Genomic DNA, 72089 nt, shown 5'->3' with positions numbered 1-72089 from the left:
TCCATGGTGGCGGAGGGGCGAGAGCCCCTCCGAGATTGGATCTCTCTCTCTCTGTTTCTCCGCTCCCAGATTCTGGCTTTCACCGTTTCTTAAATTCCTAGAGATCAGTAACTCCGATTGGGCTGAAATTTTAACATGATTTTCTTCCGGATATTAGCTTTCTTGCGGCGAAAGAAGGGCCCCAACCGCCTTAGGGATTGTTCACAAGCCTGCCAGCCGCGCCCTAGGAGGGCGCCTCCTGGGCTTGTGACCCCCTTGGGCATCGTTTCGCGTTGATTCTTCTTCCTAAAAATCATAAATATTCCATAAAAAATAACCGTAGGTTTTTTATTGCGTTTGGACTTGGTTTGGTATAGATATTCAGCAAAACAAAAAACATGCAACAAACAGGAACTGGCACTGGGCACTGGATCAATATGTTAGTCCGAAAAATAGTATAAAACGTTGCCAAAAGTATATGAAAGTTGTAGAATATTGGCATGAAACAATCAAAAATTGTAGATACGATGGAGACGTATCAGCTACTTAACTACTACTATTACTACCATTACTATGGTAACCACACTGCTATCACTCTTACTATTACTACTATCACTTGTTGTGCTACTAAACACTTGCTGCAGAAAGATATCGCAAGTGCGGTTGAATTGAAAAATCTACTATTAAGGACAATAAATATTCTTTGGCTCCCCTTGTGTCGAATCAATAAATTAGGGTGAAATACTACCCGTGAAGACTGTCGCGATCCCCTATACTTGTGGTTATCAAAAACTTCTTCTGGCGCCATTGTTGCGTAGCATAGCTCTATTTATTGTGTTCACTTGAGGATATCCAATTGCCATTATGAAGAACCTGACACATAATAGAACCAAGACCGTCCCCTCTCCCACGAGAGGACGTAAGGAATTACCATCTAGCTCTGCTTTTGATTCACCTACTATTTTGAATTAGGATGTTACACCACCACCTGTTGCTCGACCTGATATGCCACATGAATTTGATGAGGCTACTTCTGAAATTAATGATGATATTATTGCTACACGTGATGAAACTGAAACCATGCCACAGAGTGAATTACTTGATGCCCATATTGCTAGAGTTAGTGAACTTGAAAATACTGAAACTGATGAAGACTTTTAGTTACTTGCTACACCCCTTCCTCCTAATAGATATGAATTGCCTTATGTACCTGAAGGTTATGTTATGGTTGGTGAAGTAGCTAGGACTTTCTTGCTAGCAATGATAGATATGATATGACGAAATTACTAGGCAAACTAAAATAAAAATCTGTGATGGAGGAAATGAAAATGATCGTAAATTTGCTACTTCTCCTATACTTGTGACTGATAAGGACTATGCATTTTCTATAGACCCTGAACTGATTCCTATAGTGGAATCTGATCCTTTCCATGGCTATGAAAATGAAATTGTGGTAGAACACCTTATGAAACTGAATGATATTGATGTCGTGTTTACCAACATTGAAAAGATACAATACTATTATATCCTTAAGCCCTTTCCTTTCTCGGTGAAAGGCGAGGCAAAGGAATGGTTCCTTTCTCTTGCTCCTAGTTGTATCCGTAGTCCCCAAGATATGCTCTATCACTTTTTTCTGAAAAATATTTTCCCACTCATAAGAAACAAGCTTCCTTGTGGGAAATATTTAACTTTGCACAAATTAAAGAAGAGAATCTCCCTCAATTTTTTGGTAGGCATCTCTACTTACTAAGATCTTTTCCTCATTATCCTCTGAAGAAAAATGAAATTTTGGATATCTTTTATAATGGACTAAGAGACCCTTCTAGGGATTTCCTAGATAGCTGTGCTGGTTGCGTTTTCAGGGAAAGAACCATGGAACAAGCCAAAAAGCTATTAGATAATGTGCTGCAAAATGCTGATGATTGGGCACTCCCTGAACCATTTCGAACCAATCCATAAGAAGAGAGGTATTATATTTCTCAGCCCTGAAGATATGCAAGAAGCAAAAAGAACTATGAAGGAGAAAGGTATTAAAATGAAGGATATTAACAAATTACCACTGATCAAAGTAATACATGGACTTGATATCCCGACACAGGTAGTAGAGGTAAACACTCTCCGTTCCTTTAATTATAATGATATACCTTATGCTAAGACTCCTTATCAATGCATGGATGAATTTGATAATTACATTATTAAGTAAGTGCACTTCAATAACTATGTTAAGGATCAATTGAGTAATAATGCCATGATAGATCGTTTGAGTGACTTAATGTTTAGGATTGCTAATGATGTGGAAGGTCTAGGTAAACATGCCTCTTTGGTTCACACCCAACTAGATCAAGTATCTAAGTCAGAAGATGATTTGCTTACCGAGATGAATACTATTAATGATCATGTTGTTAGAGTAGTGACTAGAGGAGGTAGAATGACTCAACAGCCTCTTTATCCTGAAGGTCACCCTGAAAGAATTAAACATGATTCTCGGAGAATGAATGATAATACACTTAGGCCTTCCAAGAAGAAAAAGGAAAGAAAAAAGGATAGGACTTTGCATGCTTCTAGTGAACCTGATATAGAAAAACATGTAGAGAATCACAATGATGTTTCTATTTCTGATGCTGAGACACAATCTGGGAGTGAACATGCACCTAGTGATAATGAAAATGAAGGTGAGAATAATATCATCTACGTCGTTATGCTGACAACGGATTCATGTACTTAACTCAATCCTTCAAAATCTGTAAGTAAGTATAAAATATGCCCTGACTAAATCTAGAAATATTTAATTGATTGTACTTATTGTAACTGATGTTCTCCTAACTAAATCCAAAGTCTAAGAATCCTTCAAGTCCCCTGATAGATCAATCGTCTCCAAACTCCATTCAAAATTGTCTACTAACTAAATCCAAAATTATGATCTAAATAAATCCAAATTATCTCCTAACTAAATCCAAAATAACTCCAAACTCCATACAAAAATAATTATCTCCTAACTAAATCCAAAATATCTCAAAACTCAATTCAAAAGTATCTCCTAACTTAATCCAAAATAACTTTCTTTGAATCCGAATCTGCTGACAACTTTCTCATGCCACATAACCCTAACTAAGTCCTTCAATATGTCCTAGCTAAATCCGACTTACACTTCCTTTCAATCGAAATCTCGTCACAACTTTCTGAAACCATAAACCCTAACTAACTCCATCAACATGTCCTAGCTAAATCCGACTTACACTTCCTTTTAATCAAAATCTCGTCACAACTTTCTGAAACCATAAACCCTAACTAACTCCATCAATATGTCCTAGCTAAATCCGACTTACACTTCCTTTCAATCGAAATCTTGTCACAACTTTCTGAAACCATAAACCCTAAACCTCACACGACATATCCTAAACCCTAATCAAATCCAACCCATATTGGTACTATATGCAGAAAGGAGCAAAAAAGATTTGAGATGGCTAGGCACTTACAGCAAAGATCCGGCGTGAAAAAGTTGATGCACGTTGATGAGGATGATGTGACCTCCCAGGTCGGGGAAGGTGGGGATTAGCGGCTCGTCGGAAGATCTGGTGCCGCGACCCGAGGGGGGTGACTTGCGATGGAGGGGGGAAGGAGCAAGAGGAAAGAGTGACACGGCGAGCGCGACCGAGGGCGCCGGAGGCGATCGGCGGCGATCGAGGGCGCCCGAGGTTAGGGCTCGAGAGGAGGAGAGAGGACGAACCGCTCGAACAGAAATTCAAAATAATTCCTACGATGATTGGTGTTATAATGAAGTGATTTGTTAATGCATTTAATTTCATCGAAAAATTTAGGATGGGAATACCCCTGGATCTAATTGGGCCAAATAAAGGTTAAAAAAATTAGGTCGAAAATACCCTTAGGCTTAAAAAACCCCACTTTGTCTCATCCGTTAGATCGTCCAGATAATATACCTGCTCTGGTGTATTATAATGTAAGGTAAAATCTCACATAAGGAAGCCACCAAAGGACGTCTGGACGGCCTAGGCGCCAATATGCCAGGGGGACCTAAGTGGAGTTTTTAGTTCTTCCCCCGATCTAGCGCTAGAGGATAGGGGAGATGGTACGGTAAAGACACATCGCTGTTGTACAAGATACAACACGTTTAACACTTAAATTTATTTTGTGGTGAACCTTTCCATTATTAGTGATCCTTCATTTATATCGGAGTCTCTCCAGTAAAAGAAATTTGGGCATCTGCCACTGATTGCCTACAGAAACATCGCTGCAAACATCAATTGGCTGATGACGATGCATTGTGTGCATGTGATCCAAGGGAAACATCGGACAGCGACCATGACAGGGTCGGCAGCATAACATCCTCAGAGTGCAAGACGTTCATGAGCTGCTTGATGGACGGTCGCGTGTCCAGGCGTGGGTGCGTGCACCAAAGCCCGACGACCAACGCGCGATGCATCTGTTGTTTACAGTCATGGTCGAGCCGCTGGTTATCCCATTGCAGCCTTCTATCCACCGCTTCAAGGATGGTGCCCTTCTCGTACAGGTCCCAGATCCACATGAGCAGCGGGCTGACTTCGTCAACCCGGTGTTCCCTCCCCATTCCTGGGGGTTGACCGGACACGACCTCCAACAGAACGATGCCGAAACTATAGACGTCCGCTTCGGTGCTCGGTCGGCGTGAGCGAATTAACTCCGGGTCTGTGTACCATTCGGTGCCCTTGACGATATTCGTCGTATGGGGCCCGACTCCATGATCCAGGAGCCTCGCCAGCCCGAAATCCGCCAGCTTGGTGCCACGTGATGAGTCGAGGAGTATGTTGCTGGGTTTGATGTCACAATGCAGTACGCATTGATCGCACTCTGTGTGGAGGTAGCGTAGGGCAGATCCCAGCCCAAGGATAATTCTGTATCTGTACATACCGTATGTGTGTTAACTGATCGAATCGGTTAGACCAGGTTAATTAATTGCCTTGTGATCGAATTACAGCAATGGGAATGATCCCCAAAAGAGAGAAATTCCATGATGATTTTACACGTACCTTTCTGACCAAGTGAGCAGACGATTGGGGTTGTATATGTGCTTGTCGAGGCTGCCTTCCGGCAAAAGTTCGTAGACGAGCAGGAGCCCTCTTTTGCTGTCGGACCAGCCTAGCAAGTGCACAAGGTTCCGGTGCCTCACCCGGCTGATGATCTTCACCTCTGACTCGAACTCTCTCCTCCCCTGCGCAAAAGATTCCGGAGACAACATTTTGATGGCCACGGGGCTGTCTTGGTCGCTAAGACCGGTGCCCTGGTAGACGTTGCCGAAGCCACCTCGCCCGAGCTTCCCCTCCTGCGAGAAATCCTTGGTGGCGACCGCGAGCTCTTTGTAGCGGTACCGTCTAGGGCCTACCCCTTTCTCGAACTCAGCTTGCTTACGTTTGCGTCGCTGACGGACTATGAGGGCAGCAGCAATGGCGCTGCAGAGCAACACAAGAAAAGCTGCTACTGCAGAAGGCACCAGCACAGGCAGCAGTGGTCGACGTCGACGTCGCCGTGGAATGGTATTGTTAGCAACCGTGGCATCATCTAGCGTGGAGCTAAATGACCAAGATGACACTTGATGCAGCTCGGCACAGGTACCAGTTGCAGCGGAGAAGCCTATTGCAACTTGCTGGGGCAGTTCTCTTTTCATATTTACGGGCGTAAATACGGTGTAGAGCGTCTCGTCGCCCTCAATCTGGAGGTGGGCGGCCAGAACACCCGTTCCGTTATCGTAGCTGATCTGGGCGGTCATGATGGCGTTGTAGGAGACCAGACGCTTGGTCACATTTGTGTAGGTTGTGGAGTTGATGGAGTTGATGTCTATGCCCATGTGGTTGTCGCTGGGGTCCCAGCTGTTGTGGTAGGTGTCGAACTCCAGCGCGACAATCCGGTCATCGCCGGTGGCGTTGAAGTGGATGCTGTCATTGAAGAGTGCGAAATTCGGACCCCAGCTATTGGGAGGGAGCATCGATGGGTAGTGCGCCAAGAAAAAAGACATACCGTCAGCACTAGAGTCGGTAGTGAAGTTGGGGTTACATAGACCAAAATGGTCGTCCGATGTGTTTTGGGGTCTGATCTGGAACGTGAAGTTGGAAGAGAAGCTGGCCACCTCGCCGGTGGCGTCGTCCCAGAGCGGCAAGGGGCGGACGTACGATGCCCGGCCGACGCTGAAGACGTTGACTTGAGTCTCGTTCTTGGTTAGCTCGATGGCACCAGAGCCCATGCGCGTGTCACGTTCGCACTTGAGCTCCGTGTCGCAAAGGTCGTCAGAGCCGGGGTTGGAGAAGTTGAAGCTGAAGGAGAGAGCGGTTGCAAGGCCCAGCGAGTAGCAGAGGCAAATGATGATGCAAACAGAGACGAAGAGAAGGTGGTGAGAGCTCAATATTGCAGCAGCCATTGTTGCTGCTATGCTCGATCGGGGGATCGAGCAGAGTACGGCGTGCGAGTGCGGTATCAGATTTACTACCTACGTATATATAAACATAGAGAGTTGCGAGCTTCAGGATTTTAATTTAATGGTAGCTCCGCCCGAACACCTTCAGGACGAGTTGCCAACACAAAGGATAACGACGTGATATGTCTTCTAGCTTTGAGTTTTCTATAAATAGTATAGTCTATATTTTCTTCTCCAGCTAATATGTACTCCTCCTACCAGGTACGGACTGGTACTACTAGGACGTTCGGACTTGGCACTTACGTACGCCCGACACAAAATGTATATACACACGCTTGTCCCTGCCAGCGTGTGGGAGGTATGTGGTACTCAGTTCTCACCTCCTATGCACATGAGGTATTCGATGAAATGTCTGAGCCACACTTAAGCTTTCTGTCCTCTCCGAGCTCGACCTCCAAGCTTCATTTCCCCTAAGATTTGTCTAGGTTTGACGGTGCACCAACTATCCAAGTGTTCTAAAAAGGTTAGCAACTTCATCCTCATCTCTCACTACTAGTTTAGCTCATTTCAATGCTATAAAAGCAGTGTGATTTGTGGGTTTTAGTGAAGGAGTGTATGTGTGAATTTATTTGATTTAGAAGCATAATTTGAGCTTAAATTAACTTTTTAGTTTGCACATGTGTAGGGTGTCGTCCCGTCCCCGTGCCCGTCGTCCTCGCTGTTGGGAAACGTCGCATGGGAAACAAAATTTTCCTACGCACATGCAAGACGTGATGATCATCTATGAGATGGGAGATCGGATCCACACACCCTTGTAGATCGCTAAGCGGGAAGCGTTAAGAAACACAGTTGATGTAGTCGAACGTCTTCGCAATCCAAATCACAAGCGTCCCACGAACTCCGTCCTGATCTAGTACCGAACGGACGCACCTCCGCGTTCAGCACACGTACAACTCGATGACGATCTCCGTCTTCTTGATCCAGCAAATGAGACGAAGAGGTAACTCCATGGCGATCTCATCCGGGAATCCGAACAACATTCAGTTATCGACATCTATAATTCAACTATACCGAAACGTCACCGAACCTTAAGTGTGCAGACCCCGCGGGTTCGAGAACTATGTAGCCATGACCGAGACACCCTCCGATCAATATCCAATAGCGGTATCTGGATGCCCATATTGGATCGAACATATTCTACGAAGAGCTTATAGGTTCAACCTCTATATCAAGGATTTAGTTAATCCCGTATATCATTCCCTTTGTCCTTCGGTATGTTACTTTCCCGAGATTCGAACGTCGGCATCTCCATACCTATTTCAATCTCATTACCGGCAAGTCTCTTTACTCGTTCCGTAATACAAGATCTCGTGGCTAGCTCTTTAGTCACATTGCTTGCAAGGCTTGTTTGTGATGTTGTATTATCGAGTGGGTCATGAGATACCTCTCCGTCATACGGAGTGACAAATTCCATTCTTGATCCATGCTAACTCAACGGCCACCTTCGAAGATACCTGTAGAGCACCTTTATAGTCACCCAGTTATGTTACGACGTTTGATACACAAAAGGCATTCCTCCGGTTTGAGTGAGTTACATGATCTCATGGTCACAGGAACGTATATTTGACATGCAAAAAACAATAGCAACAAAATGGCACGATCACATGCTATGTTTATAGTTTGGGTCTTGTCCATCACATCGTTCTCTTAATGATGTGATCATGTTATCAACTAACAACACTTGTCCATGGTTAGGAAACCTTAACCATCTTGGATCAACGTGCTAGTCAACTAGTGGCTCACTAGGGACATTGTTTTGTCTATATATCCACACGTGCATTCGTCTTTCCATTAAATACAATTATAGCATGGATAATAAACGATTATCTTAAAACAGAAAATATAATAATAACTATTTTATTATTGCCTCTATGGCATATTTTCAACCGTCTCCCACTTGCACTAGAGTCAATAATCTAGCTTCACATCTCTATGTGATTTACAATGTAATGAATATAACACCCATACAGTTATGCTGGTGTTGATCATGCTTTGCTCGTGGAAGAGGTTTAGTCAGCGGATCTGCAACATTCAGATCCGTATGCACTTTGCAAATATTTATGTCCTCCTCCTTGATGTAATCGCGGACGGCATTGAAACTTCGCTTTATGTGTCTGGTCCTCTTGTGAAACCTTGGTTCCTTGGCTAGAGCAATGGCACTAGCGTTATCACAGAACAAATTTATTGGGTCCAGTGCTTGGCACAACTCCAAGATCTAACATGAACTGCTTCAGCCAGACACCCTCTTTAGCCGCCTCGGAGGCAGCTATGTACTCCGATTCGCATGTAGAATCAACTACGACACTCTCCTTGGAACTGCACCAGCTTACCGCACGCCCATTGAGAATATATACGTATCCGGATTGAGACTTAGAGTCATCTCGATCAGTGTCGAAGCTTGCATCGTCGTAACCCTTTACGAGGAGCTCTTCGTCACCTCGATAAACGAGAAACATTTCCTTAGTCCTTTTCACGTACTTTAGAATATTCTTGACCGTTGTCCAGTGCTCCACTTCTGGATTACTTTGAAACCAGCCTGCCATACTATGGCAAGGCTCACATCCGATCTTGTGCGCAGCATTGCATACATGATAGATCCTATGGTTGAAGTATAGGGGAAGACACTCATCGTTTCTCTATCTTCTGCAGTCACTGGGCATTGAGTCTTACAAAATTTATACCTTGTAACACAGGTAAGAACCCCTTCTTGGATTGTTCCATTTTGAACTTCTTCAAAATCTTATCAAGGTATGTGCTTTGTGAAAGTCCTATTAGGCATCTTGATCTATCTCTATAGATCTTAATGCCTAATATGTAAGCAGCTACTCCGAGGTCCTTCATTGTAAAACTTTTATTCAAGTAATCCCTTACACTTCCCAAAAGTTATATATTGTTTACAATCAGCAATATGTCATGCACATATAATATTAGAAACACTATAGAGATCCCACTCGCTTTCTTATACATACAAGATTCTCCAAAAACTTGTATAAACCCGAACGCCTTGATCACCTCATCAAAGCACGGATTCCAACTCCGAGATGCTTGCACCAATCCATAAATGGATCGCTGGAGCTTGCACACTTTGTGAGCATTCTTTGGATCGACAAAACCTTCCGGTTGCATCATATACAACTCTTCCTTAAGAAACACGTTAAGGAATGTTGTTTTGACATCCATCTGCCAAATTTCATAATCAAAAAATGCACCTATTGCTAACAAGATTCTGACGGATTTAAGCATCGCTAATGGTGAGAAAGTATCATTGTAGTCAACTCCTTGAACTTGTGAAAAACCCTTTGCCATAAGTCAAGCTTTATAAATGGTCACATTACCGTTCGCGTCCGTCTTCTTCTTAAAGATCCATTTGTTCTGAATAACCTTTCAGCCTTCAGGTAACACTTCCAAAGTACATACTTTGTTTTCATACATAGATCCTATATCAGACTTCATGGCCTCTAACCATTTGTTGGAATCCGGGCCCACCATTGCTTCTCCATAGCTCGTAGGCTCATTGTTGTCTAACAACAAGATCGATAAGACAGGATCTCCGTACCACTCTGAAGCAGTACGTGCCCTTGTCGACCTACGAGGTCCGATAGCAACTTGATTTGAAGTTTCGTGATCATCATCATTAGCTTCCTTTTCAACTGGGGTAGCTTCGACAGAAAATTCTTTCTGTCCCGCGCCACCATCTGGTTGAAGCAAAGGTTCTACAACCTCATCAAGTTATATCTTCCTCCCACTCAATTCTTTCGAAAGAAACTCTTTCTCAAGAAAACCTCCGTTCTTAGCGACAAACACTTTGCCCTCGGATCTGAGATAGGAGGCATACCCAACTGTCTCTTTTCGGTAAACTATGAAGACACACTTTTCCGCTTTGGGTTACAGCTTTCCATGCTGAAACTTTTTGACATAGGCATCACATCCCCAAACTTTAAGAAATGACAACTTTGGCTTCTTGCCATACCACAATTCATATGGTGTCATCTCAACGGATTTTGATGGTGCCCTATTTAAAGTGAATGCAGTTGTCTCCAATGCATAGCCCCAAAACGATAATGGCAAATCAGCAAGATACATCGTAGAACACACTATACCTAATAAAGTACGATTACAATGTTCGAACACACCATTACGCTGTGGTTTTTCAGGCGGTGTCAACTGTGAAACAATTCCACATTATCTTAAGTGAGCACCAAACTCCTAACTCTGATACTCACCTCCTCGATCAGATCGTAGGAATTTGATCTTCTTGTTACGATGATTTTCAACTTCACTTTGAAATTGCTTGAACTTTTCAACCGTTTCAGACTTGTGCTTCATTAAGTAAATATAACCATATCTACTCAAATCATCAGTGAAGGTGAGAAAATAACGATATCCACCATGCGCCTCTATGCTCATCGGCCCGCACACATCAGTATGTATGATCTCCAACAAGTCACTTGCATGCTCCATTGTTCCAGAGAACGGAGTCTTAGTCATCTTCCCATGAGACATGGTTCACACGTGTCAAGTGATTCAAAATCAAGTGACTTCAAAAGTCCATCATCATGGAGTTTCTTCATGCGTTTTACACCAATATGACCTAAGTGGCAGTGCTACAAGAAAGTGGCGCTATTATTATCAACCATACATCTTTTGGTATCAATGTTATGTATATGTGTATCATCACTATCGAGATGCAACATGAACAAACCCCTCACATTGGGTGCATGACCATAAAAGATATTACTCATATAAATAGAACAACCATTATTCTCTGACCTAAATGAGTAATCGTCTCGCAATAAACAAAATCCAGATATAATGTTCATGCTTAACGCAGACACTAAATAACATTTATTTAGATTCATGACTAATCCCGATGGTAACTGAAGTGAGATCGTGCCGACGGCGATCGCATCAACTTTGGAACCATTTCCCATGCGCATCGTCATTTCATCCTTTGCCAGCCTTCGTTTATTCCATAATTCCTATTTCATGTTGCAAATGTGAGCAACAGAACCAGTTTCAAATACCCAGGCACTACTACGAGAGTGGTGAGGTATACATCAATAACATGTATATCAAATATACCTTGTTTGGCGTTGGACGCCTTCTTATCGGCCAGATACTTGGGGCAGTTTCGCTTCCAGTGACCAGTCCCCTTCCAATAATAACACCGAGTGTCCGGCTTGGGTCCAGCCTTGGGTTTCTTCGTCAGAGGGGCAACTTCCTTGCCACTCTTCTTGGAGTTACCCTTCGTCCCCTTGCCGTTTTTCTTGAAACAAGTGGTCTTATTGATCATCAACAGATGATGTTCTTTCTGGATTTCTGAATAAGCGGCTTTCAACATCGCAAACAGCTCGACGAGTGACTTATTCATCCCTTGCATGTCATAGTTCAACACGAAGCTCTTATAGCTAGGTGGCAGTGACTGAAGAACTCTGTCAGTGATAGCCTCTTGTGGGAGAGCAATCCCCGGCTCAACTTGACGATTAGAGTACCTAGACATTATGAGTATGTGTTCATTGACAGACCCGTTCCCCTCCATTTTGCAAGAATATAACTTATCGGAGGTTTCATACCTCTCAATCCGGGCATTCTTCTCAAAGATAAACTTCAATTCCTAGAACATATCATATGGACCATGACATTCAAAACATCTTTGAAGTCCCGGTTCCAAGCCATACAAAACTGCACATTGAACTAATGAGTAGTCACATCCTTACGCGACTGCCAATCGTTCAAAACGTCTTGGGTTGCCGTTTCGGGTGGTGCATCACCTAGCGCTGCATCAATGACATATTGCTTTTGGGCAGCCGTGAGGATAAGCCTCAGATTACGGGCCCAGTTAACAAAGTTGCTTCCATCATCTTTCAGCTTAGCTTTCTCTAGGATAAAATTGAGGGTTGCTAGTGTGCGAGCCATTGATCTACAACATAAAATTTTGCAAAGATTACTTAGACTATGTTCAAGATAATTGAGTTTAGCTAATCATATTACTAATAAACTCCCACTCAAATTTACATCCGTCTAGTCATTCGAGTGTTGCATGATCCAAATTCACTAACTCAAGTCTGATCATCACGTGAGTTGAGTATAGTTTCAATGGTGAACATCTCCATATTGATCGTATCAACTATATGATTCATGCTCGACCTTTCGGTCTCTTGTGTTCCGAGGCCATGTCTGTACATGCTAGGCTCGTCAAGTTTAACCCGAGTGCTGGGGTTATAGTCCCAGGGTAGGGTCATAGACCTGCCCTATAGGTCCTACGTACCCAAGGACTACCCTTCATAAGGGACAAGGCCCTTAGACAGTTCCGACTGAACTAAGGACTTCCCATCATCCAGTCGGTGATGATTCCCCCATCATCCAGTCGGTGACGAGCATTCGGAGCGTATTAAACGTACCGACTGGATTCCACTCTGTATATCATAACCTCCCTGGAGGGCAACGGTCATACGTTTTCATACACCATTATTAGCATTTGAGGCATACGTTACCTGTAACGTAGGCATTTATTCGCCACTACTCCACCCCTGTGCACCGGACCGTTGTGAAGGGCAGTGCACTCTATATAAGCCGCCCTTCCCCACTGGTGCAGGGGTTGGCTTTTACTGTAACCTATATTCCACTCGACACTAAGCTCCCAAGAGCACTAAGACGTAGGGCTTTTACCTCCACCGTAGAGGGGCCTGAACTCATACATCCTCGCCGTAGCTAAGGATCTGCCCATCCTTTCGTACCCTACACATCTACTGTCAGACTTATACCCACGACAGTTGGCGCCCACCGTGGGGCAGGCGTCTAAGCGACTTCCGGCGAGTTTGTGACTTCATCTTTTCATCATGTCGTCCGGTGGAGATTTGTGCATGGGTCATGAGAACCTCTTCGGCGCGCTCTCCTTCATCGCCGACGATTCGGCATGGCATCGGGACGCGCCTCTCGACGTCGAGGCGCTCCCCAGTCATGGGGCTACACACTTCTGTGTCGGTGCCCGCGGCATCCTTCTTCTCCAGCAATCGGCTCCGGTGTCGATCTTCGCTCCCGTCACGCGCCGCAACAAGCGGTCCCACCGTCCGCGGCTCAAGCGTTGGGTGCGACACGCCCAGGCGCTCCAGAACGCGTCCTCTCAAGTGGCGGTCCTCGAGTCGGTTGTGGTCGCGTCGCCGTCCCAGTGCTTGGACTCAGTTCCGACTGAGTTGCCTTCCGAGTACTTGGGTCGCGGGCCCACAGCCAAAGTTCTCATGGCCAATTCCCATGAAAGTCCTCGCCAGACTGGTCGGAACGAGAACGAGGTCGGCGAGTCATCCGGCGCGCGCCGTCAACCCCGCCGTTCTGCCAGTCGACGCACTCGTCAGAGCAACATGGAGGTGTTCCGCACACCCGTCCTCAACCTGGCCGCCGCCGCCAAGATAGCCGATTCCCTTCAACCGAGTGATTCAGAGGCTGGTAGAGGGATCGAGCAGATCTGTGCCCTGTTGCACACGGCGCATCAGCAGAATTCGGCGGTCTCCTAGTCGCACAACAGGATCCACAACAGTTCTGTTCACACGAACACGCATCGGTCGGTTTTCAGCCCCGATTCTCATCAGCGACGTAGAGGAGGCAGCCGTTCCATGAATCCCGAAGATCGTCGCCGTTCACGCACCCCTCCGCGGGGTGGGCCTTACGGGCCCCGACATCATGATGATCGGCGTTCAGTCGGTGATACATATCCAATGCCCGACGCAAGAGGGTACATCGCCCAGAGGAAGGTCGACAGGAGTCGAGCTCACCGTGACGGTCATGACAGAGACCGTCCGAGTGGAAGCAGGACCATCGTCTCTGGCCCCGAGTGCTTCAGTAGGGCCATCCGTTCAGCTGACATCCCTCCCAACTTCCGATTGGCGACGGAGATCAGCAAGTTTACAGGAGAATCCAAGCCAGAAACGTGGCTGGACGACTACCGAGTGGCGGTCCAGATCGGTGGCGGAGATGACCAGGTCGCCATGAAACATCTCCCCCTGATGCTCGACGGCTCGGCGCGAGCGTGGCTGAACCAGTTGGCTCCTTCAAGCATCTACAGCTGGGCCGACGTGGGAGGATATCAAAACCATCGCACTATATAATAACAAACAATAAGAAAAATAAGAAATTTATACAAGTATCTATCTAAATCATACAAGAATTTTTTCTTTTAAAAAGAAGATGAGAACAAGAGGCTCACCACGGTGGTGCGGGTGACGAGAACGACGCGGGCGATCTTCGACGGTGAGGACGGGGACGGGACGGCACCCAACATATGTGCAAACTCTAAGAAGTTAATTTGAACTCAAATTGTGCATCTAAATCAAAAGAACTCCCACATACACTCCTACAGTAAAACCCACAAACCACTCTACTTCTAGAGCATTTGAAATGAGCTAAACTAGTAGTGAGAGATGAAAGGATGAAGTAGCTAACCTTTTAGAACACTTGTGTAGTTGGTGCACCGCCAAACCTAGACAAATCTTGAGGAAAATGGAGCTTGGAGGTTGAGCTTAGAGAGGAGAAAGCTTAAGTGTGGCTCAGGCATTTCATCGAACACCTCATGTGCATGCATAGAATGGTGAACAGAGCAAGACATGCACACCTCCCACACGGTCAAAACATAAAGAAGAGGGTGGGCAGGAGCGAGGGTATATATATGCATCTCTTTAGCCCCAGTTGGTGGCCAGAACCGGGACAAAAGACTGACCTTTAGTCTCAGTTCCAACCACCAACCCGGAGTAAAGGTGTTGCGCCAGGACCGAGGACCATTGGTACCGGTTCGTGTCTGGAACCGGGAACAAAGGGGTCAGACGAACCGGATCCCTGGCCAAGCCGGCGCCCTGGATTAAAGCTCGTTAGGTTCGTAACCGGCGCCCTGGCCTCACAAACCGGGACTGATGCACCCATTGGTCCCGGTTCGTAATAGAACCAGGATTAAAGCTCTTTCATTACCTGGACCAAAGCCCTGTTTTTTACTAGTGAAACAATGCAAACTGAGCGTAGCTTTGATCGTTAGGTTCCTTTCGGACTTGGCACTGATGGTCGCATTCTTCTAAATTTATTACACACCTTTTGACGACGTGTGTTTAGTGAAAGAAGATGTTTCCGTTGTGTCGGTTCAGATCTTGAAGAGCTCATACAGATACTGTGTATGTGTGTGCCTACATAGGTTTGAGTGTACATGAACATCCGAGTTTGTATTGTGTTAAAAAGGAAACTCAACTAAACAATGATCAGTATAACCACATCTAGAAATCTATATAGTGCAACTCTCTTATTTGCCACGCTGTGTCTCTGTCATTGCTTAGCCGTTACGTTGCATCCGCTTAATTACCGTAGCATATTGCTTACGCCGCCATCGTGTTCTTCTTTTTATTTGTCTGCCGTAGCATATTGCTGGCACTTGGCACTGGGAAGGATCGAAGCTGGCCTGAAGCACACGCATTAATCAGCTCTTAGAGCAAATATAATAAGAGTCAGCATACTGTAAGAATTAAAATACTATATTTTTGTTAAGTTGGATGAAAGAGAAGAAGAAAGAGAAGGGAAACAGGCTCTTCGTGAAGAGCCAGCTCTAGCACGTGCTACTAGGTGTTTTGTGAGAATGAAAGGTGGGTCATTTATAATAAAAATAGTACTCTTTTAACTATTGTACAAACTAGCTATAAAATGGGTTATAAAATGGTTTATAGTCAGCAGTTGGCTATACTAAGAGCAAGTACAATAAGGTACAGTCAGCAGGCTGTAAGGATTAAAATACTATATTTTTGCTGAGTTGGATGAGAGAGAAGAGGAAAGAGAAGGAAAGCGGACTCTTCATAAAAGCAAGTACAATAGTATCTAGTAAGCCGGCTGTAGCGTGTTCCAGGTCAGCAAAGTCCTACATGGAGGAGTCATAAGTGAAGAGAGAGACTTGAGCGGGCGCTTCACGTACAGCAAGGCTATATCACGGTAAACGAGAGTATAAAGCCTGCATGCAGTCCGTGAGTGAACTTTTAGCCGGTGTTTTACTCCCTGCACGAATGGCGTGCATTTCTCTGCCTCCTTCTATGGTGAATCATTTAAAGTTGTAGCCAAGCTAATAGTCAGTCTATTGTATAAGCTAACTCTTTACAAAGACTCTAGATGACATGGCACAACTATATAGCCAACAGCAGGCTCTTCTATTAGCCATGCTCTGAAAAGCCAGCTCTAGCACGTGCTCCTAGGTGTTTTGTGAGAATAAAAGCGGGCCGTATATGATAAAAGTAGTATTTTTATAGCTAACTATTATACAAGCAAGCTATAAAATGAGCTATAAGACTGTTTATAACCAGTAGTTGGCTATACTATTAACCATGCTCTAAAGCTGACCTACTTGCACATGTGGGAACTGACGCAATATATGCCGGCCCTAACGCATGGAAAACTAAAGCAAGGGCTAGGAGCCTAGGAGACATATCACATCGATCCTACGTGCTGGCAACTAGGCCTCAAGCTGGCCGGGCGGAGCTGCTGCCACCAAAACCGAAGCCTGATTCTATGCTAGTCGCTGCGCTCTAACGCATAGGAAACTCAAAGCTAGAAGACATGTAGAGCATGTAAAAACCGACTTGGCCATGCTATGTTGAAATGACTTTCATCATTAATTCAGACTTCTAGATGATGTGGTTAGAACATAAATTCAATATAACCTTAAAGTCAAGAGGTTTTGAATTTAAAATCCTGCCGACCACCTATATTGATCATACATCTAAGGTATAAGAGCAAGTACAATAGTATAGTCAACTGCTGGCTATAAGTCATTGTCATGTCATCTATAGCTCACCTTATAGCCAACATGTACAATAGTTCATTGCAAAAGTGTACTACTTTTTTATTATATGGTCCACCTTTCATACTCACAAAATGCCTAGGAGCACGTGCTAGAGCTGGCTCTTACCTTCTCTCTCCTCTTCTCTTTCCTCTAACTAAACAAAAATATATTACTTTATTCCTTATAGCCAGCTGACTCAGCTCTATTGTACTTGCTCTAAAGAAGCCTATACATGATAGGGACGTTAAAATATATTGCTCACCTCTCATCATGAGATCTGACTTCTAGATGACCTAGCTGGAGCATGAATTTGTTAGAAGGCTAAATGTATTAGTTAAAGATTGGGAGAGATAGAGATATATTTGATTGAAATAAACAATGACCAACATTGTATTCCAAGCCTTTAGTCCAATGGCGCCGATCCTAGGTTTCTCTACCATTTTCGCAGAGCAAATTCTCTAGAGTGTTTATTCTTTAGCCACAACTAAATTCGATCAACCCTATTATCCGACGAAAATCTTCTCAAACAGAAATTAGTGCTTCAGTGGCCCTATGCCGACAACCTTCCGTTCACACTATGGGAACGGTGTACCACATGCCCGAGGCAGCGCATGCCCGACGACATGCAGCGTATCGATCCCTCGGATTCGACTACGACAACAACGTCTCCATAAGGCTACTTCCAGTGCATAGAGGCTAAGATAAGGTGCTAAGCATATTAAATGACTTACCAACTAAAGCCCCCAATTCATAGGTGCTTAACTTGTTGTTGCTAAGCATGCTTCATTTAATGATTTAACAACTAAAGCTCTTCATGCATTGGTGGGTTTCTTTTATTTAAGTGTTTTGCCTAGGTTCACGCGCTTGGCATTGTTTTTTCCTCGGGTTATCACAGTCATCCCTCTCCTCTTAATTACCTTGCCACATCAGATTTCTTGCCTACATGGCAGCCTTAGCACCTGTACAAGGTGGAGCATTGGGAGAGCCTAAATAGATCTATTACCGACTACACAGTGTGTTGGGGAACATCGCATGGGAAACAAAAAAATTCCTATGCTCACCAAGACCAATCTATGGAGATCAACATCTATGAGAGGGGGAGTGCATCTACATACCCTTGTAGATCGCTAAGCGGAAGCGTTGAGAAATGCGGCTGATCTAGTCGAACGTCTTCGCGATCCAATCACGATCCATCCCGCGATCCAATCACGAACGTCCCGATCAAGTGCCGAACGGACGACACCTCCGCGTTCATTACACGTATAGCTCGATGACACCTTCACCTCCTCGATCCAGCGAGCAAGGATGAAGTAGTTGTTGATTTCTCCGGTAGCACGACGTCGTGGTGGCGGTGGTGGTGGTGCAATCTCAGCAGGGCTTCGCCAAGCGTTGTCGCGGTCACAACGATGGAGAATTACTACGAGAGAGAGATATATGGCACTGCAAAGCAATTGTGTGTTGGATGCCTCCCTCTCCCTCTCTATTTATAGGAGGAAGGGGTAGGTAGGGCTCAGCCTTGGGCCCCTCCTCCAAGGAGGGTGGGTCAGCCAAACTAGGGGGAGAGTCCACCTCCAACAAGGGAGGTGGACACCCTAGGGAGGACTACTCCTCCATCAAGGCACCTCCTCCACCTAACCCTTGGGCGCATGGGCCCTATTAGGGTCGGCTGCATAGCCCACCAGGGGCCACCCCTTAGGCCCATGTGGCCCCGGGGGTGGGTGGCCCCTCCCGGTGGACCCCAGGAACCCTTCCGGTACTCCCGGTACAATACCGAAAACATCCGAAAAAAATTCAGAACCCGAATACCACTTTCCTATATATAAATCTTTAGCTCCGGACCACTTCGGAGCTCCTCTGATGTTCAGGATCTTATCCGGGACTCCGAACAACCTTTGGTCACCAACATATATAACACAACAATACCAAATCGTCATCGAACGTTAAGTGTGCAGACCATGCGGGTTCAAGAACTACGCAGACATGACCGAGACACCTCTACAGTCAATAACCAATAGCGGAACCTGGATGCCCATATTGGTTCCCACATATTCTACGAATATCTATATCGGACGAACCAACAATATCAAGGATTTAGCTAATCCTGTATGCAGTTCCCTTTGTCCATCGGTATATTACTTGCCCGAGATTCGATCGTCGATATCTCTATACGTAGTTCAATCTCGTTATCGGAAAGTCTCTTTACTCGTTCCGTAATACAAGATCCCATTACTAACTCCTTATCACATTGCTTGCAAGCTTGTTGTGATGTTGTATTATCGAGTGGGCCTCGAGATATCTCTCCGTCATACGGAGTGACAAATCCCAGTCTTGATCCATGCCAACTCCACACACACCCTCGGAGATACCTGTAGAGCATCTTTATAGTCACCCAGTTACGTTGCGACGTTTGACACACACAAGGCATTCCTTCGGTGTCAGTGAGTTGCATGATCTCATGGTTATAGGAACATATATATTGACATGTGGAAAGCAATAGAAGTAAACTGGATACGATCAAACACTATGCTTAAGGTCTGGCTCTTGTCAATCACATCATTCTCCTAATGATGTGATCCGGTTATCAAATGACAACTCATGTCTATGGCTAGAAAACCTTAGCCATCTTTAATCAACGAGCTAGTCCAGTAGAGGCATACTAGGACACTTTGTTGTCTATGTACCCACACATGTATTTTAGTTTCAATCAATATAATTATAGCATGAATGATAAACGATTATCATGAACAAAAAATATAATAATTATCAGTTTATTATTGCCTCTAGGACATATTTCTAACACAGTGGTCTTCCAACAACGAGGGATATACACAAGGGCATGGACTCCACCACTAGCATGGACCAGAATGTGGGCCACATGCCCACATGCATGGCCAAGCCTTACGGGATATGGGACACGCAGCACAGAAGCCCACAAAGATGCAAGACTTCAAATTAAGTCACAATCGTCCACTCACGCTACAAGGTGAAAATATTAGAAGTGTACATATGTTAGTTGGAGATTATGAATATAGAGATATATTCAGTTTAAATCAATACTGACCTGTTCTCTATTGCAATCCTCTCCCCACATAGTAACCTAAAATTTGCTGAAAATCCATTTCTAAGCCCTCGCTCATGTCCACCGTGTTGAATACAAAAATCAAAATAAATACTAAATAAATTCAATTTTTTTGGTGGTAGACAATTTGATGCCTGAGGTCTCCTCTAATTTTTGGATCATTTGAACATCTGAGCAGCTCTCGGAATAAAAGACAAATTCAGGATCTCTAAAAAGGTTTATTGTTCATCCACTCTTTTGACCCGACTTGTCTTTTTTGATGAGAGTTGCTCACAAGTTCAAATGATACAACAATTAAAGCCTGCCTCACACATCAAATTATCTACCATCCAAAAAAATTATAATTTTTTGAAGTTTTATAGTATTTATTTAGATTTTTGTTTCTGACCGGATGCAGATGAGCCTCGGTACTCAAAATTTGCGATATATATATATATATATATATATATATATATATATATATATATATATATATATATATATATATATATATATATGTCAGGTCAATACAAACAAGGAGAACAACAACAACATTTAGCCATCCCACAATTACCACACGATTCAATACTCTGGCATAGGAATTCCAAATCCAAAGCCAGGAGACATATAACATTGGATCCTCCGTGTGGTGGCTCAAGCTGGCCGTCCGGAGCTTCCAGTAAAAAACCTAAGCTGGCAAATCGACCCCTAGCTCTCTATATATAGTAGGTACCAAATCTGTTTATGTAGATACCGAGTGCACTCGCGCCCCTTGCCATGCGTACGTCTCCCTACTCGCCAAACAGCAACAATGGCGGCTGCAATCATGAACCCTCACCATCTTCTCTCTGTCTCCGTGTACATCATCATTTGCCTCTGCTACTCGGTCGGTCTAGCTACCGCGCTCTCCTTCAGCTTCAACTTCTCCAGCCCCGGCTCCGGCGATCTCTGCGAAACGGAGCTCAGGTGCGAACGTGACGCATGCATGGGCTCTGGCGCCATTGAGCTAACGAGGAACGATATCGTAGCCAACATCTTCAGCGTTGGCCGGGCGTCGTATGCCCGTCCTGTGCCGCTATGGGACGACGTCACCGGCAAGGCGGCCAGCTTCTTCTCCAACTTCACGTTCCAGATCAAGCCCCAAAACAGATCGGAAGACAATTTTCGTCTATGCAACATGAGCTTCACTGCCGACGGTAATGCTGACGGCATGTCTTTCTTCTTGGCACCCTACCCGTCAAGGATCCCTCCCAATAGCGGGGGCGCGAACCTCGCTCTCTTCAATGCTAGCAATGGCTTCAACTCCACCGGTGAGCGGTTAGTCGCCGTGGAGTTTGACACCTACCTCAACTCGTGGTCGTGGGACCACAACGACAACCACATGGGCATAGACGTCAACTCCCTCAACTCCACGGCCTACACCAACCAACGTGACCACACGCCTGGTCTCGGACAATGCCATCATGACCGCGCAGATCAGCTACGACAACCACACGGGCATTCTGGCCGCCCTTCTCCGGATCGATGGTGACGGGCCACCGTACAGCGTAAACACGTCGGTGGACATGAAGAGGGAACTACCCCGGCAAGTCTCAGTCGGCTTTGCTGCATCAACTGGTCTCTGTGCCGAGCTGCACCGGGTGGCGTCTTGGTCGTTTAGCTCCACTCTAGATGATGCCCCGGTGCCTAGCAATAACAGCCCACGGCGACGCCTACCATCAGTGCATGTGTTGGTGCCGTCAGCAACAGCAGCTTTTCTTGTGTTCCTCTGCGGTGTCGCCGCCGCCGCCTTCATAGTTCGGCAGCGATGGAAACGGAAGAGCCTAGCTGATTCCGACGAGAATAAAATGCTAGCTGATTCCGACGATGAAGAAAACGAGCAAGCTGAGTTCGAGAGAGGGGTAGAACCTAGACGCTACCGCTACCGCGAGCTCGCCGCGGCAACCAAGGACTTCGCGGACGAGGAAAAGCTCGGGCGAGGGGGCTTCGGCATCGTCTACCGGGGCGGCGGCCTTAGCGACCACGGCAGCCCGGTGGCCATCAAGATGCTCTCCATGGAATCGTCTGCGCAGGGGAGGAAAGAGTTTGAGGCGGAGGTAAAGATTATAAGCCGGTTGAGGCACCGGAACCTTGTGGACTTGCTAGGCTGGTCCGACAGCAACAAGGGGCAAATGCTCGTCTATGAGCTCCTGCGGGAAGGCAGCCTTGACAAGCATATATACAGCACTAGTCGGCTGCTCACTTGGTCAGAGAGGTACGTATACAACACCATCATGTACTCCAAATTTCTCTCTTTTTTGATCATATCGATTGATGTAAGAGCATCTCCAACAGCCCGCGCAAAAAGGCGCGCGCTAAAAAACGGCAGTTTACCGCGCGCGGGACTGAAATGCGCGCTCCAGCGGCGACGGAAAAACCGCGCGCGCAGGAACCGCTAGCTCGCGCGAAAAGGCGGCAGCCCGCGCGCCATTTTTGCGGCACCGCGTTCCGCGCGCCCATAAAAGGCAGCGCGCTGCCCTGCCTCTCGCGCCGCGTTCTCTCTCCCTCTGCCTCTCGCGCCGCCGCCGCGTTCTCTCTGCCTCTCGCGCCGCTGCCGCCGCCGACGAGCCACCATGGCGCCGCGCCGCCGTTCTGCGTCGGGCTACCGCGGCGTTCGCCAGCGCCCCAACGGCGGGTTCTACGCCGAGATACGCTCCGGCGATCTCCGGCTGAGCCTCGGCACCTACGACACGGCGCACGAGGCCGCCCGCGCGTTCGACGCGGCAGCGTGGCGCCTAGGCAGGCCGCGACTGCAGATGAATTTCTCGGACGTCCGCACGCTCCAGCAGGCGTTAGACCTGGCCCCGCCGCCTCGTCTAAACTCCGCACAAGACCGTGCGAAGCACACTGCGCTGCAGCGCCGCCTCCTCGTCGCCCAGGAGGACGAGCGGGTCATGGCGGAGTGGCACCGCGCCACCCGGAAGACGTCGCCTACGAGCAGGAATACTGGGAACGGCGCCGCGAGGAGGACACGCGCCGGCGCCGCGAGGAGCGGTTGGACAGACGTCGTCGGAAGGCTTTGGCGTGTGCGCAGGCTGACCTCGTCAATGCAGGCGGGAGGTCCTTCTTCACTGAAGAAGATGAACGTTGGTTTGACATCTAGCTGTCAACCTCCGACGACACCGACGATGATGGTGATGCAGATGACTGGAGCGGCTAGGATTAGTTTTTTTTTATCGAACTATCTATCACCGGACTATCTATCTATGTTTTCGAACTACCTATCTAGTTGCTATCTATGTAAAATAACTTTGTATCTTTTTTATTTAATGCAATCTATTTATTAAAAAATTTATGCGCGCGCTGCATTTTTGGGCACTGCTGGAGCGGCGCGCGCTGCATTATAGCGCGGCTGTCGGAGCCAACGCTGCGCGACGCGCAAAACCAGGCGACCAGCGCGCGGCAAACTCGTTTTTTAGGCGTTGCGCGAAGCGCGCCTGTTGGAGATGCTCTAATAGAATCGTAGGGAAACTAACCATAGTCTAGCCTATTATAATAGTATAAATTAACACATATACGGTACATATAGGTACGAAATTATCCTTGGCCTTGGATCTGCGCTACGCTATCTCCACACAGAGTGCGATCAATGTGTGCTCCATGGTGACATCAAACCCAGCAACATACTCCTCGACTCATCATGGAGCACCAAGCTTGCAGATTTCGGGCTAGCAAAGCTCGTGGATCATGGAGCCAGGCCAAAGACGACCAAGATCATCAAGGGCACCGAATGGTACATAGACCCGGAGTTTCTTCGCTCATACCATCGCACCCCGGCCCCAAGCGGACATCTACAGCTTCGGCGTCGTTCTGATGGAGGTCGTTTCCGGCAAGGACCCAGGAATGGGGACGAAACATCGGGTCAACGACGACATCCCACTGCTCATGTGGATCTGGGACCTGCACGAGAAGCGCACCATCCTTGAAGCGGTGGATAAAAGGCTACATGGGGACAACCAGCACCTTGACGACAACTGTAAGTGGCAGATGCATCGTGCGTTGGTCGTTGGGCTTTGGTGCACGCACCCACGCCAAGGCGCGCGACCATCCATTGTGCAGCTCATGAACGTCTTGCAGTCGAAGGAAGTCATGTTGCCGGCCCTCTCGTGGTCAGCCCCGGCCAACGTTACCACTGGATCACATGGCTCTAACACCGCATCAACCTCCTCGGCCAATGCTTGAAGCGACGTATCTTGGCAGATGACCAGATCTACTTTGCTGGAGACTAGTTGTTACAACTTAATTGCGCAAAATGTACGTCCGAATAATTTCTCGAGACCCTGTGTATATTGTCATGCACTTCTCATTCACTAGTAAACGTGCACGTGCAATACACAACAGCCAGACGGCGGATTTTGCAGAGCATGTATCCATCATAGGTGAGGTCATGTTCCATGCCGCGGGCGAGCCGATCCTACCGTCGAAACCGCTAGAGGCCATATCACAGGATCTCAGGAGACTGCACGACCATGTGTTGTCGACTGAGATAAGCCTACTAGGCTCGAAGGATCCAGGATATCCGACATACATGGTCGTGTGCCTAAGGGGAAGTGCTACGTCGACACACGGCCCGTGGAGGTGTTCTTCCTGCGTTTTGACCATATCTTCGAGATGTTTCTGACAAGGCGGCTCGATTTTACAACCGTCCGCCTTTTTTGCTACATATGAACTCCGTCGTGAAGAGAGAACAAGTCTCGCAAATCTATGTGGCGGATCCATACTATGTGCACGAGTCCTTCCTGAGTCTCGATGACTTTGAGCGTTAAACTGCTAGGGAGTACCTCGAAAACTTCATGATAAGGAATAAGGACCAGGAAATTGTCCTCCTTCCTTATCATCCAAAGTAAGTCAGTGTCGGACAACCCTTTTGTTCATTTCAATCATTCCTTCTCGCTCAAATGGAGAGTAATTTGAGGCTTTTTTAACCACAGCAACGGATGCGCCATCCTTATCGTTCTTTACCCTCGAGTCTCCCATGCCGTGTATTTGGACCCTACCAGAAACTACGAGAAGAAGGACTACACCCACATAATGAATATTCTAGATGATGCTCTCCATGGCTTCAACTTGAGGGGTGGCCACCTCCAGATAAGGAAACAAAACCGCAAGCCGGTTTTCGGGCATAAAACTAACTTCTGTTGCATCCATGTCATGAAACCAAGCGGGAACGATGGATTCTACCTCTTCCATCTCATGATGGAGTACAGAAGGGATCACCAACAGCTTCCCATGACAACCAGAAGCGATGATCATATCTACAAGTGGGTAGAATGCCAAGATGAAGCAGATTATAAACTTAGAGATGACTTCTTTCGCGTCGAGAGGGACAATGCGACGATCATCATTAAAGAAGTCAACGAAGAGAAGGGGGTGTTCCACCACGGCTCTATCGCGAGCTGACGTCTGAACTCGCATAGGCATGCAACAACAGAACCTCATGTCGTTCAAAAAGCTAGGGTGCATCCTCGAGGATATGGATGGATGGAAATTCTAGTGATTTAGGATGCCGATGATGATGATATGTGCCGGTTGAACTTGTATAATTTCTGTAGCGATGAAACTTTGTGATGTCCACAGTCCCTGCCGAACTTGCGTAATGCTACTTTGTTAGTTTGGGTACGATGACCGGCGTACCTCTAGTTAATTAGTTTGAGTACGATGAAACTGCGTTCATCATTTATGTTTACTATAGGTTGCATATATTTGTATACCCTTTCTTTTCGTGTTGCTCAAGTATATTTTGTTGCATATGATTGTACATTCTCATTTTGAAGATGCATCTCTAATAGGTACCTAGATCCTTGAGGTACATAGGAAAGGTTCCGGGAGTGTACGACGAGTGGCACGAGTGTCAGGCGCAAGTGGAGCGGTTCGCGGGCGCCAGCCATTAAGGCTTCAAAAGAAGACAAGAAGCAGAAGCTAGTTACTTGAGGTTCACGCTAGCGTGAGAGAGGAATCATAAACGCCGCCTCATGTACTGCATAGTTTCGCTCTCACTCATAGTGATAGCTCTTCTCGTCTATGTCATTGTTTAGATGAATGACGATGTAGTTGCAACTACTCGAGACATGTCATAACTCGTATCGCTATTTCGAGATGATGACGAGAGACATCATTTTGTCTTGGATGATGATTATGATGATGACATGATTGATTTGATGACACTATTTGTATGTGTATGATATGATCAGATTTGTATGTGTATATGATATGCTAGAGACTATTGTATAAAACCCTAAACAAAATTCAGCAGCACAAAATATGGAGCAGACTAAAAAACCAGAAAGTAATAACAATAGCGCAGGTATGGCATTAGCAGCACAAAATATGGAGCAGACTAAAAAACCAGAAAGTAATAACAATAGCGCAGGTATGGCATTAGCAGCAACGAGGTCTTAGCAGTAGCACTTTCTGTACAAGGACGGTACAGCTATTAAGCAGCAACACGCTTTGCAACAGACGCTACTTCTAGCCCTAGATATCAGTAGCTGGAGTGGACACGGGTTACTGCTAAAGGTTAGTTATAGCATCGTATTAGTAGCGCAGCTGTCCACGCTACTGATAAGCATATGACCCGCGCTACTGCTAGACTTTTCCCTAGTAATGAATCATGTTTAAGTAGAGATTACAGTGGGGAAAAGGGGATTTTACACCGCCGCATAGAGAGGGAGAGAGTTGGTGGTGACGGCGACGTAGTTGTTGGTGTATATCATCGTCATGATGGTTGCCCCGATGGCGCTTCGGCGCCACCGGGAGGGAGCCCCCCTCATTCTTTTTCTTCCTTGGTCTTCCCCCTAGATGGGAGGAGAGTTTCCCCTCTAGTCCAAGGCCGCCATGGCTCCCGGAGTGCAGCATCTCCTTCGAGATTGGATCAATCTCTCTGTTTCTCTTATGTTTTCGCGGCCGTTTTCTGATCCCTTCACCGTTTTTAAAATATCCGAAGATCTGTAACTCTGACTGAACTGAAAATTTAAAGGAATTTTTATTGATAAATTATCTTTCCTACAACGAAAGAAGGGCCCAAACCAACTTACAGAGTGGCCCTAAGCCATCAGGGCACCGCATGCCCACCCCTTTGGTCACGTCATGTTGGCTTGGGAGCACCTCAAACATCGTGTTGCCTTGATTCTTCTTTCCAAAATTCACATATATTAAAAAAAAACTTTGTAAATATTTATTGATATTGTAATTTTCAGTTTTGCTACTACAAGGATTGCTCTCCCGCCCTCTTTATTATCCTTGATGAAGACCCACATGTAGTGCCATCGTGCGTCCTGACCTTCATTCAGTCTTCCTTGTTCCTACCTGGCTACTTCCACATGTTCCGTTCCGGTCCATTTAATTAGGGTCAAGCAATCAAAGGCCCGGCTCCGTTCCAGCACATGCATGGAAATGCATCCTCCTCCCTGTCAGTACTATCATACTATCATACTATCATTACCTGCTACGAGTAGTGCACACATGCGACAATATCCAAAAGAAGGCTACTGACTGCAATTTGCTTTGTCCAATCAGTTCCGTTGCATGTGGGATGTCCAATCCGCCGGGGAAGCGTATGTGCACCGTCGTCGAGCTCTAAGAAATACATTAATTTCTCCGTTTTAGTTTATAATGCCGGCACGTGTACCTAGGTCGTCAATTCGACCAACTTAACTAGACACATATATTACAAAAAATATATTATTAGAAACTTTAGATTTTTTATTTTTTAATGATATAATTTTTATATTAAACAATATATTCTATATAAGTCAAATTGACGGCCTAGATACACGTGCATGCCTTATAAACTGTGACGGATGAAGTATTGTACTTGCGTACGTGCATACAGAGTACGTACAATACAGAAATGAAGACGGTTGCTTGCTTGCGTGTGTCCGCCTATCGCTTCCAAGTTTCTGCCATACCTTTCTTCATCCGTCTCCATTACGCTATGGTTGATGGATGCATGGGAGCAGGCCTGCAAAGTGACCTTTTGCGGTACGTTTCGTTTTTCCTCATATAAAAGGAGAGAGGTCCCGGCATCAGACGATCCTTCCAATCCCAATCCCAAATATGCATCCTTATGAAAAGTATAGTAAGCAATAAAAAAATATCTTTGTACAATAAACATTGCTTAGTTATTTGTCTACGTGCGTGCAGATTTTTCATGATTGAAATCATAGTTGAGGAGGTCCCGGCAAAAATAACAAAACCAGCTCTTCAAAATGCTTTTAGAAATAGTTTCTCGAGCATCGAAGTCCTATTTTCTCGGAGCATTAGGAACGTCTGTTCTTCACGGAAGGTTGCAAATATGTAGAACATTCAACGATATTTCAATTTTTTTTGTTCAAAAGGACCGTCCGTCGGAACGGATTGCTAAAAAGGACCGCATGCGACACCGAATGACAAAGTGGGCCCAAACCGCGAATTCCCCTTCTTCGTTGCGGTTTCGCCATAGCTTGGCCGTCTGAACGAATTCCCAGGAAACGGACTCGGATCAGACCGACCCGACGGACCCATCTGAACACGGCGGCTCCGGTCGGTCAGTCCTCTCTCTCCGCTCGACTCGTCTTCCCTCCCGAGCTCCATAAAAACAAGGCGTGCAAGCTACTCGTGCCGGCAGCTTCCTCCACCTCCCTTCCCCCATCCCTCCCCCCGATCCACCGATTCCCTCGCGACCGATGGCGGCGGCGGGGTCGATCCGCGTCACCATGGAGGTGGGCGCCGACGGCGTCGCGCTCATCACCATCTGCAACCCGCCGGTCAATGCTCTACACCCCATCAGTAAGCAAAGCACCACCCCGTCCCTCCTGCTTCCCGCTGCTACTATACCTAACGCCGTCCCTCCTCCGCGCAGTCATCCAGGGGCTCAAGGACAAGTACGCCGAGGCCTTCCACCGCGACGACGTCAGGGCCGTCGTGCTCACCGGTGAGATTTCCTTCCCCCGCTCCACCACACCCCTCGCAAATGATGCGGAATTGCGGACGACGGGCTTCTGGTCTGTCCCGTGACGCCTTCTTCTTTTCATGTGATTGTTGGTGGAACTCAAGTTAGTCAGTGGCGATTCCTGTTCTGCTCTGTTTTGGATGCTGTTCTGCTCTGTCCGCTCTCAAATCCGTTGACCGCCCAGCTGTTTCTTGGTCTGGGGTTATCCTCGTATGTGTATATTGATTATAGGATGGCCGTGGAGCTGTCGCCATCGTATCATTTTATTTCTGCTCATCCCTGTCAGCTTGGTGATCGTGATGCTAACCGCTTGGCTGAAAGCGGGAACCTCGCTAAATTAGTTAACTCAAGTATGAAGGGGGGCTGCTGCTTGCTATAGATTTTCGGCTACACGGAAGCTCCCCTGTTTCTCCACATCTCAAACAAAAATGGGCACCGGGTGCTAGTTTTGCTACTTTTGGAAGGACGTACCCTGACTAAATCTATGTACAAGGCATGTATGGTGCTATGACTGACCTGCCATAACAAGAGGCATACTTCTTGTTTTGTCACTGGACATAGGGGGGGCGTACGGAGTTGTCCATTCCAGGGATCTGGGCCAGGGTTGGAAAAAAATCAGTTAATGAAACTTGCTATTTCTGACACTTCTTGCTGTTCTGTATTGTTGTTATTTACTTTATATTTTATAGGCGCGGTGGGCAAGTTTTGTGGAGGCTTCGATATAAATGTATTCTCAAAAGTTCATGACACTGGTAAGCGGGTGCCTACATTTGCACGGTTGGCAAATTGGTTGTTGGTAGCCAAACCTTTCTAGGAGAGTCCTTTTCATTTTCTTACACATTAAACATGGTTTCGCAGGAGATGTGTCGCATCTGCCAGATATGTCTTTTGAGCTCGTGTCGAATATGATGGAAGGTTTGGCATTTTTGTTTCTAATTTTGTCATAGTTCCTGTCGTCTTTGAATAATGGAACTCTTTAGGTAGCTCTAGTTTGTATCGAGATCATGATATCTGGGCCTGATTGTAAAAACCTGTTTACATGCAGATGGCAAAAAGCCTTCTGTCGCTGCAATTCAAGGCCTTGCTCTTGGTGGTGGTCTAGAGTTGACTATGGTCTGTCATTTTTGTTGCCTGTCCTGCTGAACATTTTTACATACCCTGTATCTGAACCTAAGTCCTTTTTTATCATGTAAATGGCAAATATATATATATATATATACAATATATATATATCAGGGTTGTCATGCTCGGATAGCTACCCCTGAAGCTCAACTTGGACTACCAGAGCTAACTCTTGGTGTGATTCCTGGAGCTGGAGGTAGGGAACTAGATCCGACAGCTTGAACTACTGCTCTTATTTGGTTGCTTTGTATTGGGTTCTGTCATGGACATGAAACTTTTCTACTCATCATGTAGGAACTCAGCGTCTACCGAGGCTTGTAGGTCTGCCAAAAGCAATAGAAATGATGCTGGTGAGTCTAATCTATCTTCTGTGTTAGTTGTTGCACTGTTCTAGCTATCGCCAGATAAACTTCTTGTCCTAAGTTGATTAATAACATGTCCAGAGTAAATTAGCCAAAAGACATGTAATAATGAAGAACAATTTTAAGTGAGTGGCTTGAGTTATATTCATTCAAATTCAACCCTGTAGTAAGAAGGTTTTCAAAGAAAAATGAATGTTGAAAAACTAAAGCATAAGTAAGAATCTCATTTCAAACTGTAATGCCTGGTACATGTATGTAGCACCGAACATAACAGGCACCCTTTTTTTCGAACAAGGAGTGTACGTGTAGTGATCATCTGGAAATTAGTCTCATCCTATCTTACTCCTATCATGCTCAGTTATAATTAATGCATTCATAAAATTTGCTTCAGCAATCGAAGTTCATTACGGCCAAGGAAGGAAAAGAACGTGGTCTTATTGATGCACTTTGCTCCCCTGATGAGTTGATAAAAATGTCGCGCTTTTGGGCTCTGGAGATTGCAAATCACCGTAAACCTTGGATAAGATCTCTTGGCAGAACAGATAGGCTTGGTTCACTATCTGAAGCTCGTGCTGTATTAAGTATGGCAAGACAGCAAGCAAATAAGGCTGCAGCAAACATGCCACAGCACCAGGCCTGCCTAGATGTTATTGAAGAAGGTGTACTATATGGAGGCCATGCTGGTGTTGTGAAGGTTTGAATTTCCTATTTGTCTTAGTACATACACTTATCATCGATGTGCTTCTCTTGGCTAAACAGCTAGCTGGGCACCATATCTCCCAAAACCTTCTAGAGATTAGGCTACTCTTATTATGTCACCAATATGCCCTAATTTAGCAATTGCTGATAAGCATAGTGTAAGAAAGGCCCTAAGCAGCCATGTCTCTACAGTCACAGCAGTTTCTTAGAAACATTTAGATTTATTAGCTCATTTTTGCCCAGAGTAACAAATTAACTTGGCAGTTGTCTTGGTATCACTGCTCTGCATAACTTAGGCTCCATTTGGCATCATGTTGGATTATGATAGTCCAGCTTATGTACACAGTTTTTTTAATCTGTTTGTTTAACCAACCCATCCTTACTTGCATGGCTTTTTTAGCAGCAGATATATAATACGGTCAGCACAGTAGCAACCACAGACCAAGCCTTAAAAATATAACAAACTTCCATGTAGTATAGTGATGACAATGATTGTTGCTTTGTTCTGTTATTTATTATTCCTTATACATGTGTTTGGTGTACCTAAATAATGCAGGAAGCAAAGGTTTTCAAGGAGTTGGTAGTATCAACCACATCAAGGGCACTTGTCCATGTATTTTTCGCCCAGCGTTCCACCACCAAGGTTGTTCTCAAAAGTATAGTATTCTGTTTAACTTTTCTTTACCTGATTCACTTTTCATGTGCTGCAACTGTCTTCATTTTGCTGCACATGTTGAACTACAATGCAACCAAACTATGTTACAGAATATGATACATGATATTAACTAACCATGCAACCAGACTACATTACAACATATGATACGTGGTCTTAAGTAAGCTTTGCTCAAATTGCAATGCCATATGTGAACAAATCAAAGCTAAATTGCTGCAAGGATGTCATTTGATGTGTAAACTTTTGTTTTGCCCCCTTTGGTTATTTGTAACCTCATGTGCTGTCTGACTCTTACAGTTGATTATTTCAGGTACCAGGTGTTACTGATATTCAACTCAAACCTAGGAACATAAGAAAAGTTGCTGTTATTGGTGGTGGTCTTATGGGTTCTGGAATTGCAACAGCCCTTCTTGTTGGCAATATATCTGTTGTCCTCAAGGAAGTAAACCCTCAATTTTTGCAAAGGGGACAGAAAACAATAGCAGGTCAATTTTGTGAAACTACTGTAGTAGCATTTTCTGGATTTTATCTTTCCAATAGATATTTGGATTGTGATTTCTTATTGATGGAGTGTTGAAACATCAAGTTACTACAAAAGGTGTTACTGAACAACAATGATTATCTTTTGCACAGGAAATCTCGAGGGCCTTGTCAAAAGAGGCTCATTGACCAAGGATAAAATGAGCAAGGCCATATCACTTCTGAAGGGTGCATTGGATTATTCAGATTTCAAGGATGTTGATATGGTTATTGAGGTTGTCCCCATAAGTTTGATGATTTAAACAAGAGAAAATAGTTGTGCATATATATTAGGTTGCCTCTAGTTTGTGAAGCAGATATTCATGACACTGTAGTACATTAACGAATCTTATGAAGGTTCCCATTAAAATGATTGAGGAATTTTAACAGATAACTTTGATATGCTTATGCAATCTATTACATAGTCACGTAGCACACTTGCTTGTTAGGTTCTTATTAATATCTTCTCTTCTTTTAGGCTGTTATTGAGAAGGTTCCTTTGAAGCAATCAATTTTTGCTGACATTGAGAAAATCTGCCCACCACATTGCATACTTGCAACGAACACGTCCACCATCGATTTGAATGTTGTTGGCGAGAAGACAAATTCTCAAGATAGAATTATAGGGGCTCATTTTTTCAGGTTTGTTGTTTCTTTTGGGTTATGGTTTCACTTCCTGAAAACTAGCAGTGTTCCAACTTAAGAAGTGCACTAAGGACTTGTACATCAAGGTTACTGGAACATATCACATCAATCAAATTTGTTAACAGGAGCACGCAACTATCAAATTGTTGACACCATATGTTACCACTTTAACTGGATGCATCTAAGTCACGCTGTGAAACAAAACTTGTTCTTCATAGAAGGGAACTTGATGGTTATGCAAGTTGCTAAAATGAAGTTAGCCTTAATTCTAAGTGTCAATGTGCCAACTTTGCATGCAAATTCCCAAATATTCTGAAGTTAGTAGATGTAGGAAGGGTATTCTTGGTGTTAATTTACTGCATGATAATTTTCTTCTGATTTGTCATCTAATGTCGAGTGGTGTTTATGGAACATCTATATGCATAAGCATGACTTCTAGTTCCTTTTCACAAGTTTCTTTTTTTCTGAAGGAATATTAAAAAGTAAATCACAAGTTTCTCTAAAAGGATAACCATCATCAATTCCTGCATGAAAAAAATGTATAACAAATTGTTCTGCTCTTTAATCAATTGCAAAATGATGTTTGCATGTCCCAAACGACATGTGGCCATTTGCTGTTTTATTTAGTACAATTTCAAGTTAGATGCCTATGTCTTCATAGGGTAGTAGCTGTTGCAATATTTTCTTACAAGTGTCTATTTTGGGGGGTTATAGGAAGCTATTTCTATTTAACTTTGAAACAAATGTTCGAAAGTATGTTACAGAGATGGGATTATATGGAAATAATACTCCTTGAGTTTTACTGGTTTGGATGATATATCAATCCTTCAAGCTTTACTTGCTTACAGAAAAGGCGCCTTTCTAATGTTATGTTATTTGCAGCCCTGCTCATATTATGCCCTTGCTTGAAATTGTCCGGACGGAAAAGACATCACCACAAGCTATCCTTGATCTCATCACAGTTGGGAAAATAATAAAGAAAGTCCCCGTTGTGGTTGGCAACTGCACAGGCTTTGCAGTAAATCGTACATTTTTCCCTTACACACAAGGTGCTCAGCTTCTAGTTAGTCTTGGCATTGATCTTTTCAGAATTGATCGAATAATAAGCAACTTCGGCATGCCAATGGGACCTTTTCAGTAAGTTCTTTGACTCAGTTTTTATGTCCATGTGAAATAGTGGCCAATGGTCTCAAATTAAGTTCCTTCTATGGATGAGCAATCAAATGTTCCCATTCAGCTATGCACATATTTTTTCTATTTCTTGATCAAGACGTTTCAGTATTACTGTTTGTTCACTTACATAGGATAAATCAGATGCAACCCACTACAGAGTAGTATTAGTATAATATTATGGTCCACTATGCACATGTATTTGAGAAAAAAGGTGATGTATTAGAATGTTAGCAATCAAATAATTCGAACTTAATCAATGATATCTTCAAAAATATATAGATCAAGCATTATTTGCCTTAAATGATATTGTAATATATGTTAATAGATATTGATGGTGAAAAATGTGTTCTGCTTTGGAGACCATGCCAATGTCGAAACAATTAACTGACACCCTTGGAGTATGCTTGTTGTGCCTTAGCTAGCTTGCTAGAATGTAAAATACAGTGTTCAGGCATCATCCACTGACTGTTTCAATTTTGTAAAACATGAGTTCTTATGTTTGGCTGTTTCCACTCCCCTGCAGACTCCAAGACTTGGCTGGATATGGAGTAGCCTTAGCAGTAAAGGATATCTATGCAGCTGCCTTTGGAACACGGAATTTTGACTCTGTTCTAGTGGATTTGATGGCGGAGACCGGGCGGCAGGGTATGCATCTGAACCTGCTTTTGCTCCAGCTATGGGTTACAGTCAATAGGATGGGAGGAGACTAGACCAATAGTTACTGCACCATTTCTGTATATGCATTTTTCACAACTGAAGTTTCCGTGTTACTTTCCAGGAAAAAGCAATGGAAAAGGTTACTACCTTTATGAGAAGGGTGCGAGGCCAAAGCCTGACCCTAGTGTTCAAAATGTGATTGACGAGTACAGAAGACAGGCAAAGACAATGCCTGGTGGAAAGGTTTCTCTTCCTCTTTCTAACTGTTTGTGACATTGTTTCTGCATCTATGAAAAGATGTCGTGCTACCTCATTTGTTAATGGAAGATTTTCCTGATATTGATACATTGACTTGCTTGCAGCCGGTTACTTTATCGGATCAAGATATATTGGAGATGGTTTTCTTCCCAGTCGTTAATGAAGCATGCAGGGTCATGGATGAAAATGTGGTGATCAGGGCTGCTGATCTGGATATTGCATCTGTTCTTGGGATGGGCTTTCCCAAGTACAGGTAGACAGTTGCTGCTTAAATCTCTGACTGTCCTAAATCTTAACCAGTGAAAAACTGCATTCACTCGAAATATGATTAAATGAGATATACTGGTTGAGATTGTACTGCTGGTTATATGTTGTTACAACTTATGAACTTAATTTAACACTTCCTCAGGCTAGCATTGTATGTCTTATACCAGAAATGATTTAACACCAATTAATTTTAGCTTAGCACTTGAGGCTAGTGAGTTAGCCCTATAGCTGATTGTTTTTCAAATCGCCATGTTCATGCCTTCCTCTCAATTTAGTTGATAGCTTTAATGATACTAAAGTAGTTTATAGTTTAAATAAATATCTGCAACCTATAGTTTACCAAATGTAGGATACAGTCCCTGTTGGTTGTAGTCCTCTGTGTAATGTGTATTTTTTCATTTTTCTTAGATTAGTATTTTTTTCCCATTATTATCACTGTTTGTTGAAGGAGGTGTGATGGTTGCTTTGGAGTAAGAGTTCTAATCTTTGCCTAATAATGAAGGGGTGGCCTCATCTTTTGGGCTGACACGGTGGGAGCATCTTATATACATTCAAAGCTTAGCAAGTGGGCTGAAATGTACGGTGATTTCTTCAAACCATCATTGTATTTGGAGGAAAGAGCGAAAAGCGGCCGACCACTGGTACACTCTTGCATTCTCCCTCTTCCCGATGGATCATCTTATCCTAATTATGTTGAATTGTTGCATAGTATTACATTTTAGTTACAAACAATGATAAACACAAATGTTCAAGATTGTCACAATTATAACCAGTGTATGACTTGCTTAACATAAAGGTTGTGTCATTGCTGGAGATGATTTATTAACTTACGACTTTCAACAATTTTTCTTCTGACTGTCAAATGTGTGAATGATATGAAAATAAAGTCTACATTCATTATTCATTGTTTAGTCTTGGTGTTGTCAGTCTTGCTTCTTGTGGTAATGGTGTGAAGGCATAAAATTCCTTGCCATCACATTTAGGGGCATCTCATCAGTTGAAATATTGTGATGCACCTAAGTTTGTTGGAAATTAAACATGTCATGATATCTGCAGGCTGCGCCACGGACGGCTCACCAAGTTTCAACGAGGTCACGCATGTGAGGCGCTGCATATAATCGGAACCTGGCACAGCTACTGCTCGACCAACTTCCATATGTGGTATTCAAAAGACCTCCAAGGGAAGTGTTATCTGTAGTGTGTATTGGACATTACATCACGTTCCCAGTTTGTTACCTGGGCTGATACAACAATAAGAAAAATAAAGAATAAATGTCTTGGCATACTTTTTATTGTTGTAGTTTCTGTGCCTCATCACTGTGCATGTATGTAACTACTCCCTTTGTCTGAAAATACTTGTTGAAGGAATGGATGTAACTAGATGTATTTTAGTTCTGGATACATCTATTTTAATTAATTTCGGCGATAAGTAATTTCGGACGGAGGGAGTATATGATAATAAATTGTGGTTATGTTGTAAGTAGAGTTTATGTTATACTCCCTCCGTTCCAAAATGAGTTAATATGAAGTTTAAGTCATTTAATTTGAGACGAAAGGAGTATTTGTGAAGTTTGAATTTGCACATCACAATTCGGGGGAACGGCATCTTTCTGTTCTTTTTGAGAATTCACAACATTGTCCAGAAGGGCATGGCAAAACCCCTTCGAATCCTTGCCAACCGAACGAATGGACAAGGGCATGGCAAAACCCCTTTGAATCTTGCCAACCGAACGAAGCCTGAATCTTCGCCCGTTAACTGTATCCAAGCGCGTGTCTAGCGTCCACCATTCGTAGTTTTCAAACTTAGCAAACAGAAACTAGTCTCTGCTCTTTGAGTAGGATGTTTTGATGACCGAGCTCCATGGAGCCCTTTATTTAAAAAAAAATCAAAAATCAAACTTTTTAACTTTAAAAATTCTGAAAAAATACAACTATACAAGGAAAAAATGTATGTGTGTGTAAAAATTCAAGATGAAATACTTGTAAAAAAAATAAATTTTAACTTTAAGGATAAATAGTATCATGTGTTAAAAAGTCTTGGATTTGTTTTTTCTGCATAGCATATTTTGTCCTAAAAATTTACATACATGTGCATTATGCTTACATGTATATCTGTATTTTTTCGGAGTTCTTTGAATTATAGAAGTATGAATTTCAATGAATTTAGGGTTTTCCAAAACCCGGCGGGAGCTCTTTGGGCTTTTATAACTTAGCAAAAGGGAGCCCTTTGGCCTTTTATAAGTTACCAAAAGGGAGCCGCTCTTTGGCCTTTTATAACTTAGCGAGCCGACAGTAGCGGCGAGGTTCGAATCCTTGCATCCTATATTGTTCTTGTTGATTAGGAGCTGCCACAATTGCTTCAACCGGAGCTGGGTATGAGCACAACGAATTCCAGCAAAAGCTCTGCTTAGAGCATGGCTAATAGCCTTTGATGGCATTTGGAGAAGCTGCTGGATGTTTGTATACAAGTTACAGCTCCAGACTGGAGAACATAAAAAACTGCCCCTTCCTTCCCTCTCTCACTGCACATCTCTGCCTCACATCACATCCCTTGTCCATGTATAACAAACGCAACAAACACTTGGATTTATACAACAAATTTCATGCACACACACATGACACTAACCACCCTAAAAGTAAAAAAGAAGAACAACAACACAACATTATAGCCTCGATTTAGGCCCGGTCGCAGTTTCTTCATTCTCTGTGCATCCTTTGATGGTCGCGCCTCCTCATGTTCTCCCAGATTGAGACGAGCAGATTCATGATGTAGTAGTAGACGGTGCTCACACAGGTCATGACGAAGTTCCAGCAAGAGGAAGGCCAATACCATGGATAGAGCAGACGAAAGAACAGGCTTATCACGTGCCTCGGATAGCGACCCACCTGTACACGCATAACAGTAAGCCATCAAACATAATCAACACATTATTTACTAGCCATTGGGATGGTGATGTAGCCCCATCGTGATGGGGCTCCATCACCAGTAAATTAGGATTTAACAGTATCCATCATCACGAGTATGTGCACAACTATCATGATTCAAGAATAAACGGGTGCGGTACAATGAAAATATTGGTTGCAAGGTATATTATCAGGGGAGGGGGTCATTTTGTAGACATTCACTCTGTTTTGCTCTGCATACGCATGAACTCCCAATCTCAAACTTACTCCATGTGTTCTTTGTCAAAGTTGTCAGAATCTGTGTTCTTTGTAATTCTTTACATGGTATGAACTTCAGTTAGGTAGACCAAACCATGATCTGCATCTACAACAAATCTAGCTGGATTGCTTATGGCAGAAGCAAAATATGTTAAGATAAATTAGAAGTATAGAACAAAGATTAAGATAATAAGATGGCACTCACAGGAAAAAGTAAATCCAACGTATTCCAGGCTGCATGCCGGACGGCTCTTGTTGGATAGGCAGGGCCTCCAGGAGATGTGAAGCTATACAGGCATGACTTTAGTCTGGTGCTTGTACTCATCCTCAACTCCCAGCCTGCGCTCATCGATTTCCTTTCAGGATAAAATGTGATATTCCAGTGGAGAAATATACATATTCACTGAAGATAAATGTTCTGGCTAGCTAATACCTTGAAGGATGGTCATGCGGGAAAGGTAGTGTAGCAGTACTGGCTCCACTTTTAGCTTCTGGAGCTGGATTATTAACAACGAGCAAATATTTAGTCTGCAGAAACGACATAGCATGTCATATGGAAGGAGAACAACGAATGTTCCATTCAGATGGTAACCTGATCGGTGAGTTCAATCACAAAGTAATCTGCAGCTCCACCAACCAAGAAAGAATTCGGGAAAGTAGGGAAATGCTCAAGAAAACTTGTAAGCAAGTGATCTGCTCATGAAAAATTGCAACAGTTATAGTGGCAAACAACAAACAACCAGCACCAAGAGTGTGGAGAAAAGGAACCTACCCTGATCATAGAACAGCATGAATCTGGAGAGGAGGCAGAATAGATTTCTAGCAGCCTGTACACAATTATCAATCAATATTTATTGATTACTGAACATGCTTACAAGAAAAGGCTTGTACATTTCTGTGCACAGAGAAAGAGAGAGAGAGGTCGACCTGTGGTGATATCTTAATGAGTTGATCTGGAACTAAAGAGACTTCTTCAAGGAGATACTGTTCAAGGAACAAAGGATGTTAGTAAGGGTGTAAAAATGCATGCTGCACAGTTCCAAACAGAGGTACAAAAGCATAAACAAACAAATGCTTACATGATAGAATGGGAGGAAGTGCCTTGTATTAGTTTGAATGTCAATCCTGTCAGAGATATAAAATAAGGTTCTATCATAAGTGGGAGTTTGAGGCAAAAAGGGAAGGGGCATCATTGCACAATCATACCAAAAAACGTTAGTAGCTCCTTGGACAAGAGCAGAGCTATATCTTAGTGATACTTCCTTCCCCTCAAGAGGGACTTCAAACAACTGCAATTTACCAAATGAAGTACAAACGAGAGTTAATACAACTTGCATCATCTTTATCAACAAGACTAAATAACTAATGGAGGATAAATCAACATTATGCCCTCACTTAAAATTGCCATGTTTAGGGTACAAGGTACATGTGGCAACATGGTAACCAGGACAGTGGGTTGCACTAGGTTTACGATCCGAAAAAGGTATCTTATCTAGAGGCCATCTTGTAGTTTCATTTTGAATCTAATGTATATTTTATATATCAGCAGATTACTGGAAAGTGCTATAGAAAGAAGCGAGGTGACACAACCTATTCTTTCAGGTAGATCCGAAATGAAATCATCCAAGTCGAAACAGAAACACGGCTTCCGCAAAAACATGCAGATAGATAAATAACCCATTGCAAATCCTAATATCTACAAGAGCACAAGTTCAGTACATACCCATCTGTGAAAAAGAAGTGCAAATATGTTGGCTGCAAAGGATTGGCTCCAGAGTTGTACTATCAACTCAAGTATACGCCTCCCACTTTGAGGTACTTTGACATAGTGATTTGCAAGAATCTCGTAGAAGCACAAATGGCCGTCTTCGCGTTCGTCTACTGGAGCGATTCCCTCATCATTGGTGCTCAAAATCTTATCTGTTCATCAGAAGCAATGATTGTTGTAAAGATACCACAATAGTTTTTTTTTTCGTTTTTTAGAGGATACCACCATACAAAATAGTATCCCCCCATTTCCAAATAGATGTCATTTTAGCCTCTCCTACAACGATTTGTTAAATATAACATGGCTGTGAGCTGGCACGAACTTGAGCGGCAAACCATTTGAATGCACCAACAGCGGCCGGCATCAGAGGACGATTAGCAGAACAGATGCTGGAAAATCAGAGAAATGCTGGCACGCACCTCGAGCGCGGTCGTCGACCTTGAGCGCGATATCGGCGAACAGCTGCTGCAGCAGCTTGAGGCGCTGTGAGTTGGAATTCAGAGCCTGCGCACAAACACAAACAACCAGTTTTAAAAATAATAATAATCCAAGAACAGCGGTTTTAATTCAGCCTGAAGCTTCCGAGGAATTGCAGCGAAATAATTAGGACAACAGCCCCCAATTGTAAACAAAGCAATTGATCTGGCTGAACCTTTTGAAACAGACCGAAATCACAATTTTTTTCCCTACATCAATTGTAAGCCCACTTGCAATAGAATCTTTTTCATATATCCCCCCCCCCCCCCCCCCCCCCCCCCCACACACACACACACCCCACCACCACCATTTGACATTCGAATCGAACCAGAATCCCACTTTTTAACTTTCTATCAATCCCCCAAGTGGCAAAACCGATCGATCGACTCCGAGAGAAATCAATCAAACCAACGCAACGAAATTGGCCGCTAAGAGCCAGCGAAGGTGGAGAAAGAGAAGAACTCGGCAACCAGGCGGAGGGAGCGAAGAGAGGGGAGGAGGGGTCGGGGACGAATGCGGGGGGGAACCTTGTGCAGCTTGCGCTCGATCTCGAGGGAGAGGGCCTCGAGGTGGTCCGCCGTGCGGGGCCGCATCGCCGTCCGACCGCCCTCGCCGGGATTTGGGAATGAATGGGGACGAGCCGCCGGCCGCGCTCGGTATCCGATTGTACGGCCTCGCTCCTATTTTTCTCCTTCTCCTCCTCCTTGTGCGTTGCGTTGCGTTGCGTGCGTGCCGGTGTTCCTTCGGCGGTCGCATCTGGGCCGTACACGTGCCGGCTGGACGGATGTCCCGGCCGGTTTCGAGGTCGGCTGCCGTGGCGTGGCGTGCCGTGCTGGCTGCTGGCTCCGACGCGTGTGAGGGCAAGGGACACGCACCCGCCTCCACGTGGATAACTCATGATTGTTTAGCTGCCATATAACACTATCATGAGGTTGGTTGTAACGGGGAGTATTGTATACTACTCCCTCCGTTCCTAAATATAAGTTTTTTAAGATATTTCACTATGAGTCTACATACAGAGCATAATGAGTGAATCTATACTCTAAAATATGTCTATATACATCCGTATGTAGTCCACTAGTGAAATCTCTTTAAAGACTTATATTTAAGAACGGAGGGAGTATTACATAATACTAGTGTATGATACTATACATACGTAATGCATAATATTATGTGCTACTATCTAGAACGGTTTATTTATTGTCATGCTGCAGTAGCACAACATTTAATATGATATGGTATCGTAATATGATACTCAACACTCTCTTTTCTTTATTTAATTATATGCCGCCTCATTAAATATGTCTAGTTCGCATGCATGATATTACTTATGATACTCACATTACGACCGGCCTAATATTACTTTTATAAGGCTGTCCGTAACAGGAAATATCATATCTAGTATCATGATGCTAGTGTATGATACTATTTTCGTAATGTATAGTATCATAGGTTAGTATATATCTAGGCTGCCTTATTAATTGCCATGCATGACACAAAGTAATACAACATTTAATATGATACAATATTATAATGTGATACCACATCTTTTCTTTTCTCATTCAATATGTGACACGTCATCAAATAAGTCTAGTTGACATGAATGATACTGCTTATGCTACTTTTATTACGACTAGTCTAATGCATGGTATCATAAATTACTCCCTTCGTCCCGGTGTATAAGTCATCTTACGAAAACCAAAAAAATCCCAAAACACTTAGGCACGGTCATTAACTTCACTTTGTTTCTTATTTTTTCACATGAATAAAGGAATCAACCAATAAGAGACGTGGAACGTGTGTGTTTTTAATGACTTGAGACTAACTAGCATGACATGTTGTGGTCAATTCATTGCATGCAATAGTATCAATTAGCAAATTAACATTGATTTCTCTTGTTTTCCTTTTCGTCTTGGCCATGATGCACAACCTATGATGACTTATACACGGGGATGGAGGGATTAGTATTTTAGCTTGGCTTATTAATTATCATGCATGACATAAACTGGCACAACACTTAATATGATACAGTATCATAATATGATATTACATCCTCTTTCTTCTCATTTAGTGATGTGTCATATTATAAAAAAATTCTAGTTGACATGCATAATAGCACTTATGATATTTCTATTACGACCAACCTTAAAGAGCAAAGTGACAGAGAAAGTATGGTAATAAGGAGTGATCTTTTGTTGATGAAAATTAGGGTTATTTATACTCAATACATGACGGTTTATAAAAGGGACAGTTGCCAAAAGTTAACCGACATAGTATTGATTAATTACATAATTAATACATATTAATTATTCCTACATTTTCATAATCAATTGTTGATCTTGTAAATAGCCATCTTCTTGATAAGCACTTCTTTGGAAAATAGTTTCGTCCCTAAGAATATTCATTATTCCATCTTGAGAAAGACTCCTTCCAAAACCCCGTGGAAAAAAAATATAAGGATGATAGTACGTGATATGTTGTTAAAACTCTTTTAAGCCCAATGGAAAAAATAAAAAGAAAATGATACAACATATAGTGATTATTGTCTCTTGATAACTCATATGAGAAAACCTTTAAAGAAGGAGAAAACTCATTAGTGAATTTAGATAACGATAAATATGTCTTGATTACTTCTTTTAAAACCCCGATAGAGAAAATAGAAAGTATGCCATATTATCTTTGATATGAGAGTGCCTCATTAAAAATCATTATGAGAAAATTTGAGAGAAAAATCATAAATAAAAAAGTGTGATCTGATACACCATTAAAAACTCCTTCAAAATCCAATGGAAATAATATAAGGAGAAACTGATGTGACATATGTAAACACTTATATTTATATTTTCTCGTTAAAAACCTTCTATGAAAAACCATTAGGAAAAAGCTCATGAAGGGAAAAAGAGTACAATATATGCAATCTAACGATTGTTAATAGGTTATAATTTGGGAGATTCCTCCTCCTAAACTTTGCAAATCTAAAGGATGTGCCATACCAAATCCATTAACATGATCATGACACTATGAATAATCCTTTGGGGTTGTCAATATTTTGCTTGCAAATTGTTTCCTCGCCTTTCAATAATTTGTGAGGATAAGTAATTTTCGAGAAATGTGCTTTATTATATTACCCTTCATATAACCTGTAGGTATTGAGTAACACAAGTTGTAGCATCTTGATAAATCAAGTTATGTGATTATCATGAATCTCAACCACATGATTTTGAGTGTGGTTAATCATTCTATTAAGACATATTTTGAAATGCTTTTAGATAAAGTAGTTATCTCAGAATGACAAGTGAAAGTAGCCATGAAAGTCCGTTTAGATGATTTCTATGAGAAGACTATTCCAGTGAATTCAATCATTGATATGGCGTCGTTGGGATCAAATAAAGGGCCAATATCATTGCATCATATCATGGTCATATATTGATTCTCGTGATGGAGTTGCCCAAGATTTATTTTGAGCTTGAGACATAACTTGATATTTATTATATTTACTATCTGTGTTTTGTTGGGGATTGCACTCGTAATAAAGATAACAAATATAGTGTCAGGCGTGACGTAGGTTGCAATATATGAGTGCTTTGATATTAGTGATATATGGAACTTCACGTCCTGCTATCACTTCATTATCACCCTAGGTATGAATGGATTTGTACCTTATCACGGTTAGTATGACCATACAAGTCTTTTATTGCGTGATATATATATCCACATTGAACTTCTCATATATGTTTTTGGTATATGTCGGCTGATATGTTTTCTTGAGAGAATGCTCAAGTTGTAATCTTAAGCTAAATTTGGTTGAATCCAAAATTTCCATCTTGAGATGATTTTGTGTATGTTTAGGTCTTGTAGAGACATTGATGATGAATTCATCGATATACACTAAGGTGATGTAAGGAAATCAAATTTTAGGATTCCTTTATTAACACATAAATAATAATCATCTTTTGAGTAATCCCTTAAGAAGGAACTCATCTAGTCGGTAATACTATATGATTTCTGACCATTTGAAGTCATAGAGTGACTTCTGAAGTTTTACATACAAATGTTGCGATTTACTTTTTGGGTTCAGAATTGTAAGCCTTCAGGGACTTCAGTATAGATTTCTGAAATGAGTGACCCATATGAGTTTATAGTCACTGCATCCACTAAATGTATGGATAATATTATTTGTACTGCCAATGTTATTTATTTTTAAAACATAATTCGACTCATACCAAGTGGGTATGTTACATCGTAGTTTGATGTCGTGTCTCTGTGTGAACCCTTTTGCTACAAGCCTTGCTTTCTCACCACCTCATAGATTTTGTTTGTGAATGAGACGTTATTTGTATTCCATATGGGAGATACTTACGAGGAGTATATATTACTATGATAAATACACCTCTTTTTCTGAGCCAACGCTATTCTTCGTTACGTGCTTCCTTTTTTGTGGACCAATATAAGTGCAAGAAACACTCTACCATGGATTTTGGTTCAGGGCCCAAAAGGTTTTAGCAATTTTGAGAAGATATATATGTAGACAAATGTAGTCTTTATTTTATATGACTCTGGTGGAATCAATCAAATTTGTGGAAATGTATTTATTCCTTTTAACTCCTTGTGATTTCCTAGAATAATGGAGTTAAGGTGTTTCGATGTTCCGGCACCATAACGTTTGTGCACATTTATATCGGGCTTTAGATGATGAGCATCATGTGAGGTGTCTTCCAAATTGACGTTGAATTACATTTACTAGTTGAGGATCTAATTTCCTCAGTTTCCGCGGAGGCATATGAGAAATTATATCTCATGTGGTCGGATCTCTCCCCTGTTGCTCTCCTTAGGGGAGAAAAGTGATTTATGAGGTACCTCCACTCTTTTTGACACTTTAATGCAGTAATATTAGTTTAGTGACACCTTGTCATCACTAAATGTATGTGGCAGATTTGCAATGTGTTGCAAATGTATGATTTTCTAAACTTCTAGTTCAAATTCTTTGAGTATGTGGATATAAGGATTGAATGTCAATAACATTTTTAATTTATTTCTGGAAATTCTTTGTGATACTTATCTCCCCCTAATGCCAAAAAATATCCGTATTGCTGATGCAATCAGCATACGAGCTCTTAATAATTTTGATCGACGGATAAATTGTTATTCCTCACATAGATCGTCAATTTTCCATGAGGGCCCATTGATGTACGCTGGAGTGGTGATACCAGTATGTAACCAAATTATCGCATACGTGAAATACTTTGTTGATTTTCACGTAGTTACTACCAGGGAAAAGTAGCATGATATGTAGTTGGTATGATTTAGATCATAGTTATGGTGTGTAAGGCCGTATTTCTCCAGCAAGAGGCTGGTAAATTTACAATTCTTTAAAAGTGGTCATGTAATTCATTTGATTATCTTTTATAAGAAATTTAGCTAAACCATTTTGGGTATGTACATAAAGTACTTAAAGCATAGAAATGCCCATCGATTGAGTTCAACAACATTGTTCATTCGAATGGGTTTATAGATCCCATTTTCACGAGAATTTGCTCTTACTTTGATAAGTTCAACCATTTATTTTCACGAGAATTTGCTCTTACTTTGATAAGTTCAGCCATTTGACAGTGTGAAAACACCCATTTCTACTAGTGATGATGAAGAATCGCCTCTTCGCACTACCACTCAGTTCAGCACCAAGGCCCGGACAAGAGCTGTGCGAGTGTCGGAAGCAAGACCAATTTCATCAGCTCAAGAATGTCCACCTTCAGCTTCAGCCCCAGCTCCAACACCTCCAGTATCCACTCCTCCAACTCAAGGACATTTAGTAGAAGCCTTCGTGGACGCTCTTCGGTCGACTCCATCATCAGCTGCCCAGAGAGACGATTAGCTCTATACTTTTGAACTTTTTGGTAACTTGTTGCCAAAGAGGGAGAAATGTATAGATCATAGGGTTGTGTGTGTGTGTGTGTGTGTGTGAGAGAGAGAGAGAGAGAGAGCATTTGACTTTATTTGCTCTCATTTTGGTCTTTTGGATGACATTATACTTGTTCCTGTGTTTGATCATATGCTTTACTTGGTTGATGCTACATTATTATCTTCTAGCTATCCATGTGATGATCATTCACTTATATTTTTTGTGTCATGTGCATTACTATTCATTCTTATCATGTATGCGCACCACCAAGATGTATGTGACATGGAAGAGTGACCCATGATCCTAATTGATTATGCATTTGCATTCAAATGAAAATTATAAATAACGCACAAATTTAGGGGGAGCTCTTGCTTTTCACATACTTCTCAAAGCATTGATGCTAATCATTGATTATATCTTTTGTCGAAGCTTTGATCTATATGTTGTCATAAATTACCAAAAAGGGGGAGATTGAAAGCACAATTGCCCCTAGGGTGGTTTTGATAATTGATCACAACATATGCATCATTGGACTAATATGTTTATCCAAGTATATCCAAGATAATTGATCCCCATCAAGTGTGTTGATGGGAGGCAAGTCTTGCTCTTTATGATGCTTTGTGCCATCATGAAATTTTGTAGAGGGTTTGGTTTGTTTGGAGTCTAGCTCTCTTTTGGAAACTAGATAGCTCGTGTGTGTTTTCCTTCAATTGGTATCTTGTTTCCTTTTGTTTGTGTCAATGGATATCTCATTCCTTGAGGTATATTTTAATTGATATCCTTCAAGTGATAGTTTTCCGTTTGGTATTTTATTTTCACTTGATACCTTGTCTCTTGGTGTCTTATCAACTATGTGATGATTTGATTTTTTGAATGCCTTGAGCATGCATATTTACTTTATATTTTTTTTCTTCTTTTGCATGATTTCTTCCTTTGACCCGATATATAGGGGAAACTCCACCTTGTCATAAATTGGCTAAAGTGTGCATGAAATTCAATTTCATATCTATATGCACATATTTATGTGGAGTTGGTCCTACGTATTGTTGGTTTTATAACTCCTTGGTCCCAATGAGTTTGGGCACCATTTTGTCTGTGCTGTTGTTCAAGGAACTATTGGAGATGCATTGGATGCTCGGCTCACCTACAAGGAAGGTGTTGACACCATGTGCTTACTGGAGCCAAGTTAGGATGATCAACGGACAATTATTTACTACATCAATCCAATGCTGTCTTGGTAACAAGTACCTACTTCATGCATAGATTTCTTGCAAGGCCCGAACACCGGCACGGTACTACCGCATCCAGCATGACAATATTTTCTTCTGCCGCTGGACGAACGGTACTACTGCCCAGTGAGCGGTAGTACAATTTTACTACCGCTGGCCAGGCGGTACTACCGTGATGACGTGCGGTACTACCGTGCCGTCAGGACCTATCTCAACTAGCAACCTTTCGTAGGTTGCATCATGGCATGGATTTTTTCATTCGTTCTCGTGGTACTTGTTTCCTTTCTCAAAGCATCACAATTATGATGTCTCATTGCTAGTTGTGATGTCTTTGATGTTTGTAAGTTGGAAGTTCATTTATGTACAATAAGAAAATACTAATCCGTGTGCTATGCTCACAAGCAAAGATTTTATTGGTATATTTATGACTTCCTTTTGGATATCTTGTTCGTTCCTTCTTGTAACTATTTTGTGTGTACACCCTTCTTTGTGGATATATATCATCATGATTGTATTCTACCTAGAATCTTTTACACATGAGAGAAGTTACATCTCTAATTGATATCCTCTTTCTTTTCACTTCCACTGTTGCATTTCCTTTTTCAGTTTTGGTGGCTTCGTGAAAGGATTTGTCTTGAGTGCGGATCTTATATCCTTGCATCTTGATGCACTCTTTGGTGGTGAAGATTATTTTTCCTCATGCTTGTCTTGATGAGGGTTTAGCCATTCCGATTGGTATCCCTTCTTTTGACAAGGTTATTACTTCCTATCTTCACCATGGTTGTCACAAGCGTTGGTTCTTATTTTTTTTATTAGTAAGCTTCTGAACCCATTTTCTTGTGTGTGTGTGGGGGGGGGGGAGGATATGTCTTGCACTTTGTTTCTCTTTTCATCAAGACTATGGCGATGAGTAATGCTCATCCTTATCATAGTCTTCTCAAGTGCTTTGCCATGACTCACACATCATTTTGGTTGAGCCTATTCTCAAGTTGTCTCTTTTTAATGATTGCTCAACCATTTATCTTGTGCAAGTTATATTCTTACTGTCTTATCTAATTGCTTGCACTAGTTGTGTGTTTTTATTAATTTTGGGGGAGCAACGATCCTATTTTGTGCACTAGTATCAAATACAAATATTTCTTATTAGTGCACAAATCATGGGGAGCTTCTCTATTTTTGATAAAACACTCCTTTGCCCTTATCATAATGTCTCTTATTCATGTGGTTTGAAGGACCATGTGATTGTTTGTTCCATCTGGTATCTTTTGATTGCCTTCTTCTCCTTCGTATGTCTGTGTGGTATACGATCCTTTTATTTGCAATCTTTGGGTCCTCGGTATAGTTCGTTTTCCTCCAACTTCTTATAATTGTATATGTGTATTTCTCTGCACTCATTTGTTGAGAAGTACACACTTTTTGGAGGATCGCCTACTATATTGGCTTTCTAAACTTTTTGTCCATTTTGGGAATCGATGCCAATGGGGGAGAAGTTTAGAGAGTCTAGTTTGGTTATGCTTAGAGGGTTTTGCTTTTATTGCATAAGCATTTACATCTTGTATGCATGCCATTGCTTTGTATGTGTGTGCTTGGTTATGCTTATTTCCTTATATAAACTCTCTTTAAGTGGTTGTCATCAATTACCAAAATGGGGGAGATTGTTAGAGCATATTTCTCCATATGTGGTTTTGGTAATTGATGACAGTCCCTATGGACTAATGGTTGCCTTTAAGTTATATTCATAGGATTTGTCCATAGGCCCTTCGTGAAGTCCATCTGTTGGTTTCAAGGAGTTTATATAATGACCAAGGTGGTATTCAAGGTACTATCCAAAGAATGGCCATAAAGACACAAGGTTGATCAAGATCGTCAAACAAAGAGTAAATAAAGATGATCAACACACAAAGCGTACAAGATGTACCGAGAGGGATCAAGTGATCCCATGGTATGGTAAGCATTGTCCATTACGTGTTTGTGTACTAACCCATGGTCTTTGTGAGAGTTCTATGTGGGGTTAGGTGTGTTTCCATGGGCTTACGTCAAGAGGAAGATCTCATACAACCCATGAAGGATGACGTCAAGTGGTGATCGTCATCAAGATTGCGGTTTGCAAGTTCAAGTGGATCATCATGAAGATATCATGCTTGAAGCTTGCCGTCCATTTTGGTGGCAATGGACTTGTGAAGATATGCTAAAGAGTGGCTCCCCCAAAGTGAGTATGGGGGAGAAATCAACTAGTCTTCATCAAGCCAACACAATCAAGAAAGGTGGTCCATCTTGAGGAAGCCAAGATCATTGTCATCTAGCTCAAGAGGACGAGGTGCAAGGCATAGGTTTGCCCTTGATAGGTTTTCTATTTTAGGATAGTTTGCCATACTGTCAAGGGGGGTTCTCAAGTGAGTAGCTTGATCGTATCGTTCATTGAGAGCTCAAACCATTTGCATCCTTGCATCATACTTCTTGGTTATTGTTTGGTGTTTCTATTTGTGAGTTTTAGAGCTTATGGTCATCTTCATGACAAGCTTGAGTTCATTGAAAACGGAGTCCATATGCATCTTCTATGATGTTTTCGATGTTGGGAGTTGTTACCAGTCTTATTCGAGGAAGGGTTCTCACCATTTTCTTATGGGACTTTTCTCATTTGGTTCTTATTGATATTTCTATCAAGCTTGTGTTAGCCCATGTCGTTAGCTTTCCAACGAACTTGGTTTCGTTGAATTCGGATTCCGTATGCGGAAGTTATGTCAGTTTCTGTGGCAAGCGGTAGTACCGCTTGTGCCAAGCGGTAGTACCGCTTCCGGAGCGGTAGTAATTTTTACTACCGCTCTAGGAGCGGTAGTTCCGCTCCGTCGGACTTTATTTGCGCATCCTTTTGCCTCAGCAGGTTGGTGAACCTACTGAGCGGTAGTACCGCTCTGTGCGGGCTGTGAGCATAACGGTTTGATTTTTCCTCACCTATAAAAGGGGGTCTTCTTCCACATTGAACCTTATCTCTTCATCTCGTTTTCTTCCCCCATTGTTGACCTTCTTCGATCTTGCTAACTCTCAGTCCCTCCAACGATTCTTGCTATTTCTTGAGGGAAAAGAGAGAGGAGATCTAGATCCACATCTCCACCAATCACTTTCTCCACTATGTGAAGGGAACCCCTTGGATCTTGATCTTGGAGTTCTTTGTGAGCTCCTTGTTCTTCCTCTCAGATTTCTCCATAGCTTTTGTTGTTGTGGGGGGATTTGAGTGTCAGGCACTTGTCCACTTCGTGTGTTCTTGCCATTGCATTTGGTGCATAGGTTTGAGTTCTCCATGGTGATACGTGGAAGTGAAGTTTGAGAAGCTTATTACCCTTTGGTACTTAGTACCCTAGAGATTGTTCTTCGTGCATGCTTTGGCGTCCTAGAAGCTTGGAGGTGTCTCGGAGCTCAATCATTATGGTGTAAAGCTCCGGACAAGCGTCGGGGTCTCCAATTAGGTTGTGGAGATTGCCCCGAGCAATTTGTACGGGTATCGGTGACCGCCCCCAAGGGTTGCCATTTGTACGGGTTCGGTGACCGCCCTCAAGGGTCCCTTAGTGGAATCACGACATCTTGCATTATGCGAGGGAATGAGGAGATTACGGTGGCCGTAGTGGCATCTTGGGGAGCATTGTGCCTCCACACTGCTCCAAATGGAGATTAGCATCCGCAAGGGTGTGAACTTCGGGATACATCGACGTCTCCACGTGCCTCGGTTATCTCTTATCCAAACCGTTTACTTATGCACTTTACTTTGTGATAGCCATATTGTTTCTTGTCGTATATCTTGCTATCACTTAGTTGTTTATCTTACTTAGCATAAGTTGTTGGTGCACATAGGTGAGCCTAGTTGTTTTAGGTTTTTTGCTTGACAAATTAAACGTTAGTTTTATTTCGCATTTGTTCAAGCCTAAACCGTAATTATTTCAAAGCGCCTATTCACCCCCCTCTAGGCGACATCCACGTCCTTTCAGAGTACAAGGTGGGTTCTTGCCCTAATGGAGTTGATGCCCTTCTATGGAGGCTGGGCCTCTTTTTTATACAGGCCCAGATCCTCTTCCCCCAAAATCACTCGATGGGAAGGTCTACCACAATGGCCATTTCGAAAGGGGATAGGACTGTAGTCCACCCTGACAAAGGTGGTCTTCGCGTGCCAAAGCTCTTCGTCGTGACAACTGGTGGGCTCGGGGGTGACCTCCGTCTTGGTGAGCCCCCAACCTTGGTCCCTTTGCACCAAATGGGAAACCTTTGAGAGTTTCTTTGGGACTCCCCAGCTGGCCCCGCTCCCTTAACACAAAAGTGAAAAGCCTCTCTGTTCGTGCCTGCTATCACCGCACCTACACTGCCTCTGCAGCCTGCGTCATCCACGTGGAGATGGAGGGTCATGCGACCCTGCCTGGTCGCCCTTGATGAGCCCGTCCCGCGACACGTCCTTGTAGCAAGCGGCCTCACGCGGTCCTTGACCACGATCCTCCGGCACTTGCCTCGCGAGGCGGGGGCCCTCGCGTGGGTCCTGCTTGCTCGGCCTGCCGCTAGGTCGAATAAGGCATGTGTAGTGCGTTGCGTCGGGGCCGCAGGCCGAAGGGCTTGGGCACCCCCAGTCCCAGGGTCCCGACAGTTGTCTTCATCAAATCCATAGTTATCATCTCATATTCTCATCAAAAGACCGGGACTCTCGCCTTTATCATAGGCGGACAAACAGGTGGAAGCGGAGTACTTTTCTTGACAACCGTATATCATCAATGTAGGATGATGGATCGACGGGGTGACGTTTGAACGCGGAACAGTCGCCTAACCCAGGAAACGGCGCGGGCGGCTCTCTCTCGGCTGGCGTACCGCTTTGTCATCTTCACTGAGAGGTCGCGTTCAATCTAGTCGGCCATGAATGCGGTACTGGCGCTCCGACATACTAGAGACCCTGGGACCGTTGTTGGCATGCCTGTGGTTTCTGTTAAGATAGAAGATCATTGTTATCATGGTTTATGTGACGTGGGTGCTAGTGTTAGTGCAATACCTCAATCCTTATATGATGAAATCAAAGATGAGATTGCACCTGTTGAGATAGAGCCTATTGATGTCACTATTCAGCTTGCCAATAAAGATACTATCTGCCCTGTGGGAATTGTTAGGGATGTTGAAGTCTTGTGTGGTAAAACGAAGTATCCTGCTGTTTCCTCGTTCTTGCTACCGCACAAGATAGCCTTTGTCCCATCATATTTGGTAGACCTTTTCTCAATACTGTCAATGCTCATATTGATTGTGAGAAGCAAACTGTCACTGTTGGCTTTGAAGGTGTGTCACATGAGTTCAATTTCTCTAAGTTTGGTAGACAACCTCATGAAAAGGAGTTGCCTAGTTGGGATGAAACTATTGCCGTAGCTTCTATTGTCGTGCCTCCTACTGATCCCTTAGAGCAATACTTGCTTGAGCATGAAAATGATATGCATATGGATGAAAGGGATGAGATAGATAGAGTTGTCTTAGAACAATATCCTATCCTTAAGAATAACTTGCCTGTTGAACTGCTTGGGGATCCACCCCCACCAAAGGGTGATCCTGTGTTCAAGCTTAAACAGTTGCCTGATACTCTTAAGTATGCTTATCTTGATGAAAAATAGATATATCCTGTTATTATTAGTGATAGCCTCTCAGAGCATGAAGAAAAAAAGTTACTAAAAACTCTGAGGAAGCACCGTGCTGCTATTGGATATACTCTTGATGATCTTAAGGGCATTAGTCCTACTCTATGCCAGCACAAGATTAAAACTGATCCTGACTTCAAACCAGTTGTTGATCATCAAAGGAGATTAAATCCTAAGATGAAAGAAGTAGTGAGAAAAGAAATACTAAAGCTCCTTGAAGCAGGTATCATTTATCCTGTTGCTCACAGCGATTGGGTGAGTCCGGTGCATTGTGTCCCTAAGAAGGGAGGTATTACCGTTGTCCCTAATGATAAGGATGAATTGATCCCACAGAGGATTATTACTGGCTATAGGATTGTGATCGATTTTAGGAAATTGAATAAAGCCACTAGGAAAGATCATTAACCTTTGCCTTTTATCGACCAAATGCTAGAAAGGTTGTCCGAACACACACACTTTTTCTTTCTAGACGGTTATTCTGGTTTCTCCCAAATACCAGTTGCACAATCTGATCAGGAGAAAACCACTTTAACCTGCCCTTTCGGTACCTTTTCTTATAGACGTATGCCTTTTGGCTTATGTAATGCACCTGCCACCTTTCAAAGATGTATGATGGCTATATTCTCTGACTTTTGTGAAAAGATTGTTGAGGTTTTCATGGATGACTTCTTCGTTTACGGGTCTTCCTTTGATGATTGCCTAAGCAACCTTGATCGAGTCTTACAGAGATGTAAAGACACCAATCTTGTCTTGAATTGGGAGAAGTGCGACTTTATGGTTAATGAAGGCATCGTCTTAGGACATAAAATTTCTGAAAGAGGTATTGAAGTCGATAAGGCTAAGGTTGATGCAACCGAGAAAATTCCATACCCCACAGATATCAAAGGTATAAGAAGTTTCCTTGGTCATGCTGGTTTATATAGAAGGTTCATCAAAGACTTCTCTAAGATTTCTAGGCCTCTTACCAATCTCTCGCAAAAGGATATTCCTTTTGCCTTTGACGATGATTGTGAGGAAGCCTTCGAAATACTTAAGAGGGCTTTGATAACTGCGCCTATTGTTCAACCACCTGATTGGAACTTACCTTTTGAAATCATGTGTGATGCTAGCGATTATGCTGTTGGTGCTGTTTTAGGGCAAAGAGTTGATAAGAAGTTGAATGTTATTCACTACACTAGTAAAACTCTAGATAGTGCCCAGAGAAACTATGCTACTACGGAGAAGGAATTTTTAGCAGTCATGTTTGCATGTGAAAAGTTTAGGTCTTACATAGTTGATTCCAAAGTCACTATTCACACTGATCATGCTGCTATTAAGTACCTCATGGAGAAGAAAGACGCTAAACCTAGACTTATCAGATGGGTTCTCTTGCTACAAGAATTTGATTTGCACGTTGTCGACAGAAAGGGTGCTGATAACCCAGTAGCAGATAACTTGTCTAGGTTGGAGAACGTTCTTGATGACCCACAACCTATTGATGATAGCTTTCCAGGTGAGCAATTGAATGTCATCAATGCTTCACGTAGTGCACCGTGGTATGCTGATTATGCTAGATATCTAATGACCGACGGTGGTTCACACTTCATTCATGGTGCTTTCCGTAAAACGCTTGCTAAGTACGATGTCAACCATAGAATTGCGTCTCCCTATCACCCTCAGTCCAGTGGTCAAGTAGAGCTAAGCAATAGAGAGATTAAACTGATTCTGCAAAAGACTGTCAACAGGTCTAGAAAGAATTGGTCTAAGAAGCTCGATGATGCACCGTGGGCTTATAGAACTGCCTATAAGAATCCCATGGGCATGTCTCCGTACAAAATGGTGTATGGGAAAGCATGTCACTTACCTCTTGAGCTAGAGCATAAAGCTTATTGGGCAATCGAAAGAGCTCAATTTTGATTTCAAACTTGCCGGAGAGAAGAGGTTATTTGATATTAGCTTGCTTGATGAGTGGAGAACTCAGGCATATGAGAATGCCAAGTTGTTCAAAGAGAAGGTTAAGATGTGGCATGATAAGAGGATACAAAAGCGTGAGTTCAATGTAGGTGATTATGTCTTGCTATATAACTCTCGTTTAAGATTCTTTGCAGGCAAGCTTCTCTCTAAATGGGAAAGTCCCTATGTTGTTGAGGAAGTATATCGTTCCGGTGCTATCAAGATCAACAACACGGAAGGTAATTGTTCGAGAGTTGTATATGGGCAGAGAATCAAGCATTATATCTCAGGTACTCCCATAAATGTTGAAAGCAATATTATCAATACCATAACTCCGGAAGAATACCTAAGGAATATTTATCAGCCTGTTTCAAACTCCGAAAACAAAGAGGTATGTGATTCCGTAAGAAAACAGAGTCCAAAACTTTTCCAGTAGGAAATTTTCTCTGTTTTGGAATATTTGAAAAATACAAAAAATGGAAGTAGTCCGGAAAGTGCACGAGGAGGTGACAAGCCTGCATGGTGCGGGCCCACCCCCTGTGTCACGCCCAAGATGCGACCCTATCCTCAATTAGGCACGAGGACCTCATCAGGGATAGAAGCGCATCTCGTCGTGTCGCAAGAATGGATATTGTTACAAGTACATGTAGTGAAAAGAAGAGGTATATATATAGAATTGGCTTACACTCGCCACAAGCTACATCAGAGTCACAACAGTACAATACATTAACATCATGAAGAAGAGCAGGGTCCGACTACGGACGAAATCAAACGAGAAAAGAAGAACGACGTCCATCCTTGCTATCCCAGGCTGCCGGCCTGGAACCCATCCTAGATCGATGATGAAGAAGAAGAAGAAGCAACTCCAAATGAACAATCAATGCGCTCGCGTCAAGTAACCTTTACCTGTACCTGCAACTGGTGTTGTAGTAATCTGTGAGCCACATGGGACTCAACAATCTCATTTCCAAAGGTATCAAGACTAGCAAAGCTTAATTGGAGAGGTATGGTTAAGTGGTGAGGTTGCAGCAGTGGCTAAGCATATATTTGGTGGCTAAACTTACGAGTACAAGAAATAAGAGGGGGGAAGATCTACGCATAACGGACGTGAACTACTCATGATCAAATGAATGATCCTGAACACCTACCTACGTCAGACATAACCCCACCGTGTCCTCGATCGGAGAAGGAACTCACGGAAGAAATAGTCACGGTTACGCATACAGTTGGGCAGTTACCATATTTTAATTAAGTTAACTTCAAGTTATCTAGAACCAGTGTTAAACAAAGTTTCCACGTTGCCACATAACCGCGGGCACGACTTTCTGAAAAGATTTAACCCTGCAGGGGTGCTCCAACTAGTCCATCACAAATTACCACAAGTCGCATAGAAATCCTCAATCACGAAGCTCGCGATCTCGTCGGATTCCCTAGTGGAAAACCTCAACTCTGAGATTACCCAAAGCATCACCGGAATCCCGATGCACAAGATATTTCGTCAAAGGTAAAACTAAGACAACAAGGCCGCCCGACGTGTCGACGATCCCGATAGGAGCCGCGTATCTCGTGGTCATTACATGACGGATGAGCTAGACGTCGGGATCGCTAAACCTCTGGGTGACCAGGGGGGCGCCGGACATCGCTCAGGTGGGACCAACACTCATGAGGAGGACTGGCCCGGGGGTTGATTAAATTTCCTCGGGTTAATTACTCCCTATGCAGTTCATTAGTTGTTAGGCAAATGTAGTACCAAAGTTGGGCCTTGCCAGACCAGCTTTAATCTAAAACGAATTATCAAGGGGGTCCCCATAACAACCCCGATCGTGTTAGGAGCGCTCATTTATGGAACATAACACCGGTAGCCGAAACTAAGGGGGCAAAGGTGGAACAAAACACCAGGCTAGAAAGGCCGAGCCTTCCACCTTTTACCAAGTATATAGGTGTATTAAATTAAATAACATTTAATATGGTGATATAACAAGGAACCCATGTTATCACATGGAAGCAACTTCACCTGCAACTAGCAACGCTAACACATGGTTAAGCAAGCGGTAACATAGCCAATCAGTGGTTTGCTAGGTTGTGAACAGGTTGAAGGTTTTCATGGCCTTGTTGAGAGGATGATATTTAACATGTGGTAGGCAACGAGACATAATCGGTAGAAGCGATAAAACTAGCATGGCAATGATAGTAATGGTATCTGGGGAAATGGTCATCTTGCCTGAGAACCCGCTGAGAAGAAGAATGACTTCGTGAAGCAGATGAACCGACGTAGTCGAACGGGTCCTCACTTTCCGACACGCTTGCGGAACTCTAACGAGACGAAGGAAACCGGAAACAAGAATCAACACACGATATTCACCACACGACGCACAACACATATGATGCATGATCAGTGAAATTATGCAAGGCATGGCATGGCAATTCACCTCACGCAAACACTACACATTAAGTGAAGCTCGATATGCATCGAGTTGCATATCGATGAAACCCCACGTTTAATTGTTTAGTTCACTCCCGTTTAGAAACACGACAATATTAAAATGTTGTTAACATGGCAAGGGGTGAAGAACAAATTAATCTACCTATCTAGGCATTTTAAATGAGGCCGGAACCAACTTATAGCATCTCCGAAGCGACCCCACGCGTTGAAATCTAAATCTGTCCAGTTTTTTCCTAATCACATTTTATATTTGTTAAACGGCAAAACAAAGTGGTTCACATGATTCTACTCGTCATTCTGGCCCATTTACATATATGGCACATCTCCAACGGAGCTACGGTTAAATAACTACAGTCTAAACCGCTTCTAACATATCAACACGCAAACCAAAGCAAACAACACGTTTATGTAATTTTATCATGCACGGAAGTCAGAAATTATTAATCTACGCGAAATTCTAACCAAGTTACATATCTAACTCGTCGAAATCCGACGCACGGAATATAATCTACGGGCGTTTGAAAATATACCTATATCCTATATCCTGAAATAGCAAAATTCCTAGCGTAGATAAAAAAAGAACTGGGCCAAATCTAAAGACACATTGCAACAGGTCAGGCCCAAGCATGACAGCATTAAAAGAAAAAAAATACAAGGGAAAACAACAATATGGGGCAACTGGGATTGGAACCCAGGAACCCTTGGAAACAGGGCAAAAATAATTGGCAAATCTGGTATTCGAACCCCAGACCTATTGGATGAAACAGAGTGGTGCTAGCCAGCTCGGCTGTGGTGCTCGAGTGATATACTAGCAGGCGAGTCCTATAAATAAGAAACACACTGGTCTTCTTCCCCACGGACACACGCGCACAGAGACAGTTAACTGAACATGGCGAAGGTAGTGGCTTTGGACCTGTTGCGTGCCAGGACCGGTCGGGGATGGCGCGGTTGGAGGGGGGTCGAGGTCCGGCAGGCCTTGGCAGCTCCGGTTTTGATCATAGAAGGTGGATCTGAGGGGGGGGGGTTTGAGGTCCTGCGAGCGAGATCTCATCGGTCCCTCACAGAGAAGAAAGAACCAGAGATGGAGAGGGATTAAAGGAGGAAGGAGAAGGAGGGAAGGAAAGAGAGATGGGGAGGGAGGACGAACTGCTGGGCACCGGTGACACGGTGCTCCGACGAAGACGCGGCCTGGCCATGCCCCGTTGCGCTCCTGTAGCTGCAAAAAAAATCAGAGAGAGAGAGAGAGAGAGCTCTGAGAGGGGATAACAGGGGGAGAGGCAAACAAGGTGAAGGGGTCCTGGCCTGCTGGAGATGGGGTCGAGGCCGAGGGGAAGGCCCCGTGCGGGGAGACGGGGCTCCATGGCAGGAGCTCAAGGCTGGACCTCATTGACGCGATGCGTCTATAGAGCGGGGAGATGGGGAACTAGACACGTCCGGATGATGCTACGACGAGCTAATCCACTAACCAAGAGGATGGAGTTGGTCGGCTGCGGGATTCGATCCCGAGGAAGGAGGAGACCAGGAGTGGGTGGCGGCACCGATTGCACAGGGGGGAATTTCTAGGGATTTGTCTAGGGTTAGACTAGGTGGTCAAAATATAGCAAAATAGATCAGGGTTAGGATCCTTCGATTAAATTGGACGGTCGGGATAAATAGGTTAGGAAGTTCAATGGACAAACCGATGATGGTTTGCGGTAAAACGGGGTTGATCCGGACCCAACGGTTACGATCACCCGGTTTAGGTCCGGGGGAAGTTTTGGGCTAGGTTGCGAGCAGGTCGGTGCACTGTGGGGAGAGGCTAGGCGAAGATGAGAGGGAAAACGGGCAACCTAGCGACAATGTTTAAAATACCGAAACGTCCGACAATTGACCAAAGACGGTGCCGCTACGGTCGACCGTTCGGGTACCATACGGACTCCGATTGCGATGAAATTTGACAGGCGGTCTACCTATAATAAATTAAGCTCGGCTGTGGTGCTCGAGTGATATACTAGCAGGCGAGTCCTACAAATAAGAAACACACTGGTCTTCTTCCCCACGAACACACGCGCATAGAGACAGTTAACTCGACATGGCGAAGGTAGTGTATTTGGACCTGCTGCGTGCGAGGACCGGTTGGGGATGGCGCGGTTGGAGGGGGGTCGAGATCCGGCAGGCCTTGGCAGCTCCGGTTTCGGTCGTAGAAGGTGGATCTGAGGGGGAGTTTGAGGTCCTGCGGGCGAGATCTCATCGGTCCCTCACAGAGAAGAAAGAACCAGAGGTGGAGAGGGATTAGAGGAGGAAGGAGAAGGAGGGAAGGAAAGAGAGATGGGGAGGGAGGACGACCTGCTGGGCACCGGTGACACGGGGCTCCGACGAAGACGCGGCCTGGCCATGCCCCGTTGCGCTCCTGTAGCTGCAAAAAAAATCAGAGAGAGAGAGAGAGCTCTGAGAGGGGATAACAGGGGGAGAGGTAAACAAGGTGAAGGGGTCCTGGCCTGCTGGAGATGGGGTCGAGGCCGAGGGGAAGGTCCCGTGCAGGGAGACGAGGCTCCATGGGAAGAGCTCGAGGCTGGAGCTCATGGACGCGACGCGTCTATAGAGCGGGGAGATGGAGAACTGGACACGTCCGGATGATGCTACGGCGAGCTAATGCACTAACCAAGAGGATGGAGTTGGTCGGCTGCGGGATTCGATCCCGAGGAAGGAGGAGACCAGGAGTGGGTGGCGGCGCCGATTGCACACGGGGAATTTCTAGGGATTTGTCTAGGGTTAGACTAGGTGGTCAAAATATAGCAAAATAGATTAGGGTTAGGATCCTTCGATTAAATTGGACGGTCGGGATAAATAGGTTAGGAAGTTCAATGGACAAACCGATGATGGTTTGCGGTAAAACGGGGTTGATCCGGACCCAACGGTTACGATCACCCGGTTCAGGTCCGGGGGAAGTTTCGGACTAGGTTTCGAGCAGGTCAGTGCACTGTGGAGAGAGGCTAGGCGGAGATGAGAGGGAAAACGGGCAACCCGGCGACAGTGTTTAAAATACCGAAACGTCCGACAATTGACCAAAGACGGTGCCGCTACGGTCGACCGTTCGGGTACCAGACGGACTCCGATTGCGATGAAATTTGACACGCGGTCTACCTATAATAAATTAAGACCGCATGTCAACATCCAACCCAATCGGAGAAAGTTTTACGCACACTTTTACAAACAGGGTTTGACGATGCTGCGGGCGCGTGCGTGTGTGGTCGGGCTCAGAACGGACGACGACGAGAACCGGCAACTAACAACGGATGCAAGATTTGAAAACTGGCGGCAACGGAGATGCCGATGCAGTGCAGATGATGCGCATGATGCAATGATGATGTGACAAAATAAAATAGACAGACGACGAAAACGGAAAAGAAGGGGAATCTTCTCGAACGTCGGCATTGGGCTGTCACACCCTGGCCGCACCGTGAGGGCTTGTGGCCACCTCGTGCGCCTCCCGGACTCCGTTTTCGTGTGGGGTACTCCTTCTGGTCTGAAAAAAATCATTATATATACTTCCGTTTGATCTGACCCCTACATCACGCAGATTTCTCTGTTTTTCGTTTCGAGCCTGTTTCTGTTGCAGATCTAGATCGCCATGACTTCCCCAAAAGCTCCGAAGGACAAGATCTTCGAGAAGGTCATCGACCCCTACCTCACGGGAGTGCTACAACACCCTCAATCTTTCGAGATGCGTGAGGGGATATTGCACATCCGTGATGTTGAGGGGCCTAAGAAGACCGAAAGCGTGGAGACGAGGCTCGAAGCAATGGAGCAACAAGTCTTCAAGTGCCAAGGGATGGTGGAGCGTGGACTCAACGCCAACCACATGATGATCACGGAGTTCACGAACAAGCACATGATTGATCAACTCCAAGCCCAGATCTATGACCTGCAGAACCAAAACTGTGAGTATGAGTATAGATTTAAATCAATACGATTGGCAGCAGATTTGAGGATTCCGGAGACTCGTTCATATTTCCATGATGGAGCACCTATGCCTTGGAAGATGGAGGATCAAACTCATGTTGCAACAACTCCACCATCACCACCAAAGGAAGACAACTGAGCATTGGTATGGGCAATCCCCTTGGCTTGTGCCAAGATTGGGGGAGTTGCCCTGGTATCGTATCACCATCACATCTTTTGCCTTTACCATTGTTTAAGTTTTCCTTTTCAGTTTTCTTTTTCTCTAGTAGTTTAAAAGTCTTAGTGTTTTAGTCTTGAGTTTTGCTTTGTGTCACCCCCGATGTATTCTTGCTCGTGAGCCATATAATAAAGAGTGTCTTAGTTGAAGGGCTTTGCCTCTTGCCATGATCAAAAGAGTGAGAATAGAACAAAAGCATGAAAGATCGTGTAATGATCTTATGGGAAGTGATGGCTTCACATATAAAAAGAATGAGGATTGAAACTTGTTGAGGGTAGGCAAACATAGACCTTGGTCATTTTTGCAATTAATAGGAAGTGATAAAGAAGGAGAGGTTCACATATAAATATATCATCTCTGACACCATCTATGATTGTGAACACTCACCAAACTATTGCATGCCTAGAAGTAGATGTTGGATAAGGAAGACAACGTAATGAATTGTGTTTGCTTGGCTCTGAACAATGTTATATGATTAGAGATCCCTTAGCATGTGATGATTGCTTCCACCTCATATTAGCCAAAACTCCCGCAGTAAGTAGAGATACTACTTGTGCATCCATAAACCTTCAACCCAGTTTTGCCATGAGAGTCCACCATACCTACCTATGGATTGAATAAGATCCCTCAAGTAAGTTGTCATTGGTGCAAGCAATAAAAATTGCTCTCTAATATGTATGATCTATTAGTGTGTGGAAAATAAGCTTTATACGAACCTGTGATGAGGAAGACATAAAAACGACAAACTGCATAATAAAGTTCTTTATCACAGGAGGCAATATAAAGTGACGTTCCTTCGCACTAAGAGGACACGCATCCAAACCTCAAAAGATCATGACAACCTCTGCTTCCCTCTGCGAAGGGCCTATCTTGTACCCTTACTTTTTTCGATTAAAAGAGTCATGATGATCTTCACCAATTCCTTGTTTCGCCTTTGTCTTGGCTAACGCCATATGCTAGGGAAAGATCTATATTCATATGTCAACTTGGAGGTAGGCATTCATGAATTATTATTGTTGACATTACCCTTGAGGTAAGCAGTTGGGAGGCAAAACTGTAAGCCCCTATCTTTTTCTGTGTCCAGCTGAAACTTTGATCTCATGAGTACCACGTGAGTTGTAGCAATTGTAGAGAACGAAAGAATGATTGAGTATGTGGATTTGCTTTACAAGCTCTTATTTGACTCTTTCTGATGTTGTGATAAATTGCAATTGCTTCAATGACTAAAGGCTATCGGTTGTTACTTCTCGGTAAGGTTATTGATCCATGCTTTACTTTGTGAAGGAATTATCACTTTAGCATGAGAGATTATATGTTGGTATTGCTGTTCTGATCTTGATCATGATGCATGCATGTTCGTATCTTGTTTTGTCGACACCTCTCTCCCTAAACATGTGGACATATTTATTGAGCTAGGCTTTTGCTTGAGGACAAGCGGGGTCTAAGCTTGGGGGAGTTGATACGTCCATTTTGCATCATGTTTTCATGTTGATATTTATCGCTTCTTTGGCTGTTATTTCACTTCACGGTACAATTCTTATGCCTTTCTCTCTTATTTTGCAAGGTTTACATGAAGAGGGAGAATGCCGGCAACTGAAATTCTGGCCTGAAAGTGGAGCAAAGTTGAGATACCTATTCTGCGCAACTCCAAACGCTGTAAAAATCAATGTGGATTTTTCCCCGATTTATCAAAAATACTGGGCTGAAGAAGTGCTAGAGGGGCACCAGGGGTTGGCCACAAGCCTGCATGGCGCGGCCACCCCCTAGGCCGCGCCATGAGGGCTTGTGGGCAACTTGCTGGCCCACTTGCCCCCCTCTTTTGCTATATGAAGGGTTTCGTCCAAAAAAAATCAAGGAGGAGCTTTTTCGTGGATTCGCCGCCGCCATGAGGCGGAAGTTGAGCAGAACCAATCTAGAGCTCCGGCAGGACGATCCCACCGGGGAAACTTCCCTCCCGGAGGGGGAAATCGTCGTCATCGTCATCACCAACACTCCTCTCATCGAAGGGGACTCGTCACCATCAACATCTTCATTAGCACCATCTCATCTCCAAACCCTAGTTCATCACTTGTAACCAATCTCCGTCTCGCGACTCCGATTGGCACTTGTAAAGTTGCTAGTAGTGTTGATTACTCTTTGTAGTTGATGCTAGTTGGATTACTTGGTGGAAGAGTTTATGTTCAGATCCTTGATGCTACTCATTACCTCTCTGGTCATGAATATGATTATGCTTTGTGAGTAGTTACTTTTGTTCCTGAGGACATGGGATAAGTCATGCTAATAGTAGTCATGTTAATTTGGTATTCGTTCGGTATTTTGATATGTTGTATGTTGTTTTTCCTCTAGTGATGTTATGTGAACATCGACTACATAACACTTCACCATTATTTGGGCCTAGAGGAAGGCATTGGGAAGTAGTAAGTAGATGATGGGTTGCTAGAGTGATAGAAGCTTAAACCCTAGTTTATGCGTTGCTTCGTAAGGGGCTGATTTGGATCTACTAGTTTAATGCTATGGTTAGACTTTGTCTTAATTCTTCTTTCGTAGTTGTGGATGCTTGCGAGAGGGGTTAATCATAAGTGGGATGCTTGTCCAAGTAAGGGCAGTATCCAAGCACTGGTCCACCCACATATCAAACTATCAAAGTAACGAATGCGAATCATATAAACATGATGAAACTAGCATGATAGAAATTCCCATGTGTCCTCGGGAGCGTTTTTCCTCCTATAAGACTTTGTCCAGGCTTGTCCCTTGCTACAAAAGGGATTGGGCCACTTTGCTGCACCGTTGCTACTTTTGTTACTTGTTGCTCGCTTCGAATCATCTCACTACACAATCACTTGTTACCGATAATTGCAGTGCCTGCAGATTTTACCTTGCTGAAAACCACTTGTTGCTCGCTACGAATCCTTCTGCTCCTCGTTGGATTTGACACTCTTACTTATCGAAAGGACTATGATTGATACCCTATACTTGTGGGTCATCAACGGGGCGGTGTAGACGGCTAACGGGGCGGTGGAGACGGCTGATGCGGCGGTGGAGACGACTACGCTGGAGACTGGTGAGGCAGCGAAGACGACGGTTGCGCTGGAGACTGGTGATGTGGAGGCGAAGAAGGATTGCTGCTATGAGGAGTCGGTGGCCTCGGTGTCAAATTTGGAAGCAAGATGTCCTCCTTTGGCCATACAACGGTTTGTTTCTTGACTTCTCCAAGTTGAGTCAAATCCCTATCTTCACCTGCAGGGTGGTCGAGCTTCAGCTCCTCATAATCTTTCATCACTTCATGCACTGCGACGACAGCGTTCCCTTCTGGAACCGGAGAGAAATGCCAAGTTGGATTATGTCCAATTGGTATGGCGATGCCGACCGCCACCGTCAACCTTAAGCTAGCAACTTTCAGCTTTAGCTTACAAGGTGTGCTCTCTGTGATATCATCCACTGGGTAGCGACGAGGAGGATCTGTCGTGAGTGCATCATCACCATCATCCTAGAGCTGCGTGGAAGCGACACTGCTTTTCCGATTCGATGCAGCTTCTATCATGAGCCACTGAGATTGGCCGCTACCTTGTTGTTTGTCGATTTGATCCTGCTGCAGCCGCTTTACTGCTTCTTCTAGATTATGCAGCCGGTCTGCGTCAGCCGCTTTATCACGTGCCTCCTTTTCCTTTCTCCTCTGATGGCTTATATCGGGAAATCTCTTCCTTTCCCCGGAGAACGCAAGCATCCACGGCGGGGAGCCTGGTAAGCCTCATGCTTGCCCTTTGTGTTCCTTATTCCCAATGGCGTGTGTGAGCTCGTCGTTCTCTCTATCTGGTAAGAACCACCCCTCTTCAACATCCTGTACTGCACGTCTAATCTCCTCGATGCGTAGGGGATTATCTTTGTGTCTTTGGTTATATATTGCCTTCCCTTCTTCGTCCAACAAGCCCCCATGCCCGTAAAACCAGTTTCTTCCCCGTTCGAGCCATCTTAAGGGCTCTGGAGTGATATTTTTTTTCCAGAAATGATGTCTCGAGTGCTTCCCACTTAGCCATCTTACCGCCGTAACCACCAGGCCCCATAATATGGTGGTACTTCTTTTTACCTGCATTCATCATATTTGTTGCAGACTTTTTCAAGGCGTCCTCTGCTTTCTTGTACACCACAAATTCGGCCCAGTAGTCTTTTATCTTCTCATAGTCGTGATCGAAATCTGGAGTCTTATCTTTCAAGATAAAATCCTGGTGCAATCTTTTTTTCCAGGCCCTGAATAGATCGGCCATCTTCTTAACAACCCACTCCTTGACTTTTTTCTCTAGGGCCTCTTTTCGCCTCTTCATTTCCTCCTCATTTGGCACCTCCTCATCTGGATCCACCTCTGGCGCCGACAGGGTGAAATGAAGCATGAGCTTTCTCCAAAGGTTTTCTTTGGCTGCTGTGCCGACATATGAGACTCCTTCCTCCCTTGGCTTAATCCATTCTTGAGTGGTGATAGGGATGTGGTCCCTAACAGCAACTCAGCATGCCTTCACAAACTTCTGCTTTAAATCTGTGGGAGCAATTGGTTGCCCGACATTTGAGACTGTTTCGATCCTGTATCTCTCACCGTCATCCAGCTTCTTGGTTGGGCCTCGTTTCATCCGTATTGAAGATTCGCTCGATCCAGAGGGCTAAAAGAAAGAGCGTTAATATATGTATATAGGCAGCAGAGGATTAATTTATATATATATATATATATATATATATATATGCACCTCGCCGGAGCGGTCGGCTTCTCCCTCGTCGGCTTCTTCCTCATTGGAGCCGCCGATTCCTCCCTCGCCCGAGGCGTGGGCGTCTACCTCACCGGAGCTTCTACCTCGTGTGTTGAGAGACTCATCTCCGTCACCGGACTCGTTCAGAAACTGATTGGTGACATCGACATTGCGAACTAAAATATCAACCCCGCGGATGACACCATGCATGACGTCTTCCTGTTATTCGTCTCTGCCGTGTATTGGATCCATAGTATCTACAAATTAATTAAACATCATCAAATAATCCACTTAATAAATGCATCATCGAATAATCCACTTAATATTATCGAATATATAATCTGGAATACATAAATAATACATCTCTCGAATACAGTAATACATCAAATAATATATAACTGATCAACCAACAAAGAGTCGTCGCTGTACTGAGGCGCGGGCAGTGGACACCCAAAGAGCAGGGACCATCACCGGATCATAGCTCGGGTGAGATCCCTGAAGAACCTGCCAGGTACTGGAGAACCTGGCATCCAACGCCTCCATGTAGCGACGGACGTGCTCGTCCTCCTCCCTGACACGGCGACGTACGTCCTCCTCGGGGGCCGGCAACCTAGGCACCGAAAGTGGCCCCCGCGACCGCCACCAAAGAAGCTCCGGGTCGACGACGGGAGCCTAGTTCCTGACCAAGTTGCGCGCCTCAGAAGGTAACTCCTCCCAGTGCCAGTCCGGCGGAGCCCAGTCCCACACATGCTGGCGCCTATCAAGCAGGTGGTCTCCACCGAGTCGCCGACGAGGATGCGGGGCTAGGCATCGTATGTCCTACTATTTAATAAACTTTTCTAAACTTGTACTCCCTCCGTTCCAAATAGAAGACCTTTTAAAGATTTCATCAGAAAACTACATACGGAGCAAAATGAGTGAATCTATATTCTAAAATATGTCTAACGGATTCTCTTAACCTTTAAGGGATTTAACATAATGGCGGCATTCTGGATGTGTAGAAAATGATCCATATTTTTCCTGATCTCATCTACCCTTCTTTTATATGTCACATTGTCTACTGTCAAAGGATTGAAGAAAACTATGACTTCATCATTACCTAGTAGTAATAGGCGCATGATGCTATGAAGCTTTACAAAGTTGTCTTGTAACGGAATTCCGAATAGGATAATTAGCTTTTTGGTACGCAGTTCAAAAGAGCCATCCGAATATCGCTATTTGGAAGGACTTTGCTGAACTGCGTACCAAAAAGCGAATTATTCTATCAGGAACTCCCTTCAAAAACAACTTTCTAAAGTTTGATAGCGCATGCGTCTGTTACTACCAGGTAATGATGAAGCCATGGACCATGACTTCATCATTACCAAGTAGTAAGAGGCGCATGATGCTATGAAGCTTTACAAAGTTGTTTTGTAACGGAATTCCGAATAGGATAATTAGTTTTTTGGTACGCAGTTCAAAAGGAGACATTCGAATATTGCTATTTGGAAGGACTTTGCTGAACTTCGTACCAAAAAATGAATTATTCTATCAGGAACTCCGTTCCTAAACAACTTTCGAGAGCTTGATAGCGCCATGCGTCTGTTACTACCAGGTAATGATGAAGCCATGGATTTCTTCAATACTTTGACAAACAACGTGCATATAGAATCTAGCTAGCTAGGTTACATAGATGAGATAAAAAAATTGAATCAACTTATGCACATACATAATGTGGCAGTCTTGATAAATCCATTATTAACACTAGCTAACAATGTTGTTTTCTCTAGCTTAACCTACACCTAAAAGAAAATTCACTTAAACATGTACAATCTACAATCTACAAATATTCTATAATTTACAAATATCACTTAAATCACTACAAATATCACTTAAGCATTTATATGCTTAAGTGATTTTTGTAGTGATTTAAGTGATATTTGTAGATTGTAGATTAATTTGTATATACTTAAACACTAACTTGAGCTAAACTAAAAGACCCTAAACTAACTTACTTAAATTTACATAACCCTAAACTAACACTAACCTATTAATTAACACTAATTAACTACCTAACCCTAATAACACAAAAATAACACAAATAACCTATTTACCACTAACCTGCTTAATCTACAAAACGTACTAAATTACATAACGTACTAATTAATCATCTATCTAATCTATAAATTAAGCAATAATCTACAAAACGTACTGGCTAATTAAGCATCTACGTACGTATGTACAAAATTACGTGCACGATCAACGATCGATCGAGAAAGGAGACGAGAGAGGCTCACCGGCGGGGCGACGGCAACGTCGAGGAGTGGCAGGGCGACGGCGACGGCGAGGACTGGCAGGGCGACGGCGACGGCGAGGAGAAGGACGGCAGGGCGACGACGCGACGGTGATAACCCACAAGTATAGGGAATCGCAACATTTTTCGTGGGTAGAATATTTAACCCAAATTTATTGATTCGACTCAAGGGGAAGCCAAAGAATATTCTCAAGTATTAGCAGTTGAGTTGTCAATTCAACCACACTTGAAAGATTTAGTATCTGCAGCAAAGTATCAGTAACAAGGTAGGGTGATAGCAGCAGTAGCAACAGAGTAACAGCAGTAGCAACAAAGTAACAACAGCAAGGACCAGTAGGAAAAACTCGTAGGCATTGGATCGGTGATGGATGATTATGCCGGATGCTATTCATCATGCAACAGTTATAACATGGAGAGATAAGTAACTAGCTCCAGTTCTTCAATCTAATGTAGGCATGTATTCTGTATGTAATCATACGTGCTTAGTGAAAAGAACTTGCATGACATCTATTGTCCATCCCTCCCGTGGCAGTGGGGTCCTAATGGAAACTACGGGATATTAAGGTTCTCCTTTTAATAAAGAACCGGACCAACGCATTAACACTTGGTGAATACATGAACTCCTCATACTATGGTCATCTCCAGGAGTGGTTCCGGCTATTGTCACTCCGGGTTGCCGGGTCATAACACATAGTAGGTGACTACAACTTGCAAGATAGGATCAAGAACACACATATATTGGCGACAACATAATAGGTTCAGATCTGAAATCATGGCACTAGGGCCCTAGTGACAAGCATTAAGCATGGCAAAGTAGTAGCAACATCAATCTCATAACATAGTGGATACTAGGGATCAATCCCCGTCAAAACTAACTAGATTACATGATAGATCTCATCCAACCCATCACCGTCCAGCAAGCCTACGATGAGATTACTCATGAACGGTGAAGAGCATCATGGAATTGGCGATGAAGGAAGGTTGATGATGACGATGGCGACGATCTCCCCTCTCCGGAGCCCAGAACGGACTCCAGATCTTCCCTCCAGATGAAGAACAGGAGGTGGTGGCGCCTCCGTATCGTAAAACGCGATGAACTCTTCTCCTTGATTTTTTCTGGGCGACACGGACTAAATATAGCTGGATTTGGAGGCGGTGGAGCGTTGTGGGCCCCACAAGCCTGCCAGGCACGACCAGGGGGGGCCGCGCCTGGTGGGCTTGTGGGCTCACGGCTCCACTTCCTTTGCTGATTCTTGCGCCAGTATTTTTCATAAATTCCAGAAAAATTCTCCGTAAATTTTCAGGTCATTCCGAGAACTTTTATTTCTGCGCAAAAACAACACCATGGCAATTCTGCTGAAAACAACGTTAGTCCGGGTTAGTTCCATTCAAATCATGCAAATTAGAGTCCAAAACAAGGGCAAAAGAGTTCGGAAAAGTAGATGCGACGGAGACGTATCAACTCCCCAAGATTAAAGCCTTGCTTGTCCTCAAGAAATTCAGTTGACAAACTGAAAGAGGCAAAAGAAAAACTTTTACGAACTCTGTTTGATCTTATTGTTGCAATTATGTCTAACTCATATCCAGAATTTCAGCAAGATGACAAGCAAACCACATAAGCAAATGACATCTAGGTCTCACGGTAAACTCATATCAATGGCATAATCAACTAGCGAGCAAATAATAACAAGTCTCAAACGTCAACACTTCAATCGAAACAATCATGAAGCAGTACGAACATATGGTATCTCGCTAGCTCTTTCTCAGACCGCAGAACATAAATGCAGAGCACCTTCAAAGATCAAGGGCTGAATAAACATTGTAATTCATGGCAAAGAAGATCCAGTCACAGTCATACACAATCACAGTTAAAAGCAAAGCATAAAAATGACAGAGGTGCTCTCTAATTGGTGCTTTTATAAGAGGAGGATGACTCAACAGGAACATAGATAGACAGGCCCTTCGCAGAGGGAAGCATTGATTTGCAGAGGTGCCAAAGCTCAAGCTTTGAAAACAGAGATAATAATTTTGGGTGGCATGCTTTCATTGTCAACGCAATGACCAAGAGTTCTCACCATCTTCCACGCTACACATGCTATAGGGGGTTCCCAAACAGAAAAGTAAAGTTTTGACTCCCCCACCACCGATCAATCACACTCCATGGTCCTGGGTGCCGTCCATACCAACATCAATCCAAGGGGAGTTTTCTTTGCAATTATCTTTTAGATTTGAGCATGGAACTGGGAATTCCAATTATCGACCCCTTTCTCGTGAATGATAGTGAATAAACACATATCGAGGATAACACGCCTAGCATGGAAGATACTGATAGACCCCTATCACCACATGAGCGGTTCGGACATGCAAAACATATTATTTCTTGAAGGTTTAGAGAGTGGCACATGCAAATTTACTTGGAACGGCAGGTAGATACCGCATACAAGTAGGTATGGTGGACTCATATGGAACAACTTTGGGTTTATGGAAGTGGATGCACAAGCAGTATTCCCGCTCAGTACAAGTGAAGGCTAGAAAAAGACTGGGAAGCAACCAACTAGAGAGCGACAACAGTCATCAAAATGCATTGAGATTAACCAACATTGAATGCAAGCATGAGTAGGACATAAATTACCATGAACATGAACATCATATAGAGGCTATGTTATTTTGTTTCAACTACATGTGTAAACATGCGCCAAGTCAAG

The 72089-nt window shown here is 43.7% G+C and overlaps 3 protein-coding genes and 1 pseudogene across 3 annotated transcripts; 2 read left to right on the top strand and 2 right to left on the bottom strand.

The window, feature by feature from the left end:
- Window positions 1–4237: 4237 nt before the first annotated feature.
- On the bottom strand, window positions 4238–6385 carry LOC123439372 (L-type lectin-domain containing receptor kinase IX.1-like). Its single transcript, XM_045116092.1, has 2 exons — window positions 5004–6385; window positions 4238–4874 (listed from the first exon to the last, which is right to left on the bottom strand). Exons 1-2 carry the CDS (start codon window positions 6383–6385, stop codon window positions 4238–4240), a joined length of 2019 nt encoding a protein of 672 aa, XP_044972027.1.
- Window positions 6386–21109: 14724 nt separating this feature from the next.
- LOC123441414 lies at window positions 21110–24519 on the top strand (annotated as a pseudogene).
- A 4212-nt stretch (window positions 24520–28731) lies between these two features.
- LOC123442709 (peroxisomal fatty acid beta-oxidation multifunctional protein-like) lies at window positions 28732–37036 on the top strand. Its single transcript, XM_045118828.1, has 18 exons — window positions 28732–29103; window positions 29177–29248; window positions 29956–30018; window positions 30125–30181; window positions 30312–30379; window positions 30503–30584; window positions 30683–30738; window positions 31142–31444; window positions 32006–32092; window positions 32433–32607; window positions 32756–32877; window positions 33120–33283; window positions 34169–34423; window positions 34983–35104; window positions 35238–35359; window positions 35479–35627; window positions 36144–36282; window positions 36698–37036. The coding sequence occupies exons 1-18, from the start codon at window positions 29001–29003 to the stop codon at window positions 36743–36745; spliced, it is 2187 nt and encodes a 728-aa protein (XP_044974763.1). The 5' UTR covers window positions 28732–29000; the 3' UTR covers window positions 36746–37036.
- A 994-nt stretch (window positions 37037–38030) lies between these two features.
- On the bottom strand, window positions 38031–41751 carry LOC123442707. The gene is made up of 11 exons (XM_045118827.1): window positions 41576–41751; window positions 40991–41075; window positions 40527–40723; window positions 40010–40092; window positions 39883–39928; window positions 39731–39787; window positions 39576–39630; window positions 39396–39496; window positions 39237–39300; window positions 39009–39142; window positions 38031–38527 (listed from the first exon to the last, which is right to left on the bottom strand). The coding sequence occupies exons 1-11, from the start codon at window positions 41639–41641 to the stop codon at window positions 38339–38341; spliced, it is 1077 nt and encodes a 358-aa protein (XP_044974762.1). The 5' UTR covers window positions 41642–41751; the 3' UTR covers window positions 38031–38338.
- Between the last annotated feature and the right edge of the window lie 30338 nt (window positions 41752–72089).

The sequence above is a fragment of the Hordeum vulgare genome, chromosome 3H (assembly GCF_904849725.1).
Source record: "Hordeum vulgare subsp. vulgare chromosome 3H, MorexV3_pseudomolecules_assembly, whole genome shotgun sequence".
NCBI classification, from domain to species: domain Eukaryota; kingdom Viridiplantae; phylum Streptophyta; class Magnoliopsida; order Poales; family Poaceae; genus Hordeum; species Hordeum vulgare.
Note: the sequence above shows the minus strand (reverse complement) of the source record. Positions and strands in the feature narration are given on the sequence as shown.

What these genes read in the sequence shown, in the direction of transcription:
- LOC123439372 (XM_045116092.1), bottom strand. Translation starts at nt 6,385, where the DNA reads ATGGCTGCTGCAATATTGAGCTCTCACCACCTTCTCTTCGTCTCTGTT. An exon ending in CTGCTCACTTGGTCAGAAAG is followed by an intron (nt 4,875 to 5,003) that starts GTACGTGTAAAA and finishes CGGTATGTACAG; the next exon opens with ATACAGAATTATCCTTGGGC.
- LOC123442709 (XM_045118828.1), top strand. Translation starts at nt 29,001, where the DNA reads ATGGCGGCGGCGGGGTCGATCCGCGTCACCATGGAGGTGGGCGCCGAC. An exon ending in CAATGCTCTACACCCCATCA is followed by an intron (nt 29,104 to 29,176) that starts GTAAGCAAAGCA and finishes TCCTCCGCGCAG; the next exon opens with TCATCCAGGGGCTCAAGGAC. An exon ending in GGGACAGAAAACAATAGCAG is followed by an intron (nt 32,608 to 32,755) that starts GTCAATTTTGTG and finishes TCTTTTGCACAG; the next exon opens with GAAATCTCGAGGGCCTTGTC.
- LOC123442707 (XM_045118827.1), bottom strand. Translation starts at nt 41,641, where the DNA reads ATGCGGCCCCGCACGGCGGACCACCTCGAGGCCCTCTCCCTCGAGATC. An exon ending in ACTTCCTCCCATTCTATCAT is followed by an intron (nt 39,788 to 39,882) that starts GTAAGCATTTGT and finishes TTCCTTGAACAG; the next exon opens with TATCTCCTTGAAGAAGTCTC. An exon ending in CATGCTGTTCTATGATCAGG is followed by an intron (nt 39,497 to 39,575) that starts GTAGGTTCCTTT and finishes TTTCATGAGCAG; the next exon opens with ATCACTTGCTTACAAGTTTT.